General features: G+C 48.0%; 1 long non-coding RNA gene across 1 annotated transcript; it reads right to left on the reverse strand.

Annotated features, from left to right (window-relative positions):
* Positions 1-12,472: 12,472 nt before the first annotated feature.
* Positions 12,473-40,257, reverse strand: LOC141271261 (uncharacterized). Its single transcript, XR_012321876.1, has 3 exons — positions 40,037-40,257; positions 18,233-18,307; positions 12,473-12,563 (listed from the first exon to the last, which is right to left on the reverse strand). It is a non-coding gene; the product is annotated as an uncharacterized lncRNA (long non-coding RNA).
* Between the last annotated feature and the right edge of the window lie 31,832 nt (positions 40,258-72,089).

A 72,089-nucleotide genomic window follows, 5' to 3' on the forward strand; every position in this document is an offset into this window, starting at 1 on the left:
CAAGCTCCGTGATGTTATCATGGAGGAGTGGAAGAGGATTCCAGTGGCTACCTGTGAAGCTCTAATGAACTTTATACTCGAGAGTTAAGGCAGTGCTTGCAAATAATAGTGGCCACACAAAATTTTGACACTTTGGACACGATTTGGCCATTTTCATGGCGGGGCCATAGCATAGCCAAAGACCCTACCCACAATCCCGCCCCGATGCATGAAGCTATGATTATAAGAAAATTTCAAACCTTTTTACACAAAATCCACAAAATGGACTTCTTCACCACAGTTTTCGTTTTAATCAGTATCACAACGCCAATTTGGCCATGTGTGGACTTTACTTAGGATTTTGCGAACGCGTTCTCTTTAAGAGTGTGTTCCCACTAAGTCTTTTTCCTCAGACTTTGGAGAAGAAACTGAGCAGAAATTCCTAGTTTTTGAGAAGTTTTGCATTTTTGAAGAGGATTTTGGAGTTTTTTCCAAAAACTCAGTAAAAAGACTGAATGTGAACACACCCTAAAGGTTAAAATTGGTTACATCACGAAGAGTATGTGCACATAACATTTTTTGATTCGTTTTTTTTTTTAAAGCAAATCCTCTCTGAAATGTACCTCAAAAATTGTTTCTGAAACTCTTGGAGAGCAATTCCACTTCATTTCTATGGGAAATCCACTTTGTTGTTTACATGCACATATTATTTTTAGCCTTTTCACCTGAAGAGGTTTAGAAAAACACCTGGTGGAAAGAAAAATGGTATCTCATTTGTCTGAAGAGGATCCAAAAAGAACCTTCTCCAGACATGGCACTGTCCAATCAGAAGGCAGCAAAGAATGCTTTAGGAAAAAAAACTCTTCCAAAACCTCCTCAAAATCAGGTATATACCGTATTTTTGGACTATAAGACGCACCGGACCATAAGACGCACCTAGGTTTTAGAGGAGGAAAATAAAAATAAAAAAATTAAGCAAAAAATGTGGTCATGATGCACTTTTAAGGGGGAGGGGGTCTTCTGCTGACACTGGTATAGGGGTAATGTTCCCCAATTCTGGCAATATCCCCCATCCTGGTATATATGCCCCCTCCCTTACTTTTATACATGGTCCCCATCCCTATCCTGGTATGCCTGGCATTCCTCCATTCTGTTATGCATGGAACCCCTCCATCCTGGCATGCATGGCACCCCTCCATCCTGGTATGCATGGCACCCCTCATCCCTATCCTGGTATGCATGGCACCCCTCATACCTATCCTGGTATGCATGGCACCCCTCATCCCTGTCCTGGTATGCATGGCACCCCTCATCCCTATCCTGGTATGCATGGCACCCCTCATCCCTATCCTGGTATGCATGGTACCCCTAATCCCTATCCTGGTATGCATGGCACCCCTAATCCCTATCCTGGTATGCATGGCACCCCTCATCCCTGTCCTGGTATGCATGGCACCCCTCATCCCTGTCCTGGTATGCATGGCACCCCTCATCCCTGTCCTGGTATGCATGGCACCCCTCATCTCTATCCTGGTATGCATGGCACCCCTCATCCTGGTATGCATTGCACCCCTCATCCCTGTCCTGGTATGCATGGCACCCCTCATCTCTATCCTGGTATGCATGGCACCCCTCATCCCTATCCTGGTATGCATGGCATCCCTCATCCCTATCCTATTATGCATGGCACCCCTAATCCCTATCCTGGTATGCATGGCACCCCTAATCCCTATCCTAGTATGCATAGTCCCCCTAATCCCCATCATGCTGCACATAAAAAAAACCACTCCTACTCACCTCTCTTCTCTCCTCCAGCGCTGCATCCTGTCTGCCTGCACTGATCTCTCCATGTGAGCCGCGCATGGTGTCACTACCATGCGTGGCTCACAAGGAGATATCAGCTGCCGGAAGTCACTGCTTCCCACGCCGGGACTGTGTGCGCGGGGAGCAGTGACTTCACTCTCCTTCATAGCCGGCACACAGCGGAGCCGCGCTGCGGCTCCTGCTGCTGCTGGCTATCTCGTGTGCCCGCTCATTAAAGGGCATGAATATTCACCCCCTCCCCACGCCCATGGGTGTGCAGAGAGGTTGAATATTCATACCCTTTAACCATGGGCACAGGCGATTCCGGCAGCAGCAGGAGCCGCAGCGCGGCTACACTGTGTGCCGCTATTAAGGAGCATGAATATTCAGTGCTCCCCACGCCCATGGGTGTGGGGAGCAGTGAATATTCATTTTCTTTAGCAGCGGGAACAGTGTAGGCTGCAGTGGGCGGCTGCTGCCTCCTGTGCCCCGCTCCTCCACCGCTGCCGCTCCCATCACATCCCATATATATATTTATATATATATATACACCCCCCCAACATTCGGACTATAAGACGCACCCCCATTTTCCTCCAAAATTTTGGAGGGAAAAAGTGCGTCTTATAGTCCGAAAAATATGGTAAGATGCGTGACTGGTGACCAATAAATAGCCGATATCTGAGCAGTCAGATATATACAGTAGTAAGGAATCATCTATATCATTATGTCATCTAGAAGGTTTGCTAAGTAAACGGTTGAGGATGTAAAAGTGGCTGGGAATTTAAGAGGCAGCGATCACGCTATGAAGCAAAAAGAAAAGTTAAAGATGCTAGAGGATTTTTACAGGATGAAACGGGTGAAGTGGTCAAAAATGATGTTGAGAAGGACTAACTTTTCAATTCCTATTTTGCATCTGTGTTTTCTAAGAAATCAAATGTAACATCAACTGATCTTCACTGTGCTAACGAAGGAATAAAAGAATCTACACAATCAATAGAGAATGTGAGGGAACACTTAGCTAATTTAAATGAATTTAAATCTCCCGGTCCAGATGAATTACATCTTAGGATACTGAAAGAGATAGCAGAAGAAATTGCAGAATCACTAGCCAGAATCTTTGAAAATTCCTGGAGAACAGGAGAAGTCTCAGAAGATTGGAGAAGTGCAAATGTTGTCCCTATCTTCAAAAAAGAAAGAAGATGGAGCCAGGAATTACAGGCCAGTGAGCCTTACTTCCATTCCAGGAAAGATCTTTGAACATGTTATTAAATAGCATGTATGTAAGTACTTGGATAAGAATATAGTAATTAACCAGAGACAGCATGGGTTTGTAGCAAACAAGTCATACCAGATTAATTTAATTTCCTTCTATGATGGAATCACTGACTGGGTGGATCAGGGAAATGTGGTAGATATAGTATATCTCGACTTCGGCAAAGCATTTGATAAGGTATCTCATATTATCCTTATTGAAAAGATGACCAATTATGCGATTGACAAGGCTACGGTTAGGTGGATTCATATCTGGCTCAGTGATCATACTCAGAGTGGTAATAAATGGTTGCACATCCAATTGGAAGAGCGTTTCAGGTGGGGTTCCACAAGGCTCTGTCTTCTCTGTCTCCCCATCTAGATAGGGGAACTGAAGGTAAACTAATCAAATTTGCAGACTATGCAAAGCTAGGAGGGATAGCTAACACTAGAGAAGACAGAGAAAGGATTCAGAAGGATCTAGATAAGCTTGCACAATGGGCAGTGACTAGTGTTGAGCGAGCACTAAAATGCTTGGGTGCTCGACCCGAGCAACGAGCCCAGTGTTAGTCTATGGGAGACCCGATCATTTTTGCTGCGGCACCCCCGGCAGGCTGTAGAAAGCCTAAAAAGTGCCCAAAACGATAGTGACAGAGCTCAAATGACATGGGGACAGCATGGGGATCGCCCCAGGAAGCATTTCTGACCCCCAGGTCACTCCTGTCAACAACGTGGTCAGAGGTATTAAGTCACTTTTACGGGCTCACAATAAAACGTTCAAAAACGAAACTGAAACTGTTTTCCTGTGAAATATGTTAAGCAACATACTTTCCAGGGTAAAGACTTGTGTATAAGGTAAAATAAATAACCAAAAAGAAAAATACTCCTCCACACCTTGGGCTACGTTCACAAGTAGCATTTTTTATGCGTTTTTGCACTTTTGTATTGCTTTCAACCGTGACAAATGCATTCACCGGGAAATGTCATTTTAACATTTTACAACCTTGTCTGGCCATGTGCTGTGTGACACATGATACAGTGCTGAAAAGACATGGGAACAGCATGGGGAAGACCCCTGGAAGCATCTCAGACACCCAGGTCACTGCCTAAAAGTGTGCCCATCAGAAGTGATCCTTGCCGCATCAGAAGATGCAGACTTGCAACTATCCCCGTGCAAGTCCTTGTCCCAGGGCAGTGTTCAATTGTACCTCCCCCATTCCTTGCAATGCAAGTGCAAATATGCAGCCAACCACCCACCCACCCGCAGGCTGCAATACTATACTGCTAGCTTGCACTTGAAATGGGGCCTTTTAGTTTGGAGGAGGCCGAAGCTGGCCACTACCTCATGGCGGCGCCGGCGGCGAGGTCTCCATACTCAGTCCCCAGCCACCACTATTTGTCCCGGGAACCTTCCCCACACTTTTCTTAGCCTGGCCTGCTTTAGGGCAGCATTGGATGAGCCCACCAGACAACCAGTGACTCCTCCGGTAGGCCCTGGCTTGTCCATCAGGCGAGTTGAGAGTGCCAAGGTGAGGAGCATGATGATGATGATAGAAGTTAGCATCTGCTTTGTTTTCTTGGAATGCAAGTGTAAGTGTGCAGCCTGCCACCCACCAACCCCCAGGCTGTAATACCATACTGCTAGCTTGCTTGCACTTGAAATGAGGCCTTTTAGGCTTGTGGAGGCAGATGCCGGCCACCATGTCATGGCTGCGTCGGCGGCCTGGTATCCAGACTGAGTCCCCAACTGCCCGGCGGCCGGGTGTCCACACTAGGTCCCCAGCCGTCCCTATTTGTCCCGGTGCGACTTATATATAAGCGCGCATACCAAAACATTACCTGTGCCCCCCCCAGTGCATTTAGTGGGAAGGACAGCCAATTCCGCTGTAGTGTGTGCACGCCAACGCCCTGTTCATGGCACATGCGAAGATGCCTCCCGCCCCGCACCTGTCGTGCCGCCGGCCGCGACCAATCAGCGATTTTGGTGCCAAATTTAAACACGATCTCCGGTCCTCACTAACAGGGTTCGCTGATTGGTCTCGGCCGCCGGCCGCGACCAATCAGTGATATTGGCGCCAAATTTAAACACCACTCTGCACAGAGGTCAGCGACGATGCAGGCGGGAGATGACCGGCGCTAGCCGGTCATCTCCCTGCTGCTTGCAGCATAAGTACCCCAACTGGCGGCGCCAAATTTAAACACGCTCTCTGGTCCTCACTAACACTGTTCGCTGATTGGTCGCGGCCGCTGCCCACGACTAATCAGCGATATTGGCGCCAAATTTAAATACCGCTCTGCTGATTGCGCCCGGTCGGCCGCATACATATTCTAGAATACCCGATGCGTTAGAATCGTGCCACCATCTAGTCAGTTATAATTCCCCCAGCGGCACTAAAAACACGCTCCGATAACACGCTAGCGGCAGGGCAGGCCAGGACCTCCAAGGCGTACAGAGCGAGTTCATTCCAAGTGTCCAGCTTGGATACCCAATAATTAAAAGGCACAAGGGAATCACGGAGGACGCTGGTACAGTCGGCAAGGTACTCCCTCACCATCTTTTGAAACTTTCCACTCCTTGTGAGAGTACCCCGCGCCTCAGGGCCTGTAAGCTGGGAAGGTCTCAGAAAACTGTCCCAGAACATTGACAGTGTTCCCCTGCCTCTGCTGGATTGGAGTTGCGTCTCTCTCGCCTGTACGCCTTGGTTGGGCAACGAACTGTGACCTCTGCGCATAGCGTGTTCCGATGGGAATTTTTTTAACAGTTCTGCAGCAAGGGCCTTCTGGTACTGCCTCATTATTGTAGACCTCTTCACCTCAGGAATAAGAGAGTGAAAGTTCTCCTTGTACCGGGGGTCTAAAAGTGTCACCAACCAGTAATGACTGTCACCCAACATTTTAACAACGCGAGGGTCACGGTTAAGGCAGCGTAAGTCAGCCATGCGTGCCAGACTGGTAATGGCCAAGACTTCCTTGTCCTCACCACGATGACGACTGACCATGCTCTCCTCCTCCTCCCCCCTGTCCTCAGGCCACCCACGCTGAACCGACTGTATGACAGTTGTACAGGTACTACCATCTACAGCGCATGATGCCAGCTCCTGTTCTTCTTCCTCCTCCTCCTCCTCATTGTCTCCCAATGCACGTTGGGATGAGATGAGGCTGGGCTGTGTGTAATCGCCCGCTACGGCTTCTTGATCCATCTCATCATACTCTGGCTGCAATGCCTACTCTTTAATTATCTGCAGAGAGCGTTGCAAAAGACAGACAAGTGGGATGCTGACGCTAATGATGGCATCATCGCCACTCACCATCTTGGTGGACTCTTCAAAGTTTGTCAGGATGGTACATATGTCAGACATCCAGGTCCACTCCTGAGGTCTTATGTGTGGAGTCTGACCTGAATATCGACGGCCTTGTTGCAGATGGTACTGCACAACTGCGCTCTTCTGCTCACAAATCCTTTGCAACATGTAGAGGGTAGTGTTCCAACGTGTGGGGACATCACACACCAGTCGGTGTGCCGAAAGCTGCCAATGCTGCTGCAACACAGCAACTGCGGCGGAAGCTGTAGACGACTTCCGAAAATGAGCTGACAGGCGGCGTACTTTGACGAGCAGACCTGGCAACTCGGGGTATGATTTAATAAACCGCTGAACCACAAGATTAAGCACATGAGCCAGGCACGGTACGTGTGTGATCTCGCCTCGCCTCAGAGCCGCCACCAGGTTACGGCCATTGTCACACACCACCATGCCTGGATGCAGGTTCAGCGGTCTCAGCCACAGATCTGCCTGCTCTTTCACAGCTGTCCACAACTCACAAGCAGTGTGAGGTTTATCACCTAAGCTTAAGAGTTTCAGCACAGCCTGTTGCCGCTTGGCTGAGGCAGTACTGCCGTGCTTCTAGCTTGTAACTGATGTGGTGATATCTGAGATGGAGGATGAACATGAGGAGGAGGAGGAGGAGGATGATGCGCAGAAGTTGTACACTGTGGGGGCAACTCTGACTGACATAGGGCCCACAATCCTCGGTGTGGGGAGGATGTGTGTTCTGTCCCAAGGTCTGACTGGGTCCCGGCTTCCACTATGTTTACCCAGTGTGCCGTCAGGGAGATGTACCATCCCTGGCCACAAGCACTTGTCCACATGTCCGTTGTCAGGTGGACTCTCCCAGTAGCAGCATTGTTGACGGCACGGCAGATGTTTTGGGACACGTGCTTGTGTAGTGCGGGGATGGCACACCGGGCAAAATAGTGTCGGCTGGGGACAGAGTACCGAGGGACGACCACCGCCATAAGATTGCGGAAGGATTCCGTCTCCACCAGCCTAAAATGCAGCATTTCCAATGCAAGCAGTCGTGAAATGTGCGAATTTAGGACTGTGGCCTGTGGGGCGTTGGCTGCAAATTTGCGCTTTCGTTCAAAGGTCTGGGATATGCACAATTGAACACTGCGGTGGGACGTGGACGTTGATGCTGTCTCTTGAGAAGCTGCCATAACAAGTGAAGACTGAGAGGAGGGGGCATCTTTGCATGCAGTATGGGCAGTTGATTGCCTTGCACTCACAACAGGGGGTTCTCTGACACTGGTTGTGGACCCTGGGGTTCGCCCCACAAAGTCGGGTGCTTTGCTGACATGTGCCTGATCATGCTGGTGGTGGTCAGGCTGGTAGTTTTGTCATTTCTGCTGATGCTGGCATGGCAGGTGGTATATATGGCCTTTTTGAGGCTATCAGTGGAGTCTTTAAAAAAATTCCAGACTCTGGAAGACCTACTGGTTGTACTGGCAATGTCCCTTGTGTTGATGTTACGGGGAACGGTTGCCCGCCTTCTGTGTGCGGCCACCACACTGCTTCTTCCTGCCTGTTGGGGTACTCTGCCTCCCTCCCCCTGTGTGCTGCTGGCCTCTCTCTGCGTGTCCTCCTGCCACGTGGGGTCAGTTACTAGATCATCCACCACCTCCTCCTCTTCCACTTCCGCACCACGGTCCTCCTCCTCACTTCGTGGCAATTGTGTCTCGTCATCGTCCACCTCTTGTGACAAATTGCCAGCGTCGCCTTCCTGTGGCCGTGGCTGTTCAAATATTTGGCCATCGCTACATGGGATCTCCTCTTCCACCACTTCAAGCGGAGCAGGCGAGGGGCCCAAATATGGAAATGGACCAGTGAACAGCTCTTCAGAGTGTCCAAGTGTGGGATCAGTTGCTGTCTGACGACACTCGGCATGGTGGGAGGAAGGAGCATCAGGGTGAGGAGGAGTATGCAGTCGAGACTCACGGCTACTAAGACTTGACCGTGTGGAAGACAGACCGGAGGTGGTGGTGCCCAGGTGACTGGAAGTATTATCTGCTATCCAATTAATAACCTGTTCACACTGATCAGTTCGCAATAGTGGTGTTGTTGTGTGCTTCCCTTGTAATTCGGTCAAGAACTGGGAGCGAGAAGATGTGGCTGTTGGTTGTGGCACATTTTCACCTTGGCCACGGCCCTGTCCTCTGCACGCACCATCACCAGAACGTCCAGTTCCACGTCCCTTGCCACGCACATTGCCCATTGTAAATGAAGTAAAATAGTTTACACTCGCACTATCAATGGCAAAAGGGTAATAAAAAGGAAATTAGAACCGTGGAAGAGGAAAACCACAGTTCTAGTTCTCTGGCCTGCACCAGAATCTTTTAAACAGATATATTTGTGTCTGAACAGTCAGTGAGACACTCAAACTGTTTTTTTTATGGAAAAAAGGTGGATAACACCCAGATTTGAACCGTGGAAGAGGAAAACCACAGTTCTAGTTATCTGGCCGAAACCAGACTCTTTTAAACAGATATATTTGTGTCTGAACACTCACAGATACACTCAATTTTTTGGGGGGAAAAAATACCAAAAGGTTAATAAGACGCATATTTGTACAGTCTGACTGAGGAAAAAAAAAAAAATAGAGGATTTAAATGAAAAAAAAAGGATTTTTCCTGGCCCCTGAGACCTGGGGCTAAGTGTAGCAATTTGAGCAGCAGCAGCAGCACACAGGACTGTATTTCAGTGTTTGTTGGTATAACCACTGCGTCTCCTATACAGCCTGCCTGCCTGATATCTAGGATGGATATTAGTCCTAAGAAGGACTGTTTGTTTGATTTTGCAGCCTTTAGAGACCCTACACTACCTATTTCACAGTATAAATCTCTCCCTAGCTCAGCAGCACTCTCCCTACACTGTCTGATCCGGAGCGACTGTGTCCAAGATGGCGGCGCCCGGTTTTAAATACTCGAGGTGATGCTGTGCGGCCAGCCAGTCACTGTAATGCCCACAACCAACATGGCTGTAGCATTACACTGACTGGCTGGCAATCCCTGCATGTTCATTGGCTCTGTAAAGAGCGCCAAACGTGCAGGGCAGAGACCCGAGCTCCCGCCCGAGTAACCCGGAAATGCTCGGTGCTCGCCGAACATCCCGAGTAGTGAGATGCTCGGTCGAGTACCAAGCAGTGTCGAGCATGCTCGCTCAACACTACTAGTGACCAATAAATGGCTGCTATCTGTGCAGTCAGATATATACAGAAGTAAGGAATCATCTCTATCATTATATCATCTAGAAGGTTTGCTCAGTAAATCTCTGCTCTTACATGATGAGGGTGGTTTCTCCTCCTCTTCATTTTCGGTGGTCTCCTCTCTACAGTACATGAAACACATATCATTTTATCTAAATGTGCAGGTAACAGTGCGGATTAGGGTCAATATTCACAATGAAATATACCAATAAAATTATACTTTATAAGATATGCATTAAAAAGACCAATACTTAAAACCAACACATTAATCAAATAAGAAATGCTCCAGGGGCCGGATAGTGATCCCTAATGGAAAACTACAACTGTAACATCTGACGATGTGCGGTCCCAAACTGACCCTATTATATATCCTACCTAACCACGGGGGTTGCCACCCTAGAAAACGCAAATGGCCCTCCTGCTTAAAGACTGGCCCCAATAATCCCTAACAATCTTTTGCATCGGGGAACAGGTCACAGTTGTTAAGTCAAATTACAGATAGGACACAGGTATATTACCCACATAAGCAGACATATATGCTGAAAGCTGTAAACTAACATGACTTCATATCCTCATCGTCAGCAGATATAAAGGTAAACTAGATTGATTTGTGGAAATCCAAACAGTATAGAGCAAGTTCTCATATATGCAATTAACAATGAATGTAGCCTAAATGACAAAGCCCCAATCAGCGCTAAACATATTGTAACCAAATCACTCAACGCGTTTCCCCTCCAGCATCAGAGGATCTTCAGGAGAGAACACAGAAACAGATCTGCAGCAAAATAGATATAGCTATAAAGACCAAAGGACTTCACTTATTTCAATGGATTTCAGTAACCACAGGTCCAATGGAGAGTGGGCTCCTCATAGAAGCACATATCAAAGAATATATCCTCCGGAGGTGAATGGCCCCTTAGGAAGTGTGCGCTACAACTGTGGAGCTCTGTTCTTTAAAGGTGTTTTCCCACAAACAAAAGTTATTTTTATTCCAAGATCTAGTGAATAAAATGAAGATCCACAATTGGATGTGATTAAATAAAATGTTCCTGTGCTGAGATAATCTTATAAATGTGCCCCTGCTGTGTACTGTGTAATGGCTGTGTCTGACCGTACAGGAACATGGTCTGATCATACCACAGCTCCTGGGCAGGGGGAAAAGCAAAATAGTATAGAGAGAGCACAGCAGGAGATCACAAATTATTTTTTCTTTGAGATAAAATATTGCTTAAAAACAGGCAGGGAAATGTTTTACCTCACAGAAAGAATCAGCTGTGATCCCCTGCTGTAATGTCTGTATACTCTTTTGCTGCCTCCCCTATCCTGTCTGTATACTCTTTTGCTTCCTCCCATGCCCAGGAGCTGTAGTATGATCAGACCATGTTCCTGCACGGTCAGACATAGCCCTCCATACAGTATTAAGGGCAGCACATAGCCCTCCACACAGTATTATCTGCAGCACATAGCCCTCCATACAGTATTATCTGCAGCACATAGCCCTCCATACAGTATTATGGGCAGCACATAGCCCTCCACACAGTATAATGGGCACCACATAGCCCTCCACACAGTATAATGGGCACCACATAAAAAATAAATAAACAAATACTCACCTCTCCCTGTTCCCCACTGCTCCGGTCTCTTCAGCGCGTCTTCTGACCCTCTGCACTGCTCAGCCCAGAGGGTGCACTTTAGTGATGTCATCGCGCCCTCTTCTCTGAGACGTCACAGAGCTCAGACGCAGAGGGGGATTGATGTGAGAGGGAGTGTCAGTTGATGACTCCTACCCCCATCATTGTTTTCAACTGTATCAGCATCCAGGATGTTGTAACAGTTCAAAGTGTGATGCGGGGGGGGGGGGGGGGCAGTACTGGTGCTCGGCTTCCCCGACCCACGGGCCCCATAGCGGCCGCATGGTCTGACTGGACATCGGTTTGAACAATAAGTTTACATAATGACCAATTAAATAGAAATCAGATCACATTAACAGAACTGTACATTATGCCACATAACAAATCTATATAATTATAAGATTTGGGTTGAACACCAAAGAAGGTCCGAACACTAAATATAAAGGAACAGTAACAATCAATGATAGGTACTTTAGTCATAACAACAGTTATTTCATTTTATAGGTGGGATGGCGTAATGACCTCTATAACACTAAAACTAAAGCAGTCCAGGTTCCTCCATAGGATTTGGAAAAGGTTCGTTTTCAAGAGCGTGACAGACATAGTAAATTCCCCAGTTTCTCACTCCAAACCAAATAATTTCTTAGGAAAATTTGTACATTGCCTCCATCACACAGATAAAGGGGTCTCCCAGGATTAGAATGTTGATGACCAATCGTTAGGATTCGCTACCAATATCAGGGAAGCAAACTTCTGAATCCAGATGGAGACCCCACTGATCAGCTATCACTGACTTTTACCTAGTAGCGGCCGTGCAGACAGGGGGTGCAGGGCCTACAATTTATTAAGAACACATTAATATCTCATTCAGAAGTCTGTGAAGCGCGGTCCGAGTACAGACCCCGATGCACTGACTGCCAAACCTGACAGCCCCATAAGCAGACATAAGACTGTGAGACAGCGCCATTATCAGGAGGATTTGTAGGACCAAAATGGAGTAAAATAATAAAAGAGCCATTGCTCACTTGTTAAATCCTGTACTGCAATGAAGTTAGTGACTACCCACATGACCCCTGCAGTGTGACTGTACGGTTTATGGAAGGGATTAGAATAAATGATGATGGCAACTACACCATGGAGTGGCTGCAGATGTTTGACCCCCGTAACTCTGACCCTAAATAATAACCCACAAGTGGGTCAAGCGAAAACACAACCTCTATAATATATTAGGCTAGTCATATATTATATTTACAGAAGTAACATACGTACTGGATGGTTTCAAGCCATGGATACTCGATTACATTTTTATAAATGAAGGTCCAGTACAGCGGTTTTGCATTCCGGATCTTGAGCTTCCATCTGTTGGAGAAGTGAATAAAAGTAGTGACAATAATTTCACAGCAGCAAATGTATGACAGCGACCTCAGAGCCACATTGATCCGACAAAGGTGACATATCGGAGATATCGCACCACTCAGGGTGTAGTGTGACTGCAGGGGGCGCCACTATCTAATAGTAGCTTCATCTCCCTACTGCTTGTTTCATCAGCTCACGATGATAGACGGTTAAGTAATGTGTTTTTTTACTGGACCCTTTTTTTTTATGCAGTCTAAGACCTGAATTTGTCAAAGTAATTTAGCCAGAATTCTGGCATAAATTGCTTTTGAAAAGCTGCAAAATTTTGGCACAACTTGGAGCTGAGTAAAAATTTTGGAATTTTTGAAGTTTTTACATCAGTTTCTCCCAGCTCTGCCAAAATGGTGCACGCCAGTCGTCAGAGGCCCCTGATTCATGAAGAGGTAGACACCTCTTCATGGATCAGGAGCAAGAGGCAGACACCTCTTCATGGATCAGGAGCAAGAGGCAGACACCTCTTCATGGATCAGGAGCAAGAGGCAGACATCTCTTCATGGATCAGGAGCAAGAGGCAGACACCTCTTCATGGATCAGGAGCAAGAGGCAGACACCTCTTCTTGGATCAGGAGCAAAAGGCAGACACCTCTTCATGGATCAGGAGCAAGAGGCAGACACCTCTTCATGGATCAGGAGCATCTGATGCCTCCACTCCCTTCATCAAGACCAGTGAGAAAATCACCGGTCTTGATGTATCGAATCCTTAGTTATCTTAACTATAAATTAACTATATGGATCTATAACTCCAATCCATTTTTTTGTTCTATTTATAAAAGTAATTGTTTCTTAAAGTTAAAATTAGTCACATTATTAAGGGGTTAAAATGCACTTGAGGCCGCTGAGTAATTCTCCCCCTGTGTGCACTTGGTGCATAATTTCAAAATCTACAATAAAAAAGTGACATTTTGGGTTTTCTTTTCATATTATGAATTAAGGAAGGAATGAGACTGACTTTAGGGAATTACTTTCTATTTCATCTTCATCTGTTCTTATAAGATCACATTCCTACATTATACCTCCCAACTTTGACAGACAGAAATGAAGGTTATGGGTTGTGAGGGCACTTAGTCTTCTATCACAGTAGAATACCCCCGTATATGCCCCACAGTATAAAACCTCCCCAGTATGACACCCCCACGATGCCCCTCCATATAGTATGATAGCCCAGTTATGCATTCCCACCCATAGGATAATACCCCGAATACACACACAGTAAGATGCACCTACACATGATGCCCCCAAAAGTTGCACTCCCGCACAGTATGTTGGCCCAAGGCATCCCCCTCGCACTATGATGCCCCCACAGTATAATGCCCCAAGCAGCTCCTTCACACTCAGTACAATGCCTCAAAATGCCCTCCCCAGTGCCCACCCCACGGCACTCAGAATAGTGCAATGGCTAAAAAAAAACCTCAGAAAACCTTGTTCCCATGATAAGTATGAATCTACAGGCTCTGTTCTATGCTGTGTGTGGCTGGGAGCTGCAGACATGTTCTAGTGAAATCATTATGCAGTGGCATAACAAGAGTCTGAAGGGCCTTGGTGCAAGATTTGGACAGGGACCCCCCATTCTTAATAAATTATATATATATGTGCCCTGCATCTTGGTATATATGTTCCCCATCCTGTGTGTTTGGGCCGGGTAATCAATACTGTGCGGATAAATGAACAGGATTGTCTATATAGATTGAGCAGGTCACTCTCTCCTCCTTTTTCCTTTTTTGTTTTGTTTAATTTATTGGTGACATTTGAGCACTCTGCACTTTGATTATATATATATATATATATATATATATATATATATATATATATATATGCACTGCTCAAAAAAATAAAGGGAACACTTAAACAACAGAATATAACTCCAAGTAAATCAAATTTCTGTGAAATCAAACTGTCCACTTAGGAAGCAACACTGATTGACAATCAATTTCACATGCTGTTGTACAAATGGAATAGACAATAGATGGAAATTATTGGCAATTATCAAGACACCCTCAGTAAAGGAGTGGTTCTGCAGGTGGGGACCACAGACTACATCTCAGTACCAATGCTTTCTGGCTGATGTTTTGGTCACTTTTGAATGTTGGTTGTGCTTTCACACTTATCCAGGATGGCACATCAATGCGAGCTGTGGCAAGAAGATTTGCTGTGTCTGTCAGCGTAGTGTCCAGAGACTGGAGGCGTTACCAGGAGACAGGCCAGTACACCAGGAGACGTGGAGGGGGCCTTAGGAGGGCAACAACCCAGTAGCAGGTCCGCTACCTCCGCCTTTGTGCAAGGAGGAACAGGAGGAGTACTGCCATAGCCCTGCAAAATGACCTTCAGCAGGCCACAAATGTGCATGTGTCTACACAAACGGCTAGAAACTGCCTCCATGACAGTGGTATGAGGGCCCGACGTCCACAGATGGGGGTTGTGCTCACAGCCCAACACCGTGCAGGACGCTTGGCATTTGCCACAGAACACTAGGATTGGCAAAGTCGCCACTGGAGCCCTGTGCTCTTCACCGATGAAAGCAAGTTCACACTGAGAACATGTGACAGAGTCTGGAGACGCCGTGGAGAGCGATCTGCTGCCTGCAACATCCTTCAGCATGACCAGTTTGGCAATGGGTCAGTAATGGTGTGGGGTGGCATTTCTTTGGAGGGCCGCACAGCCCTCCATGTGCTCGCCAGAGGTAGCCTGACTGCCATTAGATACCGAGATGAGATCCTCAGAACCCTTGTGAGACCATATGCTGGTGCGGTTGGCCCAGGGTTCCTCCTAATGCAGGACAATGCCAGACTTCATGTGGCTGGAGTGTGTCAACAGTTCCTGCAAGATGAAGGCATTGAAGTTATGGACTGGCCCGCCCATTCCCCAGACCTGAATCCGATTGAGCACATCTGGGACATCATGTCTCGCTCCATCCACCAATGTCACGTTGCACCACAGACTGTCCAGGAGTTGGCGGATGCTTTAGTCCCGGTCTGGGAGGAGATCCTACGGGAGACCATCCGCAACCTCATCAGGAGCATGTCCAGGCGTTGTAGGGAGGTCATACAGGCACGTGGAGGCCACACACAATACTGAGCCTCATTTTGACTTGTTTTAAGGACATTACATCAAAGTTGGATCAGCCTGTAGGGTGTTTTTCCACTTTAATTTTGGGGGTGACTCCAAATCCAGGCCTCCATTGGTTAATAAATTTGATTTCCATTGATGATTTTTGTGTGATTTTGTTGTCAGCACATTCAACTTTGTACAGAACAAAGTATTCAATGAGAATATTTCATTCATTCAGATCTAGGATGTGTTGTGTTCCCTTTATTTTTTTGAGCAGTGTATATTTACAGTGGGTACAGAAAGTATTCAGACCCCTTTAAATTTTTCCCCATTATGTAGTAATGTCGCCCATCCTGAGCTACTTCCTGGTATATACAGTGGGTACGGAAAGTATTCAGACCCCTTTAAATTTTTCACTCTTTGTTTCATTGCAGCCATTTGGTCATTTCTAAAAAGTTCATTTTTTTCTCATTAAAGTGCACTCTGCACCCCATCTTGACTGAAAAAAAAACAGAAATGTAGAAATTTTTACATATGTATTAAAAAAGAAAAACTGAAATATCACATGGTCATAATTATTCAGACCCTTTGCTCAGTATTGAGTAGAAGCACCCTTTTGAGCTAGTACAGCCATGAGTCTTCTTGGGAATAATGCAAAAAGTTTTTCACACCTGGATTTGGGAATCCTCTGCCATTCTCCCTTGCAGATCCTCTCCACTTCCGTCAGGTTGGATGGTGAACATTGGTGGACAGCCATTTTCAGGTCTCTCCAGAGATGCTCAATTGGGTTTAGGTCAGGGCTCTTGCTGGGCCAGTCAAGAATGGTCACAGAGTTGTTCTGAAGCCACTCCTTTGTTATTTTAGCTGTGTGCTTAGGGTCATTGTCTTGTTGGAAGGTGAACCTTCGGGCAAGTCTGAGGTACAGAGCACTCTAGAAGATGTTTTCATTCAGGATATGTCTGTGCTTGGCCGCATTCATGTTTCCTTCAATTGCAACCAGTCGTCCTGTCCCTGCTGCTGAAAAACACCCCCATAGCATGATGCTGCCACCACCATGTTTCACTGTTGGGATTGTATTGGGCAGGGGATGAGCATTGCCTGGTTTTCTCCACACATACCGCTTAGAATTATCACCAAAAAGTTCTATCTTCGTCTCATCAGACCAGAGAATCTTATTTCTCATAGTCTGGGAGTCCTTCATGTGTTTTTGACCAAACTTTATGCGGGCTTTCATATGTCTTGCACTGAGGAGAGGCTTCTGTCAGGCCACTCTGCTATAAAGGCCCGACTGGTGATCGGCTGCAGTGATAGTTGACTTTGTGGAACTTTCTTGGGGTTCTTCTTTACCTCTCTCACCAAGGCTCTTATCCCACGATTACTCAGTTTGGCTGGACAGCCAGGTCTAGGAAGACTTCTGGTGGTCCCAAACTTCTTCCATTTAAGGATTATGGAGGCCACTGTGCTCTTAGGAACCTTGAGTAATGCAGAAATTCTTTTGTAACCTTGGCCAGATCTGTGCCTTGCCACAATTCTGTCTCTGAGCTCCTTGGGCAGTTCCTTTGAGCTCATAATTCTCATTTGGTCTGACATGCACTGTGAGGTTTTCAAATCAAGTCCTATCAGTTTAATTAAACACAGCTTGACTCCAATGAAAGAGTAGAACCATCTCAAGGAGGATCACAAGGAAATGGACAGCATGTGATTTAAATATGCGTGTCTGAGCAAAGGGTCTGAATACTAATGACCATGTGATATTTCAGTTTTTCTTTTTTAATAAATTTGCAAAAATTTCTACATTTATGTTTTTTTCAGTCAAGATGGGGTGCAGAGTGTACTTGAATGAGAAAAAAAATGAACTTTTTCGAATTTACCAAATAGCAGCAATGAAACAAAGAGTGAAAAATTTAAAGGGGTCTGAATACTTTCCGTACCCACTGTATATATATATATATATATATATATATATATATATATATATATATATGTGTTTTTTAACTGAGATAATTAAAAGTTATATTTTATCTCTCTGATTTTAGTGCTAGAAAATCGTCCCTCATCATGGCCCTATCCTGGTATATATATCCCCCATCCTGATATATATGTCCCCCGTTCTGCCGCTGTTTTTTATTGCATAGAAGAAAATAAACCATTATATTCACCAGGGGTGCACATAAAAGTTGTGGGGTCCCATATCAGAAGTATAGTGCACTCCCCATAAACCTTCATATAGTATAATGCATCCCATAGTTCTCAATATAGTATACTGCACATACGGCTCATAGTCATCCATGTAGTATAATGCACAGCCCATAGTCCTCCTGTAAAGTATAATGCACCTCCATAGTCATCCACAGTAGATATGCTATAGAAAGTATACATACTTATAATTATAACTCGTGTCTTTCTAAAGGAGCCATATAAAAATGCTGGGTCGTGATCTATTTTTCCTGGTATCATTTTAAACAGTCAAATAAGTAGAATTCATCTAATTCATGTGTCATAGACAGATGTATAGTATGTGCAGAAAGGTGTTATATTATTTCTACCTGAAAAAAAAAAACACTTACAAAGTTATCTCTATGGCATCAAACTCTTTCTCCTCCTTTTCTTTTCTGTTTTCCAGAATTTTCTTGATGTTTTTCCTGTTGTAGATGGAACATATATTATCATCTCATATGTAAATGTATAAATATCAGCAATTTGAAGAGCAGTAGTGAACACATTCCGCCCCTTGGCCTCCATCCCAAATACTTTGCCAACATTTTCCATCTACATCACACAAATAATACAATTTTGTCTTCGTGGAGATATCATTAGAGGCGCTCACTGCGTAGGGACAAGTAACCTAGAAGGCTGGTGGCATAAAAAGACCTCATGGTTATTACCGTATTTTTTGGAGAAAAAGGGGGGGTGCGTCTTATAGTCCGAATGCTGGGGGGGTGTATATTTATGTGTGGTGTGGGGGGGAGCGGTATCGGTGGAGGAGCGGGGCAAAGGAGGCAGCAGCCGCCTGCTGCATCCTACACTGTCCCCGCTGCTAAAGAAAATGAATATTCACTGCTCCCTACGCCCATGGGGCGTAGGGAGCACTGAATATTCATGCTCCTTAGTAGCGGTACACAGTGTATCAGCAGCGCTGCGGCTCCTGCTGCTGCCGGCTATCTCCTGTGCCCACTGTTAAAGGGCATGAATATTCAACCTCTCTCCATGCCCATGGGCGTGGGGAGGGGGTGAATATTCATGCCCTTTAATGAGCGGGCACAGGAGATAGCCGGCAGCAGCTGGAGTCGCATTGTGGCTAAGCTGTGTGCCGGCTATGAAGGCGAGTGAAGTCACTGCTCCCCGCGCACAGTCCCGGCGTGGGGAGCAGTGACTTCTGGCAGCTGATCTCTCCTTGTGAGCCGCACATGGCAGTGACGTCATGCGCTGCTCACATTGAGAGATCAGTGCGGGCAGACAGGACGCAGCGCTGGAGGAGAGAAGAAAGGTGAGTAGGAGTGTTCATTTTTTTTTCATGTGCAGCATGATGGGGATTAGGGGGACCATGCATACCAGGACAGGGATGAGGGGGGTCATACATACCAGGATAGGGATTAGGGGTGCCATGCATACCAGGACAGGGATGAGGGGTGCCATGCATACCAGGACAGAGATGAGGGGTGCCATACATACCCAGGATAGGGATTAGGGGTGCCATGCATACCAGGACAGGGATGAGGGGTGCCATGCATACCAGGATAGGGATTAGGGGTGCCATGCATACCGGGACAGGGATGAGGGGTGCCATGCATACCAGGACAGGAATGAGGGGTGCCATGCATACCAGGACAGGGATGAGGGGTGCCATGCATACCAGGATAGGGATGAGGGGTACCATGCATACTAGGACAGGGATGATGGGTGCCGTGCATACCAGGATGGGGATTGCTGTGCCATGCATACCAGGATGGGGATTGTTGTGCCATGCATACCAGGATATGGATTGCTGTGCCATGCATACCAGGATAGGGATTAGAGGTGCTATGCATACCAGGATAGGGATTAGGGGTGCCATGCATACCAGGACAGGGATGAGTGATGCCATGCATACCAGGATAGGGATGAGGGGTGCCATGCATACCAGGATAGGGATGAGGGGTGCCATGCATAACAGGATGGAGGGATGCCAGGCATACCAAGATGGGGATGGGGACCACGTATAAAAGGAAGGGGGGGCATATATACCAGGATGGGGGATATTGTCAGAATTGGGGGACATTACCCCTATACCAGTGTCAGCAGAAGACCCCCTCCACCTTAAAAGTGCATCATGACCACATTTTTTGCTTAAATTTTTTATTTTTTTTATTTTCCTCCTCTAAAACCTAGGTGCGTCTTATGGTCCGGTGCGTCTTATAGTCCGAAAAATACGGTATATACTTTTGATATACAGTGCATTGTGAAATTATCTGGCCCCCTTGAACTTTTCTACCTTTTGCCAAATTTCTGGCTTCAAACATAAAGATATAAAATTCTAATTTTTTGGGAAGAATCAACAACAAGTGGGACCCAATCGTGAAGGGGAACGAAATTTATTGGATATTTTAAACTTTTTTAACAAATTAAAAACTGAAAAGTGGGACGTGCAATATTATTCGGCCCCTTTACTTTCAGTGCAGAAGTTCAGTGCGGATCTCTGAATGATCCAATGTTGTCCTAAATGACTGGTAATGATGAATAGAATCCACCTGTGTGTAATCAAGTCTCCGTATAGATGCACCTGCTCTGTTATAGTTTCAGGGTTCTGTTTCAAGTGCAGAGAGCATCATGAAGACCAAGGAACACACCAGGCGGGTCCGAGATACTGTTGTGGCGAAGTTTAAAGCTGGATTTGGATACAAAAAGATTTCCCAAGTTTTAAACATCTCAAGGAGCACTGTGCAAGCGATCATATTGAAATGGAAGGAGTATCAGACCACTGCAAATCTACCAAGACCCGGCAGTCCCACTAAACTTTCATCTCGAACAAGTAGAAGACTGATCAGAGATGCCGCCAAAAGGCCCATGATCACTCTGGATGAACTGCAGAGATCTACAGCTGAGGTGGGAGAGTCTGTCCATAGGACAACAATCAGTCGTACACTGCACAAATCTGGCCTTTATGGAAGAGTCGCAAGAAGAAAGCCATTTCTCAAAGATAGCCATAAAAAGTCTCGTTTGAAGTTTTCCACAAGCCACCTGGGAGACACACCAAACATGTGGAATAAGGTGCTCTGGTCAGATGAAACCAAAATCGAACTTTTTGGCCACAATGCAAAACGATATGTTTGGCGTAAAAGCAACACAGCTCATCACCCTCAATACCATCCGCACTGTCAAACATGGTGGTGGCAGCATCATGATTTGGGCTTGCTTCAGCAGGGACAGGGAAGATGGTTAAAATTGATGGGAAGATGGACGGAGCCAAATACAGGACCATTCTGGAAGAAAACCTGTTGGAGTCTGCAAAAGACCTGAGACTGGGACGGAGATTTATCTTCCAACAAGACAATTATCCCAAACATAAAGCAAAATCTACAATAGTTAAAAAATAAACGTATCCAGGTGTTAGAATGACCAAGTCAAAGTCCAGACCTGAATCCAATCGAGAATCTGTGGAAAGAGCTGAAAACTGCTGTTCACAAACGCTCTCCATCCAACCTCACTGAGCTCGAGCTGTTTTGCAAGGAAGAATGGCAAGAATTTCAGCCTCTCGATGTGCAAAACTGATAGAGACATACCCCAAGCGACTTGTAGCTGTAATCGCAGCAAAAGGTGGCGCTACAAAGTATTAACTCAAGGGGGCCGAATAATATTGCACACCCCACTTTTCAGTTTTTAATTTGTTAAAAAAGTTTAAAATATCCAATAAATTTTGTTCCACTTCACGATTGTGTCCCACTTGTTGTTGATTCTTCCCAATAAAATTAGAATTTTATATCTTTATGTTTGAAGCCAGAAATGTGGCAAAAGGTAGAAAAGTTCAAGGGGCCAAATACTTTCACAATGCACTGTATGTCTATCCCAGACTTATTTAATGCTGTAATAACTGGGAAAATTTCCATTTTGGAGCATTCATTTTTTACTCCCCTTCTTCCAATAGCCATATCCTTTTATTTTTTGGTCTACATAATAATTTGAGAACTTGATTTTTTGTGGATTGAATTCTAGTTTTGAATGACTCCAATGACTTTACCATATAATGTACTGAAAAATGTGAAAAAAATTCCAAAAATGGTAAAATGGTGGAAAAGAATACAATTCATTACAGCATTTATTATTTGGTACAAATGTCCTGGCAGTATTATTCTTTAGGTCAGTTACAGTACGGTGATACCAAACTTGTGCACGGCCAGCTTTTTTGTACCATACTTTTGTTTTTCGCATGGCATTGTATGGTTTCAGGACCTGATGTGAGAGATCTACACCCCCATTAATTTATTATAATCCAGAATACAATCTGGATTTGGGTCTTCTGTTCTGGTACCTCGGACAGGAACAGGAGCTTTTGTCATGATGTATTGTGGTCAAGATAAGGATCTTATCCTGATACGTGACCACCACTATGTTGTCGCTGCATTGGGCCCTGCTCTCACTCTTTCTGAGCAGTTGCCCAATTAGCGGCTTAGGGAGGTCTCTCTGAATTTTGGCAGAGAGGGACTTAAGAATCTGTCACCACTTTGGAGTTATCAGACCTCTACTATGGGCATACAGGGTATAGAAAAGTAAATCTATGTATGGCCCATAGTAGAGGACTGAATGCAGAGAAAGGTAGTTTTATCTTCTTGGCTTTTCACAGACTTGGCGTCCCCCGGATGCCAAGCTATCCTCGCCCATCTGCTTATTATTCCACCAAATCCCCGCCTATGTCCACGTTTACCATATTTCTCCCCCCTCCCAGGGCCCTGTGACGTGCGCTTTTTTCCCTCACCTCCCGACGCATGCGCAAAGCGCAGCTCACAGGGAGCGCCCTTTGTTTCCTCCCGGGCCCTTTTGGCTGAGCACAGTGCCACAGTGCTCTATTGTGCAGGCGCCGGGGAGTCCACAGTCCACAGTGACTTGGCAACTGCTGTATCTGTGTAGTAGATATACGGTGTATCATGTGCAGACAGGTTTTATATCATCTGTACCTGGAGACAATGAGTCACACATTGGAGATAAGGAAATATCTCTATCATTGGGATCTATAAGGTTTGCTTATATTAGATCAGTAATTCTCTGCACTTACATAGTAGTGATCCTCTTCTTGATCAATTTTGTTTGTTTCTTTATCTTTTTTCTCTCAATGGTGTCATCACTATTGTACAAGGATAAAAAAATAGATCAAAAGCAGCACAAGAAAAATATTTTTTTGAAAAAAGGTGCAAAGCCCCCCAGGTGCACACCAGTCCTTTAAATATCCAAGAAAAAGAATGGAGGCAGCACTCAAACTGATGATGAAAAAATTGTCTTTTAATAGCCCATGTAGCCACATGGGCTATTAAAAGACAATTTTTTCATCATCAGTTTGAGTGCTGCCTCCATTCTTTTTCTTGGATATTGTACAAGGAAGATACATTAATTTATGTTAAATGGTCACAATCACAAACTCAATATTTCGAGCCAATGTAAGAGGCTTTGTAATGCAGCTTATCAGAGAAATATGCTTCCTTCTCCACTTATGAGCCACTTCTACTCCCACCTGCGTCTTGAACTCACCATCCAAAAAAATAATTAAAAAAACAGTTTAAGGTGCCTTTGAGTGGTCCATGTTTTGAGTATGTGTGGTGTCCGTTTTCACACGTACCGGAGACACTGACACATGTACACCCATTCAAATGAATGGGTCTGTGCACATGTCAGTGTGTTTCCAAGGACCCTGAGTCTGTGGGCAAAACAAGCTGACATGTCCGTTTTTTTCCTCACAGCACGGGCCGCAAAACGTTCCGCACACATGCACAGTAATGACACATGGATGACATCTGTATGTCATCAGTGTGACACATACTGGCGCCTGAGAATCAATGTACAGTTAGCGCTGTTTCCAAGCGCCGAGTACTGAACGCTGCCCTCATCATTGTCCCATGCTTGTGCTGTGATCAGCGCTAGAAAGGGACAGTGATGAGAGTAGTATTCTGCTACCCCTGTGTCCTGGTGTAAAAATAAGAATAAATAAAAAAAATCCTTAAATTCACCTGTTCTAAGTGTCCCCCATTGTAATTCTTTGACCGCACACGCCAAGGAGCCGGGGAGAATGACTCTCTCCAGCGAGTAGGACTCAGACCCTCGTTGAGCTCAGTGAGTGACAGGACACCGCTCGGTGAGCTCAGCGGAGGTCTGGGCCCACTCAGCATTCAGCACCCGGCGCTTGGGAACAGCACTGCTGATTACCAGGCGCCGGTACGAGTGCTCCTGATGCGACACACGGGCGCCACACATGTGCCACACAGGTGCACACAGAGACACAGGGACACGGGTATCTCCGGTACTGTTTTTTCCAGTACTGGAAATATCCGGACGTCTGAAACACGCTTAAAGTGAACCTGTCAGGTCCTATAACGCTATTACCTGCAGATATTGGGTCAATATGCAGGTTAATCGCATTGTGAAAGTGCCCGGCCACTGTACTGAAAGTGACGCACATGGGGAAATTAAGCTTATTTCTTCTTGGAGCCAATGGCTTGCAGTCATGCAGGCGTGCCCGGAGGAATTACAGTCACGGCTCACAGCACTGAGTGGTAACCATAACCACACCCCGGCACTGACTGACAGGTCGCTCAGAAGTGCATCAGTGCAGAGCCGGCTGTCAGTCAGTGCCGGGGTGTGGTTACAGCCGCCCTCACTGTGTACGTAGTGGTGACTGAAGCTGTGCCGGACACTCCTCTATGACTGAAAGCCGGAGGCTGACGGCAAGAATAAACTTTCTTTCATCCTTTTCATCCGGCTTTTTTTCAGCTGTCACCAATCTGATAATATTATATCCAAAGGATAAATCCCTTTAAATCAGGCTGCGCTGCAGAATACATTGATCTTCAACAACAGGAGCATAAGGTTTTTATTCACTTGATAATATTAGCACACGAGGCGGCACTAGACATGGAAAAGTGCATTAGACTCAAATCGTCCCGCCCTCGGGGCACTTGCATCCTCAGTTACATATAATACTATATAATACTATATTCGCTGATATAATATACGTACTTGGTGGCTGAGCGCCAGAAAATCCATTTATTTCTCTTCTGTTTTGCTGGACTGTAACGGAAAACAGTTTTCATCCATGAGGCCTCGTATCATGACTGATTCATTATATACTATATTACAATACATACAGGTGCTTCTCACAAAATTAGAATATCATCAAAAATGTAATATATTTCAGTTCTTCAATACAAAAAGTGAAACTCATATATTATATAGAGTCATTACAAACAGAGTGATCTATTTCAAGTGTTTATTTCTGTTAATGTTGATGATTAGGGCTTACAGCCAATGAAAACACAAAGTCATTATCTCAGTAAATTAGAATAATTAACAAAAGATACCTACAAAGGCTTCCGATGCGTTTAAAAAGGTACCTTAGTCTGTTTCAGTAGGCTTCACAATCATGGGAAAACTGCTGACTTGACAGAAGTTCAGAAGGCAGTCATTGACACTCTCCACAAGGAGGGTAAGCCACAAAAGGTCATTGCTAAAGAAGCTATACAGGCATATTAATGGAAAGTTGAGTGGAAGGAAAAAGTGTGGTAGAAAAAAGTACACAAGCAACCGGGATAACCGCAGCCTTGAAAGGATTGTTAAGAAAAGGCCATTCAAAAATTTTGGGGAGATTCACAAGGAGTGGACTGCTGCTGAAGTCATTTCTTCAAGAGCCACCACACACAGAAATATCCAGGACATGGGCTACAAGAGTCGCATTCCTTGTGTTAAGCCACTCATAACCAATAGACTACGCCAGAAGCATCTTACCTGAGCCAAGGAGAAAAAGACCTGGACTGTTGCTCAGTGGTCCAAGGTGTTGTTTTCAGATGAAAGTAAATTTTGTATTTCATTTGGAAATCAAGGTCCCAGAGTCTGGAGGAAGAGTGGAGAGGCCACAATCCAAGCTGCTTGAGGTCTAGTGTGAAGTTTCCACAATCAGTGATGGTTTGGGGAGCCATGTCATCTGCTGGTGTAGGTCCACTGTGTTTTATCAAGACCAAAGTCAGCGCAGCCGTCTACCAGGAAATTTTAGAGCACTTCATGCTTCCCTCTGCCGACAAGCTTTTTGGAGATGGAAATTTGATGCTCCAGCAGGACTTGGCACCTGTCCACACTGCCAAAAGTACTAATACCTGGTTTACAAACAACAGTATCACTGTGCTTGATTGGCAGCAAACTCACCTGACCATAACCCCATAGAGAATCTATTATAGAGAATCTATGGGGTATTGTCAAGAGGAAGATGAGAGACACCAGACCCAACAATGCAGACGAGCTGAAGGCTGCTATCAAAGCAACCTGGGCTTCCATAACACCTCAGCAGTGCCACAGGCTGATCGCCTCCATGCCACGCCGCATAGATGCAGTAATTGATGCAAAAGGAGCCCCGACCAAGTATTGAGGACATTTACTGAACATACATTTCAGTAGGCCAACATTTCAGATTTTAAAAACATTTCAAGCTGTTGTTGTAAATTATTCTAATTTACTGAGATAATGACCTTTGTGTTTTCATTGGCTGTAAGCCATAATCATCAACATTAACAGAAATAAACACTTGAAATAGATCACTCTGTTTGACTCTATATAATATAGGAGTTTCACTTTTTGTATTGAAGAACTGAAATAAATTAAGTTTTTGATGATATTCTAATTTTGTGAGAAGCACCTGTACATCTGATGTAAAGGGAATCTGTCACCAGGTTTTTGACACCTAATCTGAGAGCAGCATAATACAGGTAGAGACTGTAAATCCAGCGATGTGTCACTTACTGGGCTGCTTGCTGCTTTATTAGCAGTAGATTATCAGTAAAGGACTAGTAAACCTGCTGCCATGTAGTCCTGTATATTCATAATCTCAGTATAACCCCACCACCACCACCACTGATTGGCAGCTTTCTGCCTATGCACAGTGTACACAGAAAAATGCCAGTGATGGAGGTGGGGTTATTCTGAGCTCAGTATTCAGAGAACTGTTAGATCTGCAGCAGATAAAACTGTGATTTTATCAAAACTGCTGCAAATAACCCAGTAAGTGCTACATCTCAGGAATCAGGGTCTCTGCCCCTACACCTGCTGCTCTGAGATGGGGCAGCAATAACCTGGTGGCAGATTCTCTTTAATGTGTTACTATTATTCCATGTACCGCTGTGCTCTCAGCCATGTCTGTATTAGGTGCAGCGCTGCCCGCATCACCTCCATAGAGCTGTGCTGTGGCTCCTGCATAGTAGGTGGATTTTCATTGAATCTTGCTGGTAACTATTGTGTCACCCGGTCACATTCTCATAGTTTCCATGTAACCTGGTGTAAAGTGTAACTAAGCCCCGCACTAAGTTACAGTCCATAGTGGGAGGGTAGAGGAAAACTGTAAGAATATTTATCATTATATTATCTAGAACGTTGGCTTTTATTAGCTCAGTACATCTCAGCACTTACAGAGTCAGATTCATTTTTTCGAGGGTGATGTTCTCCTCCTCGATCTTCATTTCTAGAAGCTTTATGTTTCTTTCCCTATAGTACATGGAAAATATATCTCATATTGAAATGTATAAATACAATTAATTCTTGCGATGTAAAACATTAGTGACCATGACAAATCTGGCCTCATTCCTCCCCTTCTCCCTTCATTCTAACTACTTTATTGCCGACATTTTACATTCACTACATTCCACAGTTAATGGGAATCCGTCAGCAGGTTTTTACTGTTAGGCCTCGCTCCCACTGGCGTATAAATATGCCGATAAATAAATCGCATTGCACTCGCACCAATGTTATTCAATGAGTCAGTGTTCATCTGAGAGTTTTTCCACAGCTGGAATCGGGGAAAAAATCGCAGCATGCTGGGTATGGCGGTGTATACCGGATGAGACTCGCCAATGCAAGTCAATGGGTGCGAGACAAAAATCGGACGTCACATAGTTATTGATTATGATCCACTAGAAGCACAATATGCAAAAATTTCCCTTTACTACATTATATATAATTATTTGGCAACGTGAGCAGCTGGATATATGTTTGGTAGCAACTCATAAATAGACAGGAGTTTGGTGGGTGCTCAATTTAGACCACGGCCCCACTATCAGTATTTGGTCAGTATTCGGTCAGTATTTTTTCTCTGGAGTGGGAGCAAAACCAGGTGAGGAACAATCAGAGAAAAGGTATAATAGAAACAAGTCACCAATTCTGCATTTATCACCCACTCCTGGTTTTAGCTCCCAATCCTGAGAAAAAATACTGACCGAATACTGACCAAATACTGATAGTGGGGCCAGGGTCTTAAAACTTCATTCAGTTCTTTTTACATATAAGAAAAAAGGAGATTTTTGTGTACTCACCATAAAATCTCTTTCTCTTAGCCTCTAATTGGGGGATACAGGACCTTGGGTGTATGCTGTTTGTCCACTAGGAGGCGACACTAGGCTTAATCTGAAAAAGATTAACGGTGGCTCCTTCTCTGTAGTATACACCCCCTGACGGCGTCAGCCATGTTCAGTTTTGTGCAAAAGCAGTAGGAGGAAAGTAACATAAACATGCCTATAAGAAGGCAACTATGTACCAGCTCAAGAAAAAACACCAATATGAGAACTCAACGTAACAACAGCCCGAGACGGGCAACAGGGTGGGAGCTGTGTCCCCCAATTAGAGGCTAAGAGAAAGAGATTTTACGGTGAGTACACAAAAATCTCCTTTACTCTGTCGCCTCATTGGGGGACACAGGACCTTGGGACGTCCCAAAGCAGTCCCTGGGTGGGAAGCAATGGACGAATATTGTGTAGACAGGCCCCTATGATTGGGGCACTGCCGCCTGCACGATAAGTCTACCCAGGCTCACATCTGCCGAGGATTGGGTATGAACCCTGTAGTGCTTGGTAAACGTGTAGACTAGTCCAGGTGGCTGCCTTACACACTTGTTGCGCCGAAGCCTGGTGCCGAATGGCCCAGGAGGCCCCTACCGCACGCGTAGAGTGTGCCGTAATACCTGCTGGAAGAGGAGAATTTTTGAGGCGGCAGGCCTCTTGTATGGTGGATTTGATCCACCTAGCAAGGGTAGCTTTGGAAGCTGGTAGACCCTTGCGGCTGCCTTCCAGAAGAATGAAAAGAGAATCAGACTTCCGGAAGGGCGCAGTCCTAGACACATAGATACCTAATGCCCTGACAAGGTCAAGCGTATGCAGAGCCTTTTCCACTCTGTGAACCGGGGCCGGACAGAGGGATGGCAGTGAAATTTCCTCATTGAGGTGGAAGTTGGACACAACCTTCGGGAGGAAGGATGGAACCGTACGGAGAACTACCTTGTCCTGATAAAAAGCCAGGAAGGGTTGTCTGCAGGAGAGTGCTGTGAGTTCAGACACCCTGCGTTGCGAGGTGATTGCCACTAGGAAAACAACCTTCTGGGATAGAAGGCGGAGTGAGACTTCCCTAAAGGGTTCAAAAGGTGTTTCCTGCAATGCTGTCAACACGAGATTGAGATCCCACGTCTCTAGTGGTCTTCTGTAGAGGGGAACCAATCGGGAAACCCCCTGAAGAAATGTCTTTACTTGCTGTTTGTTAGCAATGCGCGTCTGAAAAAGCACAGAGAGGGCTGACACCTGGCTCTTAAGAGAGCTCAGAGACAGTTTGGCCTCTAGACCCGTTTGGAGAAACCCAAGTACCCTGGGGAGGGAATAAGGGAAAGGGGTCTGGTCACGAGAATTGCACCAGGTAAAGAAAGCTTTCCAGGTACGGTAATAGATCTTTGCAGAGTTTGGCTTCCGTGCTCTAATCATGGTTTCAATGACGTCAGACGAGAACCCTGACTTGGTTAAAACCCAGGTCTCAATGGCCATGCCGTCAAATTGAGGGCCCCTGAGTTCTGGTGGTAGAACGGGCCCTGTGACAGAAGATCCAGGTGGTCGGGTAGACGCCAGGGGACATCTGCTGTAAGCTGCACGATGTCGGCGTACCACGTACGTCTAGTGCGATGAGGATGGTTGGAACTCCCTCTTGCTTGATCTTCCTCACCATTCTGGATATTAGGGGGAGAGGTGGAAAGATGTTTAGGAGCTGAAACTGAGTCCAGTCCTGAACCAGGGCGTCCGCTCCCAGCGACCGCGGGTCGTGTGTTCTGGCCATGAAGTTGGGGACTTTGGCATTGAAGTGGGATGCCATTAGGTCCACGTCCGGAGTTCCCCAGCGATGGCAGATCTGTTGAAAAACTTCGGGATGGAGAGACCACTCTCCCGAGTCCATTCCCTGCCGGCTAAGGAAGGCTGCTTCCCAGTTGTCTACCCCCGGGATGTGGACCGCAGTGAGAACCGAACCTGTGTCTTCAGCTCAGTGGAGAATGTGTGTCAATTCTCGTATCGCATGGGCACTGCGGGTCCCCCCTTGGTGATTTACATATGCCACAGCCGTGGCATTGTCTGACTGTACTCTGATGTGAGAGGCTGCCAGTAAGTGATGGAGGGCTCTCAACACCAGGAGAATGGCACGAATTTCCAAGATGTTGATGGGCATGGTCACTTTTGTTGGGGACCACTTGCCCTGTGCTCTGTGGTGCAGGTGTACCGCACCCCAACCCGTCTGGCTCGCATTGGTGGTCAGAACTTTCCATTGACTCGTGAGAAAGGATTTCCTCTTTGTTAGCGAGGTTGGTTTGAGCCACCAGTGCAGGGATCTCTTGGTTGACGATGTCAACTGCAACTCCCTGTCGAGGGAAAAAGGATTCCTGTCCCATGACTTGAGGATGGCTAGTTGGAGAGGACTGAGGTGAAGCTGGGCAAATGGGACTGCTTCTATTGCCGCCACCATCCTGCCAAAGACTCTCATGGCAAACCGGAGAGACCAAGGGGGTTTAAGTAGGGTGCGGACTCCTATTCGGAGAGGCAGTGCTTTGTCCTTGGGGAGGAGTACTAGACCCTTGAGGGTGTTGAATAACATTCCCAAAAAAGTCAGAGGCTGACTCGGAGTTGGTGATGACTGTTTTAAGTTGACTAACCAGCCCAAACGACTCAGAATGTCGATTGTGATCGAGACGCTGATTTCGCAGTCCTTGAAGGTGGGAGCCTTGATGAGGAGATCGTCCAGATATGGAACGACTATTATGCCTCTGGAGTGCAGGATGTCCATGGTGACTGCCATGACCTTGGTGAACACTCTGGGAGCCGTGGCGAGTCCGAACAGGAGAGCCACAAACTGGTAGTGTTCCTGGTCGATTGCGAACCTGAGAAATCTCTGATGAGCTGGTCAATTGGCATATGTAGGTATGCGTCTTGAATGTCTATGGAGTCGAGAAATTCTCCCTTCTCCATGGACGCAATGATGGACCGAAGGGACTCCATGCGAAAGTGACGTACCCGTACATATTTGTTGAGCTGTTTTAGATCCAATATGGGCCGTATGCTGCCTCCTTTTTTGGGGACTATGAATAAATTCAAGTAGAACCCTTGGAAGCGCTCGGCTGTGGGGACCGTTACTATGACACCTGCTTGGAGAAGTAATGAAACCGCGTGGTGGAAGGCACGAGCCTTGGCTGGCGGTTTTGGGGGAACAGACAGGAAGAATCTGTTTGGTGGGTTGGAAGTAAACTCTATCTTGTATCCTGAAGACACTAGTTCCCTGACCCACCTGTCTTCTGTAATAGGCAGCCAAACCTGGTGAAAGAGCAAAAGACGGCCGCCTACAGGTGGGGTGTCTTCCAGAGTTCGTGAGTCATGATGAGGAGGAAGTGCGAGACTTTCCTCCCTTAAATTTTGACTGGCCTGCATTTGATTGCCAGGTCTTGTCCGACTTTTGCGTCGACCTCGAGTTGTCCCTGCATGGAGAGCGGCTGTTATTCTGTGTTGGTCGCGAGACTGACCAGCCGGAAGAGTTCCGAAAGGATCGGTAACGTGCCTGATTGCGCTTTTTGTAAGTGTGTTTGGGCTTCAGTTAGGGGAGAGAGGTACTTTTACCCCCGGTGGCGTTGGATATCATTGTGTCCAACTGTTCACCGAAAAGCCGACCGCTGAGGTACGGGAGGTGAGTGAGGGACTTCTTTGAAGCTGCATCTGCTTTCAATTCCCGCAGCCAGAGGATAAGCCGAATGGTGATGGTGTTTGAAGCTATGCCAGCTGCACCCCTTGCAGAATCCAGAGCTGCATGGAGCATGTAATCTGCCACGACTGCTATTTGGGCCGCTTGGTCCGACAGTTCAGGGGTAGATGTTTGTAGCTGAGTTTGTAAATTTTGGGCCCAGGCCAGTATTGCCTTGGCAGCCCAAACTGAGGCGAACGCGGGAGCCAAGGAAGCCCCTGCGGCCTCGAAAATTGAACGAGCCATGCATTCCACCTGCCGGTCTGCTGTGTCCCTGGGGGTTGAGCTATCTGGCAGTGAAAGGAGTGTCTGTGCTGCTAGTCTGGAGACTGGAGGGTCCACTTCAGGTGGATCTGTCCACTTTTTGGTGACCTCCTGTGGAAAGGGGTACCGCGCCTCCAGATATCTGTGATTAGTAAACTTTTTCTCAGGTTGTGAGAACTGCTTTTTAAGGATCGCATTAAACTCTGGGTGGTCAAAGAAGACCTTAGGCGGTTTCAGGACTCCTTCAAAGGGAATTTTATGTCCTGGTGTCTCCAGGTGTGGATCGGAGATGTCCAGCACCCGATGGATAGATGAGATTAAATCATCAACTAGCACTGTATTGCCCGGGGAAATAGGGATCAGGGACCCTTCGGTTTCCTTGTCTGAGTCGGAATCACAGATGTCTTCCGAATCCTGTATCTCGCTAAGGCGTCTCCTGCTGGGAGAACCGGAGCGGAGACCTTCTCTGGTCAGGGATGGCTGTGGGGATCTGCGTTGTCTGTCCCTGTCAGGAGACGGTCTAGATGAGCTGGGAGTACGGTGTCTCACACTGGAAGGGGATGACCGTGTGGTATGGGATGACGCAGATGAACGAGACCTGTGGGTCCGCTTGCGTCCTGATCTAGACGTGGATGTGCCCATGCCATCATGTCCCTGAGTGGAACTCTCCCTTTGAGTAGTATTCATAGCCGAGGTATGAGTCTGCAGAGCCTGAAGCAATGTGGATGTGAGGTTATCTATAGACTGCGTCATAGATTGCGACATCTGATTGACCCATTCCGGTGTGGTATTAGGCACCGAAGTATTGGCAAGGGCTTCATGGGGATCTGGCACAGCAGTTTGCATGCAATCCTGACAATGCGAATATGTGCTGCCACTAGGGAGAGTATTACTGCAGGCTGTACAGAGTGCATAATTGCAGTCCTGCCTGGTTCTCTTGGACTTTGAGCCCGGCATAGTATCCAGGGGTGGCTATGCAGAGGGGGCCAGCGATGCAGAGTGGCAATGCAGAGAAGGTTATAGACTTCACAGCCGAGTCGAGACTCTAGCTGTGATTTTATCCCACCTTAGTGTGCCTGCTGTAGTCCAGCGCCGATAAAATTCAAGATCCTGTGCCCCCCGGAGACCAGCTGGCGACCGGTATCTGAAGAGTTAACTTCCTTCCGTTCTCCCTCTCCTGGTTAATGGCCGCCGGAGTGTGGAGAAGAAGGGGGGCGGAGCGCTGAAAAAGGCGGCAGTATTGCTAGAAAGCGCGCCCTTTCAGTTCGTCTCCGCCCCCTATATGATATTGTGTAGTGTCATATTGGTCATCGGGGGGCGGGCCGGGGGTGGAGAGTGGGAGATGGCTTCGACTAGGCCGGAGCCGCGGTGTAAATTTAGAATGTATGCCCAAAAGGGCTCCAGGCCGGCGCGGTAGTCTGGAGGGGTACCGGATCTGAATCGGACCCCCCCGGTTTTTAACGGCAGGAAAGGCGGTGGGATACTATATTAAAAGGGAGCCCATAAAGGGTTCCTCTGAGGCACCGTAGCGCTGGTGCCAGCAGAGAGACAGAGCTGAAGCCAGCCTTTGTCTCTGTGTGCCCTTCTGCCAGCACTGTCCCCAGGTCCATCAGGAGTCTGCAGCAGTGCTGCGATTCCTGGACGTTGGTGCAGAGCGACAGCTACTGGGAGCTGTATATTGCTGTCAGCACAAGTCCTACCTGCGGTGTCTCAACCTAATGCCCCCATGAGGGGGATTAGGGAGGGTGCTGCCATCACCGTCAGGAGACTGTTATCCTCCCTCGAGCTCAACCCAGAGACCAAAAGGAATTGGGGAAGGAGGGGGGTCTCAACTTCGAACCAACACCCGAGAGGCTGGGGAAGGAGTGACATGGTAAGGAGACGTCTTGACTTCAACTGTGCACCCCTAGAAGGGGGCAGAGGAAGGAGCCCTGCCAGGGATCTCGCCAGAGACCCACTTATCTTCATCTGTAACTCAAATCAGAAAAAAAGTGAGTAAAAATCTTTAGGTGTGCCTCCTTGCGACACTAAGCAAAAACTGAACATGGCTGACGCCGTCAGGGGGTGTATACTGCAGAGGAGGAGCCACCGTTAATCTTTTTCAGATTAAGCCTAGTGTCACCTCCTAGTGGACAAACAGCATACACCCAAGGTCCTGTGTCCCCCAAAGAGGCGACAGAGTAACATATTTTTATCAGTGCGCTGGATCCGATTTCAATCTATTTGTTATCCAGGCACCAGTTTTTACCATCAGTGCAGCATCAGTTTTTTTTCTTGTAAGCAAGACAAAAAAAATAAGGATCTCCAAGTTTCTCTTGTCCTTAACCCTTTTACGATATGCACCATACGTGTCTCCCCTTTAATGCAGGTTCCGGCAATGAGCCTGCACCTTTCCAGGGACATGACAGCTGATCTGTTAAATGCCGCTGTCAATCTCCGACAGCGGCATATCACATGGCCGCACCGGAAGCATGTCACTAATCCCGCCCATCTGCGCACGTGTCACATGACCGCAAGTCGCCGATGGGTTGGCATGACAACCCGGGGTCTGCAGGAGACCCCTGTGGTTGTCACTGCCAGGATGCTATAGCAAGTGAGCATTTCTGCTACACACAGCAGGGCTGAAGCCCCCCTATATGTAGCACAGGCAGTCGGATGATCGCAGCTTCTAGTCTCCCATGGAGACTATTGAAGCCAGTGTAAAGTAAAAAAAATGTTTTAAAAAAATTTAAAAAAATACGAGAAAAAAATCAAAATGGCGCAACATTGCAATAAAATGCAATAACAGGCGATCAAAACATCATATCTAGCCCAAAATGGCGTCACAAAAATGTCAGCTTGCAGCACAAAAAATAAGCCCTCACCCGGCCACAGATCCCAAAAAAATGGAGACGCTACGGGTCTCGGAAAATTGCAACTTTTTTTTTTTTTTTTAACAAAATTTGGATTTTTTCACCATTTAAACAAAAAATGAACCTGTATATGTTTGGTATCTGCAAAATCATAATTACCTGGAGAATCATAATGGCAGGTCGGTTTTAGCATTTAGTGAACATGGTAAAAAAAAAAAAATAATTGTGGAATTGCACTTTTTTTGCAATTTCACCACACTTGGAATTTTTTACCCATTTTCCAGTCCGCGATATGGTAGAACCAATGGCGCCGTTCAAAAGAACAACTCATAAACAAACCCTCATATGGCCATATTGACCGAAAAATAAAAAAAGTTATGACTGTCGGAAGAAGAGGAGTAAAAAACAATAGCGCAAAAAACGGAAAAGGGCTGCAGCGTGAAGGGGTTAAACAGTAAAAAACAGTATCAGGGAAGGGTGACCAGAGCAGAGTGACAGGGGCAGAGTGTCCGGGAGCGGAATCACAGACCTGCACATCCATAGCTCTCAACCGCCCCGTATTCGGCGGGACTGTCCAGATTTGAGGGCTCAGTCCCGCGTCCCATCACGGCACAGCTGTTCTTATCGAGAAGTGCAGGGGCCCTGAGGGAAGAGGGGGCCCACTCGCCATCGGGGACCCCGACACGCTATGGGCCCGATAAATCGGGAGAGCCCGGTGCCAGCGCCCGCGAGTGCCCCCCCCCGCTTGCTCAGGGCCCCGGTACTTGCCATAGTAACTTTTATCTCCTCGTTCCTCTGCAGCTCTGGATTCTTCTGCATCTCCTGACTCTGTGATGTGTCAGGGCATGGGGCGCGCAGAAGTCACTACAGAGCACGGGAAGACGCTAAGGAGTCCTGACCTGCCACCAGCGAGGAGAGGTGAGTATTTGACTTTTGTATATATATACATATATATATATATATATATATATATACTGTGTGTAAGTATGTATGTATATATATATGTATGTGTGTATATATACAGTGTATATGTGTATGTATGTATGTATATATATATATATACAGGGGCGGAACTACCGCCCGTGCAGCCGGTTCATTGAACGGGGGCCCCGAGGGAGAGGGGGCCCCTCCAGCCTCCAGCAGGGCCGCCATCAGGGCATGTCTGCCCTGACTCCAGTGTGGGGCCCAGCCGGTAGGGGCCCCCTTGGAGCCCCGTTGGGGGCCCCCTCTTGTGAGTCTCTCTCCTCATGGGGCCCCCGGCCCCATGCTAAGCGCCGGGTCCGGGACATCTCAGCGCTGCGCTGCGCTCCTGCGGCAGCGCCTTCATGATTCCCCTGATTTCCGGTCATGTGACGGCGCCGTCACATGGCCGGAAGTCAGGAGAACCTGGTGTCAGCGATTTGGACGAGCGCCAGGATTCTGCAGGGATCGCATGGGGGTAAGTATAACAAGTTTTGTTTTTTTCAAAATACAATTTACTAGGAGTGGGGGGAATGGGAGGTGTGTGTGTGTGTGATAAGAGATGCATGGGGGGGGGGGGGATGATAAAAGATGCACATGGGGTGGGGGGGATGAGAGAGGTGCACATGTGGGGGGAGGGGGATGAGAGAGGTGCACGTGGGGGGGAGGGGGATGAGAGAGGTGCACGTGGGGGGGGGGATGATAAAAGATGCACATGGGGTGGGGGTGGTGAGAGAGGTGCACATGTGGGGGGGGGGATAAGAGATCCACATGGGGGGGAGATAAGAGATGCACATGGGGGGGAGATAAGAGATGCACATGGGGGAGGGGGATAAGAGATGCACATGGGGGAGGGGGATAAGAGATGCACATGGGGGGGAGATAAGAGATGCACATGGGGGGGTGAGAGAGGTGCACATGTGGGGGAGGGGGATGAGAGATGTGCACATGGTGGGGATGAGAGATGCACATGGGGGGGATGAGAGAGGGGCACATGTGGGGGAGGGGGATGAGAGAGGGGCACATGTGGGGGAGGGGGATGAGAGAGGGGCACATGTGGGGGAGAGGGATGAGAGAGGGGCACATGGGGGGGTGGTGAGAGCTGCACATGGGGGGGATGAGAGAGGGGCACATGTGGGGGAGGGGGATGAGAGATGGGCACATGTGGGGGAGGGGGATGAGAGAGGGGCACATGTGGGGGAGGGGGATGAGAGATGTGCACATGGGGGGGTGGTGAGAGCTGCTCATGGGGGGGTGATAGCTGCACATGGGGGAATTGGGAGAAAATGAGCTGCACATGGGGGAATTGGGAGTAGGGGGATAATGAGCTGCACATAATGAATGTGGGGTGGGGGAGAGTAAATGATAAATGACGATGGGGTGGGGAGAGCACGGACATGATATAATGAATTGGGGCAGGGGGTGCATGTAAATAATGAATGCGGGGAGCAGGAAGTATAGAGTAGAGGTTCTAATTAAATTATATATTAAGTGCCTATTTACAGTTAATGGGGGCACCGTGGTGGATTACAATTTATATTTGGAATGGTAGGTGGCATAATAACTAACCATATATTGATGGTGGATGCACGTCTGTATTCAGCTGCGTAATGTAGAAGTTGGGGAATGTGCTCTAGATAACTGTGTTATTTTATGCAGAGACGAGTTCTGGCTGGAAGACGTGATGGCGGTCTGTGCTGGATGAAGGAGAAAAGCGTAGCTGAAGGACTTCACCTAGAGACGTCACCAGTGAGTCAGTGCATTACATGTACACTTACACTATATACTATGTACCGGGCTCCTGTGTATAATGTCACTGGTGATCACTGTATTACCTGTACACTATATACAGAGCTCCTGTGTATAATGTCACTGGTGATCACTGTATTACCTGTACACTGACACTATATACAGAGCTCCTGTGTATAATGTCACTGGTGATCACTAGATTACCTGGACACTTACATTATACATACCATGTATAGAGCTCCCGTGTATAATGACACTTATGGTAATATTAGTAATGTGGTGGTAATATTAGTAATGTGGTGGTAATATGTGGTCTGGTCATGGTGTGGCAGTTTTTCTCCCTTCTGTGTGGTATTATTCGGTCACTATGTTGTGGTAATATGTGGTCTGGTGATGGTGTGGCGGTATTCCCTGTATGTGGTATTATTGGTCATTTAAAAAAAAAATGTATATGACACATTCCCTTAAAGAAAACTAAATAAAAATATATCTAAAAAGAGTATTGGATATTTTAAGAAAATTTTAATAGGTTATAGTAGGGCCCGGCCAGAAGAGTCTACCTTATCGTGGTGGCGGCTTTAAAAATCTTTTGGCCAAAACAAAAGCTGTTGGCTATGTATGTGGCACCGTCACATGGCCGAACGTCAGGAGAGCCTGGTGGCAGCGACGTGGACGAGCGCCAGGATTCTGCAGGGATCGCATGGGGGTAAGTATAACAAGTTTTATTTTTCTTAAATACAATTAATTAACTAGGAGTGGGGGGGATGAGAGATGCACATGGGGGGGATGAGAGATGCACATGGGGGGGATGAGAGATGCACATGGGGGGGATGAGAGATGCACATGGGGGGGATGAGAGATGCACATGGGGGGGATGAGAGATGCACATGGGGGGGATGAGAGATGCACATGGGGGGGGATGAGAGATGCACATGGGGGGGATGAGAGATGCACATGGGGGGGATGAGAGATGCACATGGGGGGGGATGAGAGATGCACATGGGGGGATGAGAGATGCACATGGGGGGGATGAGAGATGCACATGGGGGGGATGAGAGATGCACATGGGGGGGATGAGAGATGCACATGGGGGGGATGAGAGATGCACATGGGGGGGATGAGAGATGCACATGGGGGGGATGAGAGATGCACATGGGGGGGATGAGAGATGCACATGGGGGGGATGAGAGATGCACATGGGGGGGATGAGAGATGCACATGGGGGGGGATGAGAGATGCACATGGGGGGGATGAGAGATGCACATGGGGGGGGATGAGAGATGCACATGGGGGGGGATGAGAGATGCACATGGGGGGGATGAGAGATGCACATGGGGGGGATGAGAGATGCACATGGGGGGGATGAGAGATGCACATGGGGGGGATGAGAGATGCACATGGGGGGGGATGAGAGATGCACATGGGGGGGATGAGAGATGCACATGGGGGGGATGAGAGATGCACATGGGGGGGATGAGAGATGCACATGGGGGGGATGAGAGATGCACATGGGGGGGATGAGAGATGCACATGGGGGGGATGAGAGATGCACATGGGGGGGATGAGAGATGCACATGGGGGGGATGAGAGATGCACATGGGGGGGATGAGAGATGCACATGGGGGGGGATGAGAGATGCACATGGGGGGGGATGAGAGATGCACATGGGGGGGGATGAGAGATGCACATGGGGGGGATGAGAGATGCACATGGGGGGGATGAGAGATGCACATGGGGGGGATGAGAGATGCACATGGGGGGGATGAGAGATGCACATGGGGGGGATGAGAGATGCACATGGGGGGGATGAGAGATGCACATGGGGGGGATGAGAGATGCACATGGGGGGGTGAGAGATGCACATGGGGGGGATGAGAGATGCACATGGGGGGGATGAGAGATGCACATGGGGGGGATGAGAGATGCACATGGGGGGGATGAGAGATGCACATGGGGGGGTGAGAGATGCACATGGGGGGGTGAGAGATGCACATGGGGGGGTGAGAGATGTACATGGGGGGGTGAGAGATGCACATGGGGGGGTGAGAGATGCACGGGGGGGGATGAGAGATGCATCGGGGGGGGTGAGCTGCACATGGGGGGGATGAGAGCTGCACATGGGGGGGTTATGTTTACATAACTTTGTTGCCTTATGAAGCGCAGGGGGGGGGGCCCCCAAAAATTTCTTGCACAGGGGCCCACTACAGTCTGTGTCCGCCCCTGTATATATATATATATGGGACCCATACTGTATGTGGCTGTGGATTATATAATGCAGGGAGGGAGCAGGACACCTACCCCAGGGCTCCAGTCCTTGTGTGAAACACTCCCCTCCCCAGAGAAATGATGTTGTTAGTCCTGAGCCTCCTGCCATCCCCTTCACACAGCAGCAGCACAGCAAGCAGTGTTAGTGCAGAACCGCTGTACTTACACTGTGCGGCAGCAGGACGATGTGATGGAGCAGCCGGGGATAACCGCAGGTGCAGAGCTTCCTCCTCCTCAGCGCTGCCTTCAGTCTTCCCTATGCACAGTCTGCATATATGGAATCTGTCTTCTGATTGGTGGAGCATCGTACAGCAGCCCCTGCTGACTGCCGTTCCACCAATCAGCGCTGAGCGTTCTTTTTTCACTGCTTCACTCTGCAGCTCATTCTGCCTGCCCTCACCCCCACAAACCCCCCCCCAAGAAAAACACACATGTCTGGAGGGAAACAAAAAAGGTGTGTAAAAAAAAAAAATTCACCACTAGGTGGTGCCGCCCCTTCAATGTGCCGCCCTAAGCACCTGCCCTCCAGTACCTAATGCTAATTACGGCCCTGTGAGCTCGGCATTCAGGGCTCAGCATTCAGAGCTCAGCATTCAGAGCTCAGCATTCAGAGCTCAGCCAGGTCTGTAGCGGATGACTTTTTAATCCCTTTTTAGTGCATTTTTGTGTTTCAGTATGATGAAAAAGTGACATTTTGGACTTGTTTTTTATTTTTTTTTCTACGGTGTTCGCAGTACAGAGTAAATAACATGACAGTTGTATAGTTTGGGACATTCTGGATGTGTACTTTTTTAATTTTTGCTTTAGTACAAAGGCTGAGTTTTTACTGTCACACAGCGATCAGGAATAAGGCCACTTAACGGCCGCCATTTTAATGCACATTGGTGGTCTTAAGGGGTTAAATGATAATTCCTGTACTGTTTGTATACCATGAATACTACTATGGCATCTTTGTGCTGTGAAATGACACATGACCGGTGCCCAATAAATGGCGGCTATGTGTGTAGACAGATATTGTGAGCAGACGGGCTTCACATGTAACTTCTCTACCTGAATAAAAGAATCAGTCGTCTGAGATAAGGAAACATCGATATCACTGTGTAATCTAGAAGGTTTGCTTATATTACATCGCTACATGATTTCACTTACGTTGTTGTGAACTTGTCTTTAAGAAATGTACACTGCTTCTGAAGAATTTTTTCAAAGGGGTCAAACCTACAGTACAAGGAAAACATCAATGTGAATGTTCTGAAAGAGATCATCTAGGACAGTTTTCTAAGGTCACTGCCCCACTATCAGTATTCGGTCAGTATTCGGTCAGTATTTTTTCTCAGGAGTGGGAGCCAAAACCAGGTGAGGAACAATCAGAGAAAAGGTCTAATAGAAACAAGTCACCAATTCTGCATTTATCACCCACTCCTGGTTTTGGCTCCCACTCCTGAGAAAAAATACTGACCGAATACTGACCAAATACTGATGGTGGGGCCATTGCCTAACACTGGTAATTTATTAAAAACTATGTCCCAGCTTATTTCTCCCCTCTCCACAGTACAGGGAGTAAGCTGCTGATTGCTGGGATCGTCCGCCGGACCCTCCAGCTCTGAGATGCCCTTGTAGGATGGAGCCGCGGTGACGCCTGCGCACCCCACCACTATACACTGAGAAGAAGACTCTTACCTGTGATGTCCTCCTGCAGCTGAAACACAAACAACAGGTTAGAATTAGATTTACTGAACTATTTAATAAGTTGCAGTGGACGACTTATTTTTAGGCCGTATTCACACTTCATTTTATTCTCATCCGCTCAAAACCAAAGCAACTAGTTTTCATTATTGTGCTGCATCCGATTTTCAGCTTTTTTTTTGGACCATGTCCATTTTTATTATCAGTATGACATCCATTTCTCGTGTATGCAAAAAAAAAGAAAAAAGCTGATGGAAGTTTTTCCTACTAATCAGTCAATGGGTGAGTGTGATCCACAATTCACCCCAGAGCTGACATGTTACTAGCTCCATAGAATATAAGGGCCAGTGAAAACTACAGACAGCACACCTGGTACAGACACAACCATGTGAATGAGCCCTTCCTCTCCATCGTTATTGTACAGAGACTTCCTTACACGATTATCGGATCTGATCTGACATTCAGGTTACGGCTGTACTGTAACTGCTGCAGTGCGGGGGTGTTACATCCATAGCGGCAGACCACACGGCTGTGAGTCCTGGGGAGCGCTGGCTCTGTTCCCCCATCACCCAACCGTCATCACAATATTACTGCTCCTGTTCCACCATTCAGCCTGCCCCTGTGCGTCTGAGACTCAGCTCAGCAGCCACAATTACGTCAATAGATGGCGCCTGCTGTGCAAAGCCTCAGTCCTCGCACTGCACAGAACGGAGCAGGGCGGTGGGGAACACGGCGAGGTATAAATGTCATAATTGTTAATTGTGTGTTAGAATGTCAGTACTTACATGTGATGTTGGTCACTGCTGGCTGTAATAGTAAAAGAGAAATGTATCAAGTCCATGAAATATAGCAGCTTCTTACATTGTACATCACATACTCATAGGCTTCTATTACACTGGATAATCGATGGGATTTTAAGTTCTCACACAAGCGCAGTCTATGAGCAGAGAGCCAGTCCGTGCCCCATGCAGCATTCATATAGTCCATAAACCGCCGCCTGGTAAGTGACCCCGGCATCAGCTGACAACTCAGAGACATCTGACTTTATTGTCCACTTATTCAAGTATAAAATATGGTGAAAGTATCTCTGGAGAGACCTGGGAACTGGAGAGGATCTGCAAGGAAGAATGGCAGAGGATCCCCAAATCCAGGTGTGAAAAACTTGTTGCATCATTCCCAAGAAGACTCATGGCTGTACTAGCTCAAAAGGGGGCTTCTACTCAATACTGAGCAAAGGGTCTGAATACTTATGACCATGTGATATTTCAGTTTTTGTTTTTTAATAAATTAGTTTTTTTTTCAGTCAAGATGGGGTGCAGAGTGTACTTTAATGAGAAAAAAAATGAACTTTTTAGAATTTACCAAATGGCTGCAATGAAACAAAGAGTGAAAAATTTAAAGGGGTGTGAATACTTTCCGTACCCATTGTAGCTATAAATGAGCTGCGTGTTATCAATCTCTGAAGCTGTGCCCATTTTTTGCATATTTATTTGTGTTAAAAGATGGGGGCAAACTGACATAGCTGCATTACTAAATCTGCCTGAATGTAAGAGTTATGTGTATTCCGGGTGCTGTATACTATATAGTTTTAACCCTTTACTGTCCCATGATGAATATATTCCTCATGGAGCGTGTCAGGGACTTTGGAGCGGTCTCAGGAGCAGAGCCCGCTCCACACTGGGCAGATGTTGCTATATTATATAGATGGCATCATCCTCTATCAGCAGCAATTGGTGTGACCGCTGTTAACCTGTTTAATGCCGCTGTCAGCTGCTGACACCGGCACTTAAGCGTGACGATCACAGGTAGCTGACAGGTTGTTATGACAGTCAGGGGCCGGCTAAATGCCCCCCACCTCCCCTTCTCCCCGCCTCTCCCACACCCCCGCCTCTCCCCTCCTCCCGCCCCTGGTATGTGATCTCTCCTGTGATGTCCGGCCTGTGGTTGGGCATCATAGAAGACAGTAATTTTTACTATACACCATAATACTGCCCTATTGATGTATTAAGTACAAGTGATCAGATGATCGCAGGTTCAAGTCCTGTAAGGAAACTAACAAATAAAGTAAAAAGTAAATAAAAAAAAGTTTTTAAAAATGTAAAAAACATAAAAATTCACATAATCCAGTTAAAATTAAAGAAAGGAAAGCAAAATGAAAAAAAAAATACACATATTTGGTATCAACGTGTTCAGAAAAGTCCAGTCTATGAAAATATAAAATTAATTGACCCAATCTGTAAAAACTGTAACGTTAAAAAAAAATCAAAATGCCAAAATTGCATGTTTTTGATTGCTACAACTCAACAAAAAAATGCATTAAAAAACGATCAAAGCTTCACAACTATCAATAAAAACATCAGGTCACCATGCAGAAAAACAAGCCCTCACACAGCTTCATTAACCAAAAAATAAAAATGTTACGAGTATTCGAAAATGGCGACTGTTTTTTTAAATGAAATTCTGATTTTTTTTTTGCCACTTAAATAAAAAAAAAGCAAGTTTGGTTTCGTCGTAATCGTACTGACCTGATTGGTCCAGACATTTGGCCGTGTATAAAGAACGGACATCAGACAACAAAAACTAATTTTTATATATACGTATAGAGACAGCAATGCAATCACTATTCTGAATTACATGGCGTTTCTTATTTCAGACTTACATATATTGTATTCCAATTATTGCTCGTCATTTTTCTCATATAAATAACTGCAAATATCTGAATTGGATAAAAAAAAAGAGGTTTCCTTATAAATAAAGTAATGTTGAATACCAATTATATCAATAGTGCATATTGTCATAACTAGGTAATTAACAAATATAAGGTTTTCTGATTAAAGAAGTTGTCCACTACTTTTCCATTGATGCCCTAACCGTAGGATAGGGCATCAATGTATGATCGGCCGGGGTCCCGCACGCGACACCCCCGCCGATCAGCTGTTATCGGTGCCGGCGCGGACCGGAAGTGCTCACCTGCGGGGCTCCGCCGTCAAGTGGTAGTGGCCGCCGCGGGGTACTGCAGATCCGCCTCCTATTCAATTGATGTGCAGTACACAGTGGCAGCCACTACCACTTGACGGCGGAGCCCTGCAGGTGAGCACTTCCAGCCGTCGGCCGCCGCCAGCACTGATAACAGCCGATCGGCGGGGGTGCCGCGTGCGGGCCCCCGGCCGATCATACATTGATCCATTCCTATGGATAGGGCATCAATGTAAAAGTAGTGGACAACCCCTTTAAAAATGTATGGGATATGAGAGTTGGGAAGTAGAGGAAGCTTCTCATAAGAAATCAGAAACTTATATCTATAGGAAATGGGAAATAATAAGGACAGAACAGGAGTGTAAGACACAGATACTCACTGTAAACCTCCTACTATAACCCTCAACGGAATTCTGGGTGAGCGGTTGCTTATATAACCTTCATGATGTCATAATGTCCAGGCAGAGGTGACCATGGTGCCGATCCTGTGATGTCACAACATTCTAGAACAAGCCCTGCAGCCAATGAGATTCAATATAACTATGTATAATAAAGTCTATGGAGGGTTTATAATTGTATGTAAATAATCTGATACAGTAAATTGTTACAAATGATAAAAACAACCCCCCTCACATACAGACCCATGAACACATATATGCAGAAGCATCTTATAATCCAATTTTCTTCTTATATTGTTATTAGTGTTGAACGAGCACTAAAATGCTCGGGTGCTCGAAGCTCGGGCCGAGCTCTAGCTGTGATACTCGGGTGCTCGACCCGAGCAACGAGCCCAATGTTAGTCTATGGGAGACTCGAGCATTTTTGCGGTGGCACCCCCGGCAGTCTTTTAAAAGCCTAACAAGTGCCCAAAACGATAGTGACAGTGCTCAAATGACATGGGGACAGCATGGGGATCGCCCCAGGAAGCATTTCTAACCCCCAGGTCACTGCTGTCAACAACGTGGTCAGAGGTATTAAGCCACTTTTACAGGCTCACAATAAAACGAAAGTGAAACTTTTTTCCTGTGAAATATGTTAAGGAACATCCTTTCCAGGGAAAAGACTTGTGTATAAGTTAAAATAAATGACGAAAAACAAAAATACTCCTCCACACCTTCGGCTATGTTCACAAGTAGCATTTTTTATGAGTTTTTGCACTTTTGTATTGCTTTCAACTATGACAAATGCATTCACCGGGAAATGTCATTTTAACATTTTACAACCTTATCTGGCCATGTGCTGTGTGACACATGCATAAAGTGCTGAAAAGACATGGGAACAGCATGGGGAAGACCCCTGGAAGCATCTCTGACTCCCAGGTCACTGTCTAAAAGTGTGCCCATCCTTGCCGCATCAGAAGATGCAGACTTGCAACTATCCCCATGCAAGTTCTAGTCCCAGGGCAGTGTTCAATTGTACCTCCCCCATTCCTTGCAGTACAAGCGCAAGTATGCAGCCTGCCACCCACCCACCCCCAGGCTGCAATACCATACTGCTTGCTTGCTTGAACTTAAAATTGGGCCTTTTAGGCATGTGGAGGCGGAATCTGGCCACCACGTCATGGCTGTGTTGGCGGCCTGGAATCCATACTCAGTCCCCAGCCGCCCGGCGGCCGGGTGTCCATACTCAGTCCCCAGCCGCCCCGCGGCCGAGTGTCCACACGGTCCCCAGCCGCCTGGGGGCAGTCGGGTGTCCATAAACGGTCCCCAGCCGCCCCTATTTCTCCTTGGAACATCCCCACACACACTTTTCTTAGCCCGGCCTGCTTTAGGCAGCATTGGACGAGCCCACCAGAGAACCAGACTCCTCCGGTGGGCCCTGACTTCTCCATCGGTGGAGTTGAGAGTGCCAAGGTGAGGAGCATGATGATGATGACAGAAGTTAGCATCTGCTATGTTTTCTTTTAATGCAAGTGTAAGTGTGCAGCCTGCCACCCACCCACCCCCAGACTGCAATTCCATACTGCTAGCTTGCACTTGAAATGGGGCCTTTTAGTTTAGAGGAGGCCGAAGCTGGCCACTACCTCATGGCTGCATCGGCAGCGAGGTATCCATACTCAGTCCCTAGCCGCCCCTATTTGTCCTGGTGTGCCTTATACATAAGATTAAGCGCGTATACCAAAACATTACCTGTGCCCTCCCCAGTGCATTTAGTGGGAAGGAGAGCCTATTCCGCTGTAGTGTGTGCATGCCAAACCCCTGTTCATGGTACATGCGAAGATGCCTCCCACCTTGCACCTGTCGTTGCAGACTTGCAACTATCCCCATTCAAGTCCTTGTCCCAGGGCAGTGCTCAATTGTACCTCTCCCATTCCTTGCAATGCAAGCGCAAGTATGCAGCTTGCCACCCACCCACCCCCAGGTTGCAATACCATACTGCTTGCTTGCTTGCACTTTAAATTGGGCCTTTTAGGCATGTGGAGGCGGAATCTGGCCACCATGCCATGGCTGTGTCGGCGGCCTGGTATCCATACTCAGTCCCCAGCCGCCTGGTGGCCGGGTGTCCCCGCTTGCTCCCCAGCCTCCAGGGGGTGGCCGGGTGTCCATACTCGGTCCCCAGCCACCCCTATTTGTACTGGTAACCTTTCCCACACTTTTCTTAGCCTGGCCTGCTTTAGGGCAGCATTGGCTGAGCCCACCGGACTATCAGACTCCTCCGGTGGGCCCTGGCTTCTCCATCAGGGGAGTTGAGAGTGCCAAGGTGAGGAGCATGATGAGGATGATAGAAGTTAGCATCTGCTTTGTTTTGTTGTAATGCAAGCGCATGTATGTAGTAGCGGCTAGGCCTGAGGAGGTCAGCGTTTTGGCGCATATCCTACCTCCTCCGAGGATTGCTGGATGTTTTCCTACTACTATCCAAGTTCTATGACTCCCGTTAAAACAAAGCTTCAGGTGATAAATGATGGATGAGGTAGTGGCAAAGGAGAAAGAGCAGGAGGAACAGGGACCATTCACATCAATATCAGGCCAGTCAACCAGATATGTCTTGTAGGATATGTTTCTGTAACAAAAGGAGCGGTTCGGCTACACAGTTATAGGGCATACAGTGAGTGCAATGCCTACCAAAAATTTCGAGGCACTCCAATGCCCCTTGGAAGTGACATGGAGGTCAGAGGGCGTTAACTAAACCTTTTTTTCCATTTATAGCAACTGGGTCTCCTGTGCACTGTTGGCCTAAGCAGTGAATGGAAGGCTTTCCAAAAATTATGAGGTACTGCAATGCCCCTTACAAGAGCCATGTGTGGCACCCCAGGGGTCTGGTCACCACAGTAATAGAGATTACGTCGGAGAGCAAGTGGGAGGTTTCCTGGTCAGGATCCCTTAAACATGCAACATCCTCCTGCCCCAGTCCTGGGAGGGGAGAATTCTGCCCTTATAAACTGGATCTGGGGTGGGGTTGAGTGAGTCAGAGAACAGAGAACAGTCAGAGTCAGAGTGAGAGCAAGGGAAAGTAACAGCAAGGAGCTCTGTAGGAGCTAGGAGCTAAAGACGAGGGTCTGGAAGCTGAGCAGAGCTCGCCCTGGCAGAAGACAATAGGAACCGGACACAGGAGTCCGAAGCTGTGAGGACTTATATATCCAGCAGCAGAAACCAGCCGGCAGGGGATTTCAGGTCCTCTGGCCATAGAAGCCCGGAGGCTCAGTCACAAGCAAGGGACCAGCACCGCCGTCGTGGAGCGGAGGCTATCAGAAGGCCCCAAGTCACCAGCCATACGGGTGAGCACTACACGGTACACTCAGGGACGTGGGCTACTTCTACTCACTTACAGCAAGGTAGCCAGGAAGAGTGCTGACAGACGGGGAGGCCTACAACTCCACCTGGCCAGGGGAACTCCTGCTTGCTCACAGACTGACCAGGCCTCTTATGCTAGCCAGTACTCCCGGGAGGGTCTACCTTATAATCATCAGTAAAGACCCTGAACTGCACTGCAAAGACTCTGAGTCATTCCTGCTGCGCTCGTGCACCATCACCCCCATCATCCACACTCACTGCCCTGAGGCTTTACTCCTCCCGAGGGGAGTTATCCCATTTTATGCTGCGCACACAACACCAGCCTCAGCGGTCTGCCTCGCAGCGGTGGTACTCCCTGACCGCAATCCACGGGTGGCGCAGTCGTACAATTAACCTCAAAACCTAAGAAAGATTGCCACTGGTTTGACCAGCCTGAGCCACGGGACCGGGTCACCGCCACGGAGACTACAGACCCCAGAGACCCGGCACCGGGTATCCCACACACGTGTACACACGGCTCAGGGGGCGCGTCACATGCAGTACAGCATATTACAAACATAAGTCCCATTATTGGGGAGTGGGTGTCCCATAGTATTTGCTTATGCCTTGCAAGCAAAAGCTGCTAAAAATTAGGACGGAGCAACTTGCAATGCCCCTTACAAGAGCCATGCAGTACAGCATATTACAAACATAAATCCCATTATTGGGGAGTGGGTCTCCCATAGTATTTGCTTATGCTTTCCCAGCAAAAGCTGCCAAAAATTAGGACGGAGCAACTTGCAATGCCCCTTACAAGAGCCATGCAGTACAGCATATTACAAACATAAGTCCCATTATTGGGGAGTGTGTCTCCCATAGTATTTGCTTATGCTTTCCCAGCAAAAGCTGCCAAAAATTAGGACGGAGCAACTTGCAATGCCCCTTACAAGAGCCATGCAGTACAGCATATTACAAACATAAGTCCCATTATTGGGGAGTGGGTCTCCCATAGTATTTGCTTATGCTTTCCCAGCAAAAACTGCCAAAAATTAGGACGGAGCAACTTGCAATGCCCCTTACAAGAGCCATGCAGTACAGCATATTACAAACATAAGTCCCATTATTGGGGAGTGGGTCTCCCATAGTATTTGCTTATGCTTTCCCAGCAAAAGCTGCCAAAAATTAGGACGGAGCAACTTGCAATGCCCCTTACAAGAGCCATGCAGTACAGCATATTACAAACATAAGTCCCATTATTGGGGAGTGGGTGTCCCATGGTATTTGCTTATGCTTTCCCAGCAAAAGCTGCGAAAAATTAGGACGGAGGATCTTGCAATGCTGGCACCCTGGTGGTATAGTGGTGGTGGAGGCTGAGGATAAGGAGAAGAAGATTAAACAGCCGAAACGAGGAAGCGTATACCCATGTGTGGGTGTGAAGCAGTGCATGTGAATACACCTCCCGAAATAACACAGTGGATTTGACTTTATGTTACTCTGCTGTCATTTGGTGGTGATGAGAAGTCTGGCCCAATCCAGCCCTTGTTCATTTTGATAAGGGTCAGCTTGTCAGCATTGTCAGTTGACAGGCGAGTGCGCTTATCAGTTATAATTCCCCCAGCGGCACTAAAAACACGCTCCGATAACACGCTAGCGGCAGGGCAGGCCAGGACCTCCAAGGCGTACAGAGCGAGTTCATTCCAAGTATCCAGCTTGGATACCCAATAATTAAGAGGCACAGAGGAATCACGGAGGACGCTGGTACGATCGGCAAGGTACTCCCTCACCATCTTTTGAAACTTTCCACTCCTTGTGAGAGTACCCCGCGCCTCAGGGCCTGTAAGCTGGGCGGGTGTCAGAAAACTGTCCCAGAACGTTGACAGTGTTCCCCTGCCTCTGCTGGATTGGAGTTGCATCTCTCTCGCCTGTACGCCTTGGTTGGGCAACGAACTGTGACCTCTGCCGCTAGCGTGTTCAGATGGGAATTTTTTTAAGAGTTCTGCAGCAAGGGCCTTCTGGTATTGCCCCATTTTTGTAGACCTCTCCACCTCAGGAATAAGAGAGTGAAAGTTCTCCTTGTAGCAGGGGTCTACAAGTGTCACCAACCAGTAATGACTGTCACCCAACATTTTGACAACGCGAGGGTCACGGTTAAGGCAGCGTAACGTAAAGTCAGCCATGCGTGCCAGACTGGTAACGGGCAAGATTTCCATGTCCTCACCAAGATGACGACTGACCATGCTCTCCTCCTCCTCCTCCTCTTCCTCCTCCCCCCTTTCCTTAGGCCACCCACGCTGGACACTTGTACAGGTACTACCGTCTACAACGCATGATAGCAGCTCCTGTTCTTCCTCCTCCTCCTCTCCCTCATTGTCCCCCAATGCACGTTGGGATGAGATGAGGCTGGGCTGTGTGTAATCGCCCGCTACGGCTTCTTGATCCATCTCATCATACTCTGGCTGCAATGCCTCCTCTTTAATTCTCTGCAGAGAGCGTTGCAAAAGACAGACAAGTGGGATGCTGACACTAATGATGGCGTCATCGCCACTCACCATCTTGGTGGCCTCCTCAAAGTTTGTCAGGATAGTACATATGTCAGACATCCAGGTCCACTCCTGAGGTCTTATGTGTGGAGTCTGACCTAAATATCGACGGCCTTGTTGCAGCTGGTACTCCACAACTGCTCTCTTCTGCTCACAAATCCTTTGCAACATGTGGAGGGTAGAGTTCCAACGTGTGGGGACATCACACACCAGTCGGTGTGCCGGAAGCTGCAAACGCTGCTGCAACACAGCAAGGGCGGCGGAAGCTGTAGCCGACTTGCGAAAATGAGCTGACAGGTGGTGTACTTTCACGAGCAGATCTGGCAACTCGGGGTACGATTTAAGAAACCGTTGAACCACGAGGTTAAGCACATGAGCCAGGCATGGTACGTGTGTGATCTCACCTCGCCTCAGAGCCGCAACCAGGTTACGGCCATTGTCACACACGACCATGCCGGGATGTAGGTTCAGCGGTCTCAGCCACAGATCTGCCTGCTCTTTCACAGCTGTCCACAACTCACAAGCAGTGTGAGGTTTATCACCTAAGCTTATGAGTTTCAGCACAGCCTGTTGCCGCTTGGCGGAGGCAGTACTGCAATGCTTCCAGCTTGTAACTGATGTGGTGATATCTGAGATGGAGGCTGAACATGAGGAGGAGGAGGAGTATGCGCAGGAGCTGTACACTGTGGGGGCAACTCTGACTGACATAGGGCCCGCAATCCTCGGTGTGGGGAGGATGTGTTCCGTCCCAAGGTCCGACTGGGTCCTGGCTTCCACTATGTTTACCCAGTGTGCCGTCAGAGAGATGTACCGTCCCTGGCCACAAGCACTTGTCCACGTGTCCGTTGTCAGGTGGACTCTCCCAGTAACTGCGTTGTTGAGGGCACGGCAGATGCTTTGGGACACGTGCTTGCGTAGTGCGGGGATGGCACACCGGGCAAAATAGTGTCGGCTGGGGACCGAGCACCGAGGGACGGCCACCGCCATAAGATTGCGGAAGGATTCCGTCTTCACCAGCCTAAAAGGCAGCATTTCCAATGCAAGCAGTCATGAAATGTGCGAATTTAGGACTGTGGCCTGTGGGGCGTTAGCTGCGAATTTCCGCTTTCGTTCAAAGGTCTGGGATATGGACAATTGAACGCTGCGGTGGGACGTGGACGTGGACGTTGATGCTGTTTCTTGAGAAACTGCCATAACAAGTGAAGACTGAGAGGAGGGGGCATCTTTACATGCAGTATGGACAGGGGATTGCCTTGCACACTCAACAGGGGGTTCTATTGCACGCACAACAGTGGAAGAAGCAGTGGTGACACCCGCTGACACTGGTCGTGGACCCTGGGTTTCGCCCCACAAAGTCGTGTGCTTTGCTGCCATGTGCCTGATCATGCTGGTGGTGGTCAGGCTGGTAGTTTTGTCACCCCTGCTGATGCTGGCATGGCAGGTGGAACATATGGCCTTTTTGGGGTTAACAGCAGAGTCTTTAAAAAAATTCCAGACTCTGGAAGACCTACCGCTTGTACTGGCAACGTCCCTCGTGTTGGTGTTACGGGGAACGGTTGCCTGCCTTCTGTCTGCGGCCAACACACTGCTTCTTCCTGCCTGTTGGGGTACTCTGCCTCCCTCCCCCTGTGTGCTCCTGGCCTCACTCTGCATGTCCTCCTTCCACGTTGGGTCAGTTACTAGATCATCCACCACCTCCTCCTCTTCCAGTTGCGCACCACGATCCTCCTCCTCACTTCCTGGCAATTGTGTCTCGTCATCGTCCACCTCTTGTGACAGATTGCCAACGTCGACTTCCTGTGGCCGTGGCTGTTCAAATATTTGGGCATCGCAACATGGGATCTCCTCTTCCACCACTTCAAGCGTATCAGGCGAGGGGCCCAAATATGGAAATGGACCAGTGAACAGCTCTTCAGAGTGTCCAAGTGTGGGATCACTTGCTGTCTGATGACACTCGGCATGGTGGGAGGAAGGAGCATCAGGGTGAGGAGGAGTATGCGGTCGAGACTCACGGCTACTAAGAGTTGACCGTGTGGAAGACAGACCGGAGGTGGTGGTGCCCAGGTAACTGGATGTATTGTCTGCTATCCAATTAATAACCTGTTCACACTGATCAGTTCTCAATACTGGTGTTGTTCTGTGCTTCCCTAGTAATTCGGTCAAGAAGTGGGAGCGAGAAGATGTGGCTGTTGGTTGTGGCGCATTTTCACCTTGGCCACGGCCCCGTCCTCTGCACGAACCATCACCAGAACGTCCACTTCCACGTCCCTTGCCACGCGCCTTGCCCATTGTAAATGAAGTAAAATAGCTTACACTTGCACTATCAATGGAAAAAGGGTAATAAAGAGTAGATTAGAACCGTGGAAGAGGAAAACCACAGTTATTGTTTACTGGGGTATACCACACTTTTTTAAATAGAGATATTTGCGGCTGAACAGTGAGCGACACACTCAAACTGCTTTGTTTTTAGATACCAAAGGCCCAAAACTGGATAGTACAGCGATTTGACCCGTGGAACTGCGAAACCACACTGGGATGTCGGACCTACACAAGACTATTTTCAACAGATATATTTTTGTGTCACAACAGTCAGGAGACACTACTGTTTTTCTTTACGGAAAAAACTACCAAAACCTGAATAATAGAGATTTTTTACCGTGGAACAGCAAAACCACAGTTATAATTTACTGGTGTATACCAGGCTTTTTAAAATATATATATATTTGCGGCTGAACAGTGAGCGATACACTCAAACTGTTTTTTTTAGATACAAATGGCCCAAAAGTGGATAATACAGAGGTTTGTACCGTGGAACTGCAAAACCACACTTGTATTTCTCGGGCCTACACCAGACTATTTTCAACAGATATATTTGTGTCTGAAAAATCAGGGAGACACTATTATTATTTTTATACAGCAAAAAATGCCAAAAACAGGATAATAGAGATGTTTTACCGTGGAACATCAATACCACAGTAATAATTTACTGGTGTATACCAGGCTTTTTAAAATATATATATATTTGCGGCTGAACAGTGACCGACACACTCAAACTGTTTTTTTTAGATACAAATGGCCCAAAAGTGGATAATACAGAGGTTTGTACCGTGGAACTGCAAAACCACACTTGTATTTCTCGGGCCCACACCAGACTATTTTCAACAGATATATTTGTGTCTGAAAAATTAGGGAGACACTATTTTTTTTTTTATAGCAAAAAATGCAAAAAGCAGGATAATAGAGATTTTTTACCGTGGAACAGCAAAAGCACACTTCTGTCTCGCTGGCCTACACCAGACTATTTTCAACAGATATATTTGTGTCTGAAAAATCAGGGAGACACTATTATTATTTTTATACAGCAAAAAATGCCAAAAACAGGATAATAGAGATGTTTTACCGTGGAACATCAAAACCACAGTAATAATTTACTGGTGTATACCAGGCTTTTTAAAATATATATATATATTTGCGTCTGAACAGTGAGCGACACACTCAAACTGTTTTTTTTAGATACAAATGGCCCAAAAGTGGATAATACAGAGGTTTGTACCGTGGAACTGCAAACCAAACTTGTATTTCTCGGGCCTACACCAGACTATTTTCAACAGATATATTTGTGTCTGAAAAATCAGGGAGACACTATTTTTTTTTTACAGCAAAAAATGCAAAAAGCAGGATAATAGAGATTTTTTAACGTGGAACAGCAAAAGCACACTTCTGTCTCTCTGGCCTACACCAGACTATTTTCAACAGATATATTTGTGTCTGAAAACTCAGGGAGACACTATTATTATTTTTATACAGCAAAAAATGCCAAAAACAGGATAATAGAGATGTTTTACCGTGGAACATCAAAACCACAGTAATAATTTACTGGTGTATACCAGGCTTTTTAAAATATATATATATATTTGCGGCTGAACAGTGAGCGACACACTCAAACTGTTTTTTTTAGATACAAATGGCCCATAGAACTGCAAAACCACACTTCTATTTCTTTGGCCTACACCAGACTATTTTCAACAGATATATTTGTGTCTGAAAAATCAGAGGCACACTTTTTTTTTTTTGGGGGGGGACACCAAAAGGTTAATAAGATAGGTATTTGTACATTATGAAGGAGGAAAAAAAAAAGAGGATTTAGATGAAAAAAAAGGATTTTTCCTGGCCCCCGGGACCTGGAGCTAAGTCCAGCAATTTCAGCAACAGGAGCAGCACACAGGACTGTATTGCAGCGTTTGCTGGTATAACCACTGCGTCTCCTATACAGCCTGCCTGCCTGCTTGCCTGATATACCTGGGATGGATATTAGTCCTGAGAAGGACTGTTTGTTTGATCTGGCAGCCTTTACAGACCCTACACTAACTATTTTGCAGGATATATCTCTCCCTAAATCAGCAGCACTGTCCCTACACTGTCTGATCCGGAGCGACTGTGTACAAGATGGCGGCGCCCGGTTTTAAATACTCAAGGTGACGCTGTGCGGCCAGCCAATCACTGTAATGCCCACAAACAACATGGCTGCGGCATTACAGTGACTGGCTGGCAATCCCTGCATGTTCATTGGCTCTGTAAAGAGCGCCAAACATGCAGGGCGGAGACCCGAGCTCCCGCCCGAGTAACCCGGAAATGCTCGGTGCTCGCCGAACATCCCAAGTAGCGTGATGCTCGGGCGAGTACCGAGCAGTGTCGAGCATGTTCGCTCAACACTAATTGTTATATTATACATATGCACCATATGGACATAAGTATAGGGATGCAGAATTTTGTGACATCCCATTCTGAATTCATAGGCAATAATTTGGAGTTGGTCCCTTTCTACAAGATTTTGGAGGTGTCTGTGGAAATTTTTCACCCCTTCATTCAGAAGAGCATTTGTGACGTCAGATACTGATGCTGGATGGGTGGTCCTGGCTAGCAATCTCCATTCTAGTACATCCCGATGGGGACGTCCGGACTCTGTACGGCCAGTCAGGTTCTTCCACACCAGTCTCCCCCAACCTTGCCTTTATGGACCTTGCTTTGTGCACCGGAGCATAGTCCTGCTGGGACAGAAAAGGGCCTTCTCCAAACTGTTCCCACAATGCTGGAAGCAAACATTTGTCCATAATATCTTCTATGCTGAAGAATTAAGATTTCCCTTCCCCTGAAAAACAACCCCATAGCATTATCCTCCTCCACCAAACTTTACAGCTGGCACAATGCAGTTATGCAGGTCACATTCTCCCTAGAGTCGTCCATCAGATGACAGATGGAGAAGTGCGATCCGTGACTGCACAGGACACGTTTCTACAACTCTGCAGTATGACAGATATAAAAGTGATAATGCTGAAAAGACATTTTAAGAAAGATCGAGATTAATCTGTGAATTCAAGCTGATAAGGAAGTTCATGTCTTTAACAGAGAACTCAATGTAACACCTGAATTTATTACTCACTACATTGACCATGTCACGCCTCCACCAGACTGACTCCAGATCACTACACTCCTAAGCCATCACTCCCATCACATCTCCATTTGTAACAAAAACCTTAGTTTTAGAACCTTGGCTTATCTTTAGAAGACATCACTCCATCCACCCCATGCACAAATATCCTGTTATGACATCTCTTAAATGTTTTGCTCTTAAAGGGAATCTATCAGCAGGTTTTTGCTGTGTAATCTGAAGACAGCAGGAGATAGAGGCCAAACCACAGAAATCAGGGATGTGTCATTTGTCAAAGAGCGTGCTGCTGTTTACTTAATTGTAGAGTGATTTATCACTAAGAGATTAACATTACTGAACTGTCACTGTCTATGGACATTGTACATACAGAGCCAGGTGTGGGCGGAGTTAGCTTCCTCAGCTCTGCTTCATTCTAAATCTAAAAGCTCTGATTTTGTCAGAACTGCTGGACCCAGTAATATAAGTGATACATTGTTGGATTCAGCTTCTTTTTACCTACATTATGCTGATCCCAGATATGATAGCAAAAACCTGCTGACAAATCCCCATTCATTTTGTAAACCCACCTGATAAAGTGGCCTCTGTGCTCTGAAAGCTTGCAAGTATAATTTTTCTTGCTAGCTAATATAGGTATCACTCCTAAAATACTTTTGTCTGGTTTTTTTTATCATTAAAGTATTTACATATGTGTAAGAATAGATCAATTCTGCGGCTATAGGGTCAGAACTATTCTGCCACGTGACTTTATGTGAGCACAGGACGCAGAGGTGGGTTATAATGATGGCGGTATGGACTACCGTCTGGGGCCCAGCACGCCAAAGAAGGTCAAAAAGCAACTGCCTCCCTAGGGGGGGGGGGGCCCGCGGACTGCTCCCCCAGCAGTGGCGCACGGCCGCTACTTCTTCTTCGGCCGGGCCAGCACTGCAGCTATTAACTTCCCTGTGCTGGCCCGGCCGCGTCACAGCTAGGAGACACAGCCCTGTGCGCGGCCGTGTCTCCTAGCTGTGACGACATGCAGTGTGCACTGCACTTCTGCACCAGAGAGGAGCAGGAGGACTGGAGCCGGGGGATGGTGAGTGTGTGTGTGAGTGTGTGTGCAGGCAGATAGCATTGTGTGATGTCTGTTTATATGTATTTTTGTGTTTCAAATGTGTTTATGCGTGTATGTATATGTCTGTATATGTTTGTGTGTGCGTGACTGCGTGCGGCCTCCCGCTGTCTCTGGGGGGCGCCGTGCGGCCTCCCGCTGTGTTTAGATGGCGCCGTGCAGCCGCCTGCTGTGTATAGATGGCTACGTGCGGCCTCCTGCTGTGTATAGATGGCTACGTGCGGACTCCCGCTGTGTATAGATGGCGCCGTGCGGCCTCCTGCTGTGTATAGATGGCACCATGCAGCCTGTGTATAGATGGCTACGTGCGGCCTCCTGCTGTGTATAGATAGCTACATGCGGCCCCCTGCTGTGTATAGATGGCTACGTGTGGCCTCCCACTGTATATAGATGGCTGCGTGCTGCCTCCCACTGTATATAGATGACTACGTGCGGCCTCCCACTGTGTATAGATGGCTACGTGCGGCCTCCTGCTGTGTATAGATGGTGCCGTGCGGCCTCCTGCTGTTTATAGATGGCTACATGTAGCCTCCTGCTGTTTATAGATGGCTACATGCAGCCTCCCGCTGTGTATAGATGGCGACGTGCGGCCTCCCGCTGTGTATAGATTTCGCCGTGCGGCCTCCTGCTGTGTATAGATGGCGTTGTGCGGCCTCCCGCTGTGTATAGATGGCTACGTGCGGCCTCCCGCTGTGTATAGATGGCTACGTGCGGCCTCCTGCTCTGTATAGATGGCTATGTGCGGCCTCCCGCTCTGTATAGATGGCTACGTGCGGCCTCCTGCTGTGTATAGATCGCGCCGTGCGGCCTCCCGCTGTGTATAGATGGCGCCATGCAGCCTCCCGCTGTGTATAGATGGCGCCGTGCGGCCTCCGCTGTGTATAGATGGCTACGTGCGGCCTCCCACAGTGTATAGATGGCTACATGCAGCCTCCTGCTGTTTATAGATGGCTATGTGGCACCCCAGGGGTCTGGTTTTCCACAGTAATGTAATGTTATGTCTGAGAGCAGGTGGGAGGTCCTTTGGTCAGGGATCCTGTGCATGCCACACCTCCTGCCCAGTCTTGGGAGGGGAAGAACTTCCCCTGTATAAACCCGGGGCTGAGGCAGGGTGAGTCAGACAAGTGGAGTAGAGACAAGAAGCAGCATAGGAAACAGCAGAGTTACAAGGAGTCAGGGGCTGGCAGCTGCAGAGCTCGCCCTGACTAAGAAGACTTCTTTCCGGACCCGGAGTCCGAGGCTGTGGGGACTAACTCCTACCCAGCAGCAGAATCCGTCAGGCAGGGGATTTCAGGTCCTCTGGCCCAGAAGCCCGAAGGCACGGTCACACGCGTGGGACCAGCACCGCCATCGTGGAGCGGAAGCCATTAGAAGGCCCCGAGTCACCGGCCATACGGGTGAGCACCACACGGTACACTCAGGGACGTGGGCTACTTACATCAGCTTCTAGCAAGGTAGCCAGAAGAGTACAGTCAGTTTGGGAGGCCTACAACTACGCCTGGCCAGGGGAGATCCCATCTGCTCAAGGACTGACCAGGCCCCGTTCGCTAGCAAGTACTCCGGGAGGGTCTATCGTTGTTACCAGTAAAGACCCTGAACTACACCGTACCGTCTCTGAGTGGTTCCTGCTACCCCCATCATCCACGTCGGCTGCCCTGAGACCATACCCCTCCCGTTGGGGGTTATACTATCACGCTGCATAATCCTACCATCGGCCTCAGCGGTCTGCCCCGCAGCAGCAGCTCCCTGGCTGCACTCAACGGGTGGCGTAGTCATCAACTATTTACTACTAGTAGACTGCCGTCCAGTTTGACTCCCTGGGCACGGACCGGGTCACCGCCACGAGACTACAACCCTCCACGGATCCGGCTCCGGGTAAGCTCCCGCGTGCGCACCGCAGCGCGACACAGGCCCAGGGGCGCGTCAACTTTGGCGTAGTCGGCAGGATTTCGTGCCCGCAACCACCGGGTACTGCGTGCCTGAAAAGCAAAGACTGTTCAAACTTACCAGTGGTGAAGATTCCCGCTATCCGTGGAGGTTTCCCGCCATCCAGCGCCATCTTCTACCTTCTTCCCGTCATCCGTGAAGTTTTCCCGCCATCCGGCGCCATCTTCGACCTTCTTCCCGCCATCCGTGGAGTTTTCCCGCCATTGGACGCCATCTTGAGGACGCCGCGCGGGAAGAAGAGGGGCGTGGACTCCGAAAGCGCGTGAGAACTGAAGCCCCGCCTCACGTCCGGACGTTGCGTAAGGTCCTGGAAGGAGCCCAGCAGACGCCGACGTCACAGGAGCGCGACGGAAGGTCCTCAACCCTGACGATCCACTGCGGAGCCGCGGCCTACGGAAGAGGATCATCGCAAGGTAGGCCACGGTCCACTAGGGGGGAGGAAGATGTCGGATACGGAGGAGAGCTTCACTGCCTCAACCCCCGCCAGCGCTACCGCTGCTGCAGTTATGCCCTTCACCATGCCCTATATCCCGGGAGCAGCTTGGCTACCCCAGTACTCAGGGGAGTCACATACCCTGCATGACTTTAGAGAAAAGCTGGATAGCCTCTTCCAGGTGTACCCCCTCACAGAAGAGCAAAAAGTGAGCATCCTGGTGGCCCAACTAACAGGGGCAGCCAAAAGGGAAGTAAAATCCTGGCCACCTGGGAGGAAGACTGTCGCAGGGATACTAACCCGGCTGAAGGACACCTTTGATACCCGCACCTCAGCCGAGATTAAGCTTAGATTCTACGGGTGCAAGCAGCGAGCGCATGAGAGTATAAGGGACTATGCACTAAACCTACAAGAGGCCCTGAGGGCCATAAAGCAGACCGACCCTGATGGGGTGGGAAACGAGGACAGGCTGTTGACTGAACAATTTATAGAGGGTTTATATTGCAATGCCCACCGAACCCAGTTGCGGGCAATGGCCTTACAGGATCCCCATCTGGACTTTGCACAGTTCAAGGACAGAGCCATCCGGGTGCTCCGAGAACCGGCACCAGGTGGCGTTGTGACCCACAGACGCTCCACTACCACTTACTACCAGGAGGCGGCGCCCTTGTCAGCAGGGCCTGTGGGAGCTGATGCGCAGGCTTTGGACAATGACCCGGCTCCAGACCTACACCATCAGGTCCAAGAGCTAGCTAAGAGCGTTGCTGCGCTAACCCGAACTGTGCAGTCTTTACAGGTTTCCACCCCAGGGAAGATCCAGCTGGCATCCGGACCGGAGGACATCCCGTGGCGTCGACCAAGGAGGACCCCACCGGCCAGAGGAAGACCCAGTGACCGATACAGTGAGGACGGACGACCCATCTGCCGCCGCTGCAATCAACCCGGACATATGGCAAGGTACTGTTCTTTAAACGGGCACAACCTGGGGTAGAGGGCCAACCCCCAGGAAAAAGATCACCAGGCCCATCGAACTGGCGCGACAGATATGTGGGAGGACGTCCAGTCTTGCCTGTGGTACTGGATGGCATTCCCATGAGTGCCCTACTGGACACCGGGTCACAGGTCACCACCATCCCGTACGTGCTCTTCAAGCAGTACTGGAATGACTCGGATATTACCCGCTACCCCGACGACGACTTGAGTATCATCGCCAGCAATGGTCAGCCCGTGCCACAGATCGGATTTAAAGAGGTGACCATCAAAATTGGTAGAGTCGAACTGGCCGCACAGGGACTGATCATTGTAGATATTGATAAACATGAGAGTCACCCAAAAATAACTCTAGGAGCTAATGTAATTGAAAATTGTCTTGCAGAGGTGATTTTCCTTTTACAGCAGGTTGCCAAGAATGCCAGCTCCGGCGAGCAGCGGGTGCTCCAGAAAGAGATCCGGGCACTGATGCAACGGCAACAAGTGGAACTCTCCGGCGGTGAGATTGGTAGCGTAAGAATGTGTGACCCTTTTCCTATTGCCATGCCCCCAAAAAGTGAAATGATGATTTGGTGCCGGGCAGCTATTGGTCTGAGAGGTAGAGATTACCAGGCAATGGTAGAACCAGTTTACTCAGACAGTAGGCCCACCATTTTGACAGCACGGGGGGTCGTCAATGTACGCCATGGGAGGGTGCCCGTTCGCATAATAAATATCGGGGAGAGGGAAGTGTACCTGCCCCGGTATGCCACGCTAGCCAAATTATATATCACTAATCAAAATTCTATACAATCTGTGGAACCCTTGCCTCCATCTCACCCGGAGGAAGGTAACGGCTCTAAGAAAGACATGGAGGACTGGTGTCAGCAACTACATCTGGGTACTGACTCCACTCCCTCACATCAGAAACAAGGAGTCTATCGGGTGGTTCAAGAGTATGAGAGAGTGTTTAGTAAACACCCGTTAGACTTCGGGCGAGTCAAGGGGGTAGAACATCGCATCCCCACGGGAGATCATCCTCCCATAAAAGAGAGGTATCGACCCGTACCCCCTGCACATTACCAACACGCCAAGGGGATGCTTAGAGACATGAAGGAGGCTGGGGTAATCCGGGATATTTGTAGCCCCTGGGCAGCCCCATTAGTTTTAGTCAAAAAGAAAGACAACACCATGAGGATGTGTGTAGATTACCGGAAAATCAACCGTATCACACACAAGGATGCGTACCCCTTACCAAGGATAGAGGAGTCATTGGCTGCTTTAAGATCTGCTAACTTCTTCTCTACCTTGGATCTCACTAGCGGGTACTGGCAGGTTCCTGTAGCAGAGGCGGACCGGGAGAAGACCGCATTCACCACCCCGATGGGACTTAGCGAGTTCACCTGCATGCCGTTCGGACTCTGCAACGCACCAGGAACCTTCCAACGCCTAATGGAGTGTTGTCTGGGCCACAGAAACTTCGAGACGGTCCTGTTGTACCTGGACGATGTCATCGTATATTCCAAGACGTATGAGGACCACCTGAAACACCTGGCGGAAGTGTTCGAGGCTCTGGCGAGTTACGGCCTAAAGGTGAAACCCTCCAAGTGTCACCTCCTGAAACCAAAGGTGCAGTACCTGGGACACGTAGTGAGCGCTGACGGAGTGGCTCCCGACCCTGATAAAATCACCGCAATTAAGGAATGGCCAAGCCCCTCCAGCGTAAAGGAAGTGCGGCAGTTCCTCGGGTTGGTAGGCTACTACCGAAGGTTTATTCCCGGTTTCACCAAAAAGGCAGCACCTATGCAGGACCTCCTGATAGGCCAGTCCCGGAAGGCCAAGAACCAGAAGCCGCCCTTCAAATGGGAAGAGCTGGAAGAAGAGTCCTTCCGCCAGCTGAAGATGGCCCTCACGGGGGACGAAATCCTGGCGTACCCAGATTATAGCCAGCCCTTTATCCTCTACACCGACGCCAGTAACATCGGGCTAGGAGCCGTACTGTCCCAGATCCAGCAGGGGAAGGAACGAGTAATCGCCTACGCCAGCCGAAAACTGCGACCCACCGAAAGGAACCCCGAGAATTACAGCTCATTTAAGTTAGAGTTCCTGGCCGTAGTATGGGCAATCACTGAGCGCTTTAAGCATTACCTCGCTTCTTCCCGGTTCACCGTGTACACGGATAACAACCCGCTGACACACCTGGACACGGCAAGACTCGGTGCCCTGGAGCAGAGGTGGATGGCCCGTCTGTCCAACTACGAGTTCACAATTAAATACCGGGCAGGACGCTCCAATACCAACGCGGACGCCCTGTCCAGGATGCCCAACCTGCCGGACGGAGGAGAAGATCCGGAGGGACTGGAAGAAGTTGAACTCCCTGCGTTCCACCGTCATGGGACTATTCAGTATTCCCACCGGGTAAGGAGTAAGCAGGCTGCTACGTTGAACCCCTTACCCCACTACAACTGGGCGGAAACGCAAGACAGCGACCCTGCCGTCCGGCTGGTGAAGGAGATGCTGACTCGGCCGGAGGCTCGCCTTGAACCAGACGCTCCGGAGGAAGCCAAACAACTGTGGGCAGAGAAGAGTCGACTGTTCCTTTACAAAGGGAAGTTGTGACGCAGAATGGTTAACTCCCGGACGCATGAATTACTCTGGCAAGTAGTGGTGCCACGAAGAGACGCAGCCATGGTGATGGAGGCATACCACGACGGAGCTGGACACTTTGGGTGGAAAAAGCTGGAGTTCCTGCTGCGCGAGCGGTTCCACTGGGTAGGCATGAGGGGAACCATCGAGAAGTGGTGCAGAGATTGTGGCCCGTGCAACCTGAGAAGGAAGGACCGAGCCAGCCAGAAGACTCCCCTGCAGTCCATCGTCACCCGGCAACCGTTGGAACTGGTAGCCTTGGATCATGTAAAACTGACCCCAAGCAGAAGTGGCTACGTCTACGCGTTAACCATCGTGGATCATTACTCCCGGTTCTTGGTTGTCGTCCCCGTCAAGGACTTAACGGCTCAAACAGCAGCTAGAGCCTTCCAGCAGCACTTCTGCCGTCCACACGGGTACCCGGACCAAGTGCTGACGGACCAGGGACCTGCCTTTGAAGCGGAGGTCTTTCAGGAATTCTGCAATCTGTATGGCTGCCGGAAGATAAGGACGACACCCTACCATCCGCAGACTAATGGACTTTGTGAAAAAATGAACCAGGTGGTAATGGATCTTCTAAAAACGTTGCCCCTGGAAGAACGCAGTCTGTGGCCTGAAAAGTTGCCCGATCTGGTGGACCTATACAACCACATCCCGGTAGGTTCCACCAACTGTACCCCGGCTTACCTAATGAGGGCAAGACCTGGTAAGTTACCTGTTGACCTGGAAATGGGAGTCCTGACCCCCGAGGACACTTCACCAGAAACAGACTGGGACACAGAGAGGCAGCAGCAGTACCGGAGAGTACAGGAGAGCGTGGAGCGAAGTCTCTGTCAGGCTAGGGAAAGACAAGAGAAAACTTACAACCAGTATGCTCCCGCTGTTCCCCTGGTACCCGGAGAGCAGGTCTTGAAGAGGAAGAGACGGCTCCACAAGTTGGACGACCAGTGGGAGAAGGACCCGTACACCGTACTGCCCTCAAGCCACGAGAACCCGAAGGTCTGTACCATCAGTAAAGACGGAGGGGAAACCACAGCCATTGTATCCCGGGACCACCTGAAGAAGTGTCCCGAACAACTGAGGAACCCTGAAGAGGAACAAGAAGACCATCGACCCGTGGAAGAAAGGGAAGATATGGTTAGTACCGTGCTCGGGGACTTCCCTCAGTCTTGGACTCAAGTCAATGGTGCAGTTGTGGTACCCGTACTCACCTTCCTCCAACCATCATCCCAAGAACCTACGGAGCAACGGGTAGAGCTGGAAGAACAGCCGGTCCAGGAGGCAGAAGACTCCACACAAGCAGAACAGGAGAATCAACCCTCTGCTTATAGTGAGCCTGCCGTACCCCTAGTGAGACAAAGAGCCGGTAGACAGCTGCCCAGTTTACCCTTGACAGCTCCTACACCCTGTAGTTCAGGGCCAGACAGTCAGCTCCGTAGGTCCACTCGGGCCACTAGAGGCCAGTTACCCGCACGCTGGAGAATTTAAAGTGTATAAATTGTTTTATTTATGTTTTTCTGTGTCTTGTTGCTTGTGTATAATTTTGTGTTTCTAGTTATTTTTAGGAATCCTTGGTGGATTTACCGGGAATCCTTGTACATAGTTGGAGCGTAACCCAGGATGGACTAGAGACTGTTAAGGACTCGGGGTAGGACAGACCCCTACCTGGTTACGTCTCCCTGTGTTGGTGAAATGGACACCTTGCTCTCTTCAGAGACTGCACCCGGTTGCGGACACGCCGTAACCATCTTTATATGTTTTCTTATTGTATTATTAATGTTTTTGCCTTGTTATGTTTTTCTAAATGTGTTTAGTCCCGGAGTACTAAATTTCACTAGGGGGGAATGTGGCACCCCAGGGGTCTGGTTTTCCACAGTAATGTAATGTTATGTCTGAGAGCAGGTGGGAGGTCCTTTGGTCAGGGATCCTGTGCATGCCACACCTCCTGCCCAGTCTTGGCCTGTATAAACCCGGGGCTGAGGCAGGGTGAGTCAGACAAGTGGAGTAGAGACAAGAAGCAGCATAGGAAACAGCAGAGTTACAAGGAGTCAGGGGCTGGCAGCTGCAGAGCTCGCCCTGACTAAGAAGACTTCTTTCCGGACCCGGAGTCCGAGGCTGTGGGGACTAACTCCTACCCAGCAGCAGAATCCGTCAGGCAGGGGATTTCAGGTCCTCTGGCCCAGAAGCCCGAAGGCACGGTCACACGCGTGGGACCAGCACCGCCATCGTGGAGCGGAAGCCATTAGAAGGCCCCGAGTCACCGGCCATACGGGTGAGCACCACACGGTACACTCAGGGACGTGGGCTACTTACATCAGCTTCTAGCAAGGTAGCCAGAAGAGTACAGTCAGTTTGGGAGGCCTACAACTACGCCTGGCCAGGGGAGATCCCATCTGCTCAAGGACTGACCAGGCCCCGTTCGCTAGCAAGTACTCCGGGAGGGTCTATCGTTGTTACCAGTAAAGACCCTGAACTACACCGTACCGTCTCTGAGTGGTTCCTGCTACCCCCATCATCCACGTCGGCTGCCCTGAGACCATACCCCTCCCGTTGGGGGTTATACTATCACGCTGCATAATCCTACCATCGGCCTCAGCGGTCTGCCCCGCAGCAGCAGCTCCCTGGCTGCACTCAACGGGTGGCGTAGTCATCAACTATTTACTACTAGTAGACTGCCGTCCAGTTTGACTCCCTGGGCACGGACCGGGTCACCGCCACGAGACTACAACCCTCCACGGATCCGGCTCCGGGTAAGCTCCCGCGTGCGCACCGCAGCGCGACACAGGCCCAGGGGCGCGTCAGCTACATGCAGCCTACCGCTGTGTATAGATGGCTACGTGCTTCCTCCTGCTGTGTATAGATGGCTACGTGCGGCCTCCTGCTGTGTATAGATGGCTACATGCGGCCTCCCGCCGTGTATAGATAGCTACGTGCGGCCTCCTGCTGTGTAAAAAATGGCTACGTGCGGCCTCCTGCTGTATATTGACGGCACCGTGCGGCCTCCTGCTGTGTATAGATGGCTACGTGTGGCCTCCTGCTGTGTATAGATGGCTACGTGCAGCCTCCTGCTGTGTATAGATGGCTATGTGTTGCCTCCCGCTGTGTATACATGGCTAAGTGCGGCCTCCCGCTGTGTATAGATAGTGCCGTGCGGCCTCCCGCTGTGTTTAGATGGCTACGTGCGGCCTCCCGCTGTGTATAGATGGCTACATGCAGCCTCCTGCTGTTTATAGATGACTACATGCAGCCTACCGCTGTGTATAGATGGCTACGTGTGGCCTCCCGCTGTGTATAAATGGCTACGTGCGGCCTCCTGCTGTGTATAGATGGCTGCGCGCGGCCTCCCGCTGTGTATAGATGGCTACGTGCGACCTCCTGCTGTGTATAGATGGCTATGTGCGGCCTCCTGCTGTATATTGATGGCACCGTGCGGCCTCCTGCTGTGTATAGATGGCTACATGCGGCCTCATGCTGTGCATAGATGGCTATGTGTTGCCTCCTGCTGTGTATAGATGGCTATGTGCAGCCTCCCGCTGTGTATAGATGGCTAAGTGCGGCCTCCCGCTGTGTATAGATGGTGCTGTGCGGCCTCCCGCTGTGTATACATGGCTAAGTGCGGCCTCCCGCTGTGTATAGATGGTATCTTGCGGCCTCCCGCTGTCTACAGATGGCGCCGTGTGGCCTCCCGCTGTGTATTGATGGCTACATGCGTCTTCCCGTTGTGTATGGATGGCTACGTGCGGCCTCCCGCTGTGTATTGATGGCACCGTGTGGCCTCCCGCTGTGTATTGATGGCTACGTGCGTCTTCCCGTTGTGTATGGATGGCTGCGTGCGGCCTCCCGCTGTGTATTGATGGCACCGTGTGGCCTCCTGCTGTGTATAGATGTCTATGTGTGGCTTCCTGCTGTGTATAGATGGCTACGTGCGGCCTCTTGCTGTGCATAGATGGCTATGTGTTGCCTCCTGCTGTGTATAGATGACTTTGTGCAGCCTCCCGCTGTGTATAGATGGCTAAGTGCGGCCTCCCGCTGTGTATAGATGGTGCTGTGCGGCCTCCCGCTGTGTATACATGGCTAAGTGCGGCCTCCCGCTGTGTATAGATGGTATCTTGCGGCCTCCCACTGTCTACAGATGGCGCCGTGCGGCCTCCCGCTGTGTATTGATGGCTACGTGCGTCTTCCCGTTGTGTATGGATGGCTACGTGCGGCCTCCCGCTGTGTATTGATGGCACCGTGCTGCCTCCTGCTGTGTATAGATGTCTATGTGTTGCCTCCTGCTGTGTGTAGATGGCTACGTGCGGCCTCCTGCTGTGTATAGTTGGCTACGTGCGGCCTCCTGCTGTGTATAGATGGCTACGTGCGGCCTCCTGCTGTGTTTAGATGGCTACGTGCGGCCTCCTGCTGTGTATAGATGGCTACGTGTGGCCTCCTGCTGTGTATAGATGGCTACGTGCGGCCTCCCGCCGTGTAAAGATGGCTACGTGTGCTCAATATTTAGTCATCCAATTAATGTAAGGCTATGTGCCCACGATGCAGAAATGCTCCGGATTTTTTTTTGAGCATTTCTGCCCCTCCCTGGCAGAAAAAACACATGCAGATTTTACATGCATTTTTCCTGCCAGGGACAAGTGAAAGCGTTCTTCACATGCATTTCCACATGCAGGTTGACAAGCGCTTTCCAAGCGATTTTAGAATCACTTGGAAAGTGCTTAACAACTTGGTCACACTATATACATCCATGCAACCAGCATGGATTTATATAGTGTGACCGTAAAAGAATCGTAAAAAATAAATATATAATTACCTTCTGATGGCCTGCCGACGTCAGCGGTCGCGTGACCCGTCACATGACTAAATGATGTCACGGCAGGTCCTTTTCAGACCATCGCGAGTTGCCGGCAAGCCAGGACGCATCGGATAAAGACACCGGTGGCCATCAGAAGGTAAGTATAATATTTATTTTTTATTTTAGTCTTTTTTCACAGGTTCTAGGGTACCCGGGTCCGAAGGAGAGTCTCCTCTTCTCCAAACCCGGGTACCATCCGCACATTGAAACGCGTGGAATCCACATGTACAGATGCTGTGATGCGGATTCCATGCGTTCCAATGCAAGTCAATGGCGGCGAAAACGCCACGCTTCTGCAAAATAATTGGTAGTATTTTTCCGCAATGATAATCTGCAGCGGAAATTTCCGCAGCATGTGCACAGCAGAAGCGGATTATAATTGGGGAACATGGCAGACCTTCTACCAAGCGCTTTTTAAGCGTTTCTGCAGCGGAATTGCTGCTGCGGAAATGCTTAAAAAACGCACACAGCCTAAAAAAAAATTATTCTAATTAATATTGTGCCAAATTAATTTCACGTGAACTATCACATGATCTATCACAAGGGATCATGTGACATGTGTGTGTGTGTGTGTGTGTTGGGGGGGGGGGCCCGAACCTTCTAAACTGCCCGGGGCCCTTGCTACTCTTAATCCACTCCTGCTTGCCTCCGTTATAATGCACATTTTTAGGGTGTTCACATCTTAATTGGAGTAAGGGTTTAGGCCTAAATAGTGGCTCTCCAGGGCCAAAATATAATCATTGTTTGTCTCCTTAGCCCCAATAGTCAGGACACAGATGGTGAAGGGCTCTGAAAGTTAACGTCTTCCATTGCTGAGAATAATTCTATAACATTGAAAATTCTAAAGTTGCTCCTCAGCATCTGATGAGCTGTCATCGTTCCGCATATATTGTATATAACTAGACTTACAGACTCCCATATTTAAGACTCGAAAAGTGGAATATAATGTGTAAAGAGCATCTGTCACTGCATTTTTTATGTCATTGGAGAAATCATTATAGAATCATATGATAAATCTGTTCCATTATCCATGACTGTAATTCTGTGTATGGTAGAGCCAAGAGAAAACTGTGGACAATCGGTCGACCATATGACCTCACATAGTTCATTGATCTGATTCTTCTGGGCACTCACTGCAGCTCCCATCTTTTTTATTCAGACACAAGCCGTTTACTGAGGCGTCCTTCACACGTCCGTGTTTGCAGTAAGTGTGGCATCCGTTTTTCTCACGAATGCCACACGTACCCATTATAACCATTGCTGTTGCGCACATTTCCATTTTTTTTATAAATCACACGTAGACATGTTCATTTTTTTTACCAGCAGCACGGATGACAAGGACTAATACAAGTCTATGGGTCCGTGTAAATCACGTACTACAGCACACGGATCGCATTGGTGTACCATCCGTGTGCTGTACGTGTTTAACATTGCAATGTACAGGAGAAGTAATTTATTTTTCTTTTGCCATACCGGAGAAACACTGATTGCACACTGATGACACACTGATCCAAAACACTGATGATACTGGTACTGTTTTTTTTCCGGTACTGATTTTATATGGACATGCAAAGGGGGCCTTACACACAGTTACTAAAGTAAAAGTTATCAAAAAAGAAAGTTTCTAGGAGAAGTCATCAATATCAGATCATTGGTGGTCTGATATTCTTCATTCATCATCTCCCATGATCAGCTGATTGAAGGTTCTGCGGCACAGGAAAAAGCACAGCGCCATTCATTCTGCAGTGGCAATGAATGGTACTGCAAGGTCTCTTCCATTGACAGGCGCAACGCAATATACAGACTTGTGCTAATGGGGTCGCGATTAGTCGAATCCCACCAATGTGTTACTTATGATCTTCTCCAAGAATAGGTCATTATTAAAGTCAATATTAAAGCCCTAAGAAATGTCTTTAACCCTTTGTCATATGTGGAGGTAACACACTGGTATACGCAGCTGACGAGAGGGCTTAGGAGATGCCATCTGTGTTATATACCTGGCATATGTCACTAATAGCAGCGCTCGGAGCAGAGCTCCAATCTCTATTGTTAACCATTAAAATGCCCAACCAATCTCTGACAGTAGCATTTAAATGGAACTCTTTCTGGTGTACATGCACCCCAGCTCCCATCAGTCCCCCATGATGTAATTGAGGGGTACCAATGAGATACCATCACATCCGCAGGCCAGCTAAAGGCCCCAATACCTGCCGTCTTTGTAGCCCAGCCATAGACTGAAGGTCATAGGGCACTGTAATTTACACCACAGTGGATTTAAAAAGTCTACACACCCATGTTCATTTGCTAGATTTTTATCATGTAAAAAAAATCATACCAAGAAGAATCAGAATTCCAGAACTTTTTCCACCTTTAATGTCAGCGATAATCTGTACAAATCCATTGAGAAACAAACTTGGATCATTTTGAGGGAGAAAATAAAAATAACAAAACTAAACTAATGTTGTTGCATAAGTATGAACACCTTCTTATAATTGGGGATGTGGTTGGGTTCAGAAGTAGCCGATCACACTCAGACTCATGTTACATAGTAGCCAATACACAGCTGTCATCATTTACAGGAATTCTGATTAACTCAATAAAAAGTTTAGCATATAAAATTTAAACATTTGCTTACCAATAAAAGAATGGCTTCTCCAGAAGATCGAAGTTTTGGAATGGCCCATCCAGAACCCAGACCTGAATCCAATCGAAAATCTGTGGGTTTACCTGAAGAGGGCGCTGTATAAAGAAGATGCCGTCGCAATCTGACAGATTTGGAGCTACTGCAAGGTGTCACTGTGGTAACTCGCATGCCCTCTCAGTGTCTCCCTACTCACCAAGATCACCACGCGACTTCTCAGCATGTTGCTTCCATTTGGCTTTAGGCGACGGTCTCTGCAGTAATTTAACCCTGCTGTGTCCTGTAGAGACTAGGTTCTCAGGCCTATCCATAGCCAGCAGGCTCTATATTAGGCAGCTCCTCCCACCACTCCTTGCCCGAATGTTGGTTCCTAGCTTGCTAGCACCTGGTTTATGCGTTCCACCATATTATGTTTCCTGTTCCAAGTTCCAACATTTTGACAAGACTGAGTTTCATGGAACATTTTTTTTAATTGTAACATAAAAATATGGTTAATACATAACTTTCATTACAAAATCTTCAGTTTTAGTCATGCAAATATGAATACACCCCACATCAAAAACAACTACATTTAGTATTCTGTATGCCCTCCATGATTTTTATGGACAGCACCAAGTCTTCTAAGCATAGAATGAACAAGTCGACGACATACTCCAACATCTATCTCTTTCTATTTTTCAAGAATTACCTCTTTTAGAGCCTGGGTGCTGGATGGTTCAACTTGCCTCTTCAGAATTCCCCATAGGTGTTTCGGTTGGGTTCAGATCAGGAGACACTTGGCCACTGAATCAGTTTCATTCTTTTATTCCTCAGAAATGCAACAGATGTGTGTTTTGGATCATTGCCATGTGTAAAAGTGCACGTATACCAAGGGTTCGGAGTGATGGCAGCATCTTCTCTTTCAATCTAGAGCAGTACATCTGTGAATTTATAACACCATTTATGAAATGTAGCTCTCCGATACCAGCAGCACTCATGTAACCCCACATAAGGACACTGCCTTCAACATTTTTCACTGTAGGCTCCATGATTTTTTTCTAAATTAATTTTTCTAAATGCATGGTGCCTGCAGTGAAACATGGTGGTGGCAGTGTCCTTACGTGGGGCTGCATGAGTGCTGCTGGTGTCAGAGAGCTAC

The sequence above is a fragment of the Phyllobates terribilis genome, unplaced genomic scaffold (genome assembly GCF_046119375.1).
Source record: "Phyllobates terribilis strain yellow unplaced genomic scaffold, ASM4611937v1 Scaffold_5__5_contigs__length_657084704, whole genome shotgun sequence".
Lineage (NCBI taxonomy): Eukaryota > Metazoa > Chordata > Amphibia > Anura > Dendrobatidae > Phyllobates > Phyllobates terribilis.